The sequence below is a fragment of the Nomascus leucogenys genome, chromosome 19 (genome assembly GCF_006542625.1).
Source record: "Nomascus leucogenys isolate Asia chromosome 19, Asia_NLE_v1, whole genome shotgun sequence".
NCBI lineage: Eukaryota > Metazoa > Chordata > Mammalia > Primates > Hylobatidae > Nomascus > Nomascus leucogenys.
Genome location: NC_044399.1, coordinates 77,291,714 through 77,362,143, shown reverse-complemented (window position 1 = coordinate 77,362,143; position 70,430 = coordinate 77,291,714). Strand labels below are relative to the sequence as shown.

The window sequence follows — 70,430 nt, the reverse complement described above, 5'->3', positions numbered from 1 at the left end:
GCAGTGGGAAGCTGCCATTTACTGCTGCACCGTTCTGACCATGTGCCCCACCTTATTTCAAGTAGCCCTCGCTACTGCTGTGTCCAGGAGGCTCAGAGAGGTCAAGTTACTTACCTAAGGTCACACAGCTGGTACGTGCCAGAGCTGGGAAGAGAACGTGCATTTGTATGACTCTGGGATGTTGGCTTTCTGCCTTGACTCCCCAGCCTCTTCAGCTGGCTGGTGGCAGGTCCTGGGCCTCTAGGGAGGACGTGCCTGCTTGTGGCCGGCTGTGGGCCCAGCCTGGGATTGACCTCACACCTGGGGCTACACTGACAGCGGCGGGCACAGTGCCTTCCTTTCTCTTTCCCTACACATCGGCTCCAATTTCCACCATGATCACAGTGTTCTCGGAGTCAGGCAGCATGCGAGGAAAATTGCCCTTTCCCTGGAATAATTTATCATCTTGTTATTTCCGTTACCTGACACTGTTGGAGCCTATTCCATGCTGAGCTGTTTGAATTTCCAGCTTGGAAGTCCCCAGGCTGGGCGGGAATGCTGTTTCCTGTGGGAGGAGCAGACGAGGGAGGTGCTGCCTGCAGGCTTGGCGGAGGGTCAGGGGGTGTTTGGGACCACAGTGGGGAGGGGGCTGAGGACAGAAACCAGGCAGCATTTGTGATTCTTCTGAATCCAGAGGGGGTTGTGTGATGAAATTCCACAGAGCTCTGCCGGGCTGATACGTGCTACTGCGACCTACAGCCAGGGGGTGGTCCCAGGAAGGCAAAGGCACTGGTAGGAATGCAGAGACGGCTGCAGAAAGCGAGGGGACTCCCGGGCCAGGCCCTGGACCAGGGCACAGAGCAGGGCTGTTGAGGGTGTTGATTTCGGTTTTTGACAAGTCGAGGAGCCTCAGGATACCACGTGGCAACACACGGCTCAACAGCACGTGCCTCGGGCTCAACTCCTCGCTCTGCCACTCGCTGGCGGTGTGTCGTGTGCAAGTTGACGGACTTCTCAGCCTCAGTTTCCTCCTCTGTGAAGTGAAGGGAATGGCGTCCACCCCCATTATTCCTTTAATGTGAGAGCTAACTCAGGGGAAGTCTGTAAAGACCCAGTCTGGCCTCCAGCTGGGGTCCATCTGACCCAGGTGGTGGCTGTTTACAGTGATCAACTCTCCCCAGTTTGCTGGAAACTTTCCTGGTTTTAGCCCTGAAAGTCCCACATCTTGTGAAACCCGTTGGTCCTGGAAAACCTGGATCGTTGCTCACTCTGCCTGTGGTCTCCTGCTCCTCATTGCACTAAAAGTGCCAGGTCACGCCTGTGTCCTGGGGAAGGCCGAAGCCCTTGCTAAGGTTTCTGTAATATCACCTGTGGCTCTGAGGCCTGCTTTGGCTGAGTTAATTCAGTGGTGAGGTGGATACATGTGCTTGTACACGTTTTTGAACCACAAGAGACTCAGATGTGACATTCAGCCCCCATTCCCCCCAGATCCATAGGCACGAGGCATCTGGGTGTGGCAGACCCCACAGACGTTCGGGGTGGGATGGGGGCGCTGAGATCACTGTAGTGCAAACAGCATCAAATGGAGCATGACACACAAGTCCTTTGGCCGCCCCCTGAAAGTGTGGGGGATGCAGGGGTGGAAGGGAGCTTCACTCAGGGACCGCCTGCCTCAACTCCTGGCTCTGACCTCTGCTCTTTCCTCTAAATTTTGTTTGTTTCTAACGTCTCTTTTGTGGCCTTGGCCCCTGGTTGAAGTGTGCCCTTTCAAAGCATTTTTCCTAAACGACGACAATTCCTCTCCAAGAGGAGCGTTCCCTCCCCAGCTGTTCAGAAAATGGCAGGTGTGTTCCACCTGCAACAATGCTGCTCTATCAGTTTAGACTCGGAAGGCCCTAAGGGCTGGGCAAGGCCACATTTGGGGTCTGTTCCAGGCCTTGCGGGTCACCATCCCTGGCTGTATTAGTCCATTCTTGCACTGCTATAACGAAGTACCCAAGGCTGGGCAATTTATAAAGAAAAGCAACGTAATAGGCTCACGGTTCCTGAGGCTGTACAGGAAGCTTGATGTTGGCATGTGCTCAGCTTCTGAGGAGGCCCCAAGAAACTTTCAATCATGGCAGAAGGCGAAGGGGGAGCAGACATGCCACATGGTCAGAGCAGCAGCAAGAGAGTGAGGTGGGAGGTGCTGCCCACTTGTAAATGGCGGAGCCCATGAGAACTCACCAAGGCGGATGGTGCTAAATCAGTCATGGGAAAACCACCCCCGTGATCTAGTCACTTCCCACCAGGCGCCACCTCCAACGCTGAGGGTCACAACTGGACATGACATGTGGGTGGGGATACAGATCCAAACCACATCATCAGCTCTTTCAGAGGGAGATGGCTCTGGCCCCAGTTTAGAGTCCGGCTGATGTGCTCTCCCAGGAGTGCCTGGCACAGCTCTCAGGTCCTGCAGGAACCGCTGGGCTTGGATGAAGGGCCCTCCCCCAGTGTCAGGAGCCTGGCCACCTGGCCTGGTTTCACCCCATAGCCTAGGGCAGAGATGCCACAAAGTCACAGACTTTCAGGGTCAAGAGAACCCTGGAGAGCATCTGACTCAACCTCATATTTAACAGGGAATCTGAGGCCCACACTGGCCAAGTGACCTGTCTGTACTTACACACTCTGGAGCCGGCAGAGTGGAGGAGACTGGTGCTATGGCCTATCTGCGTGATTTATTTTAAAATATAGTCATGCGTTGTATAACGAAGTTTGTCAATGACAGGCTGTATATCCAGCGGTGGTCCCATAAGATTACAAAGCAGCTGAAAATTCCCATTGCCTAGTGAAGTTGCAGCTGTGTAATGTCACAGTGCAACACGTTATCACTTGTTTGTGGTGACGCTGGTGTAAACACACCTACTACACTGCCAGTCACATAAGAGTGGACAGTAGTGTCCCTCACACTCACCACACACTGACTGTCCCACAGCGACTCCAGTCCTGCAAGCTCCATTCACGGTAAGTGCTCTATACACCTGTGCCATTTTAAAAAATCTTTTATACCGTATTTTTACTGTACCTTTTCTATGATTAGCTACACACGTAATTCCACTGTGTTGCAGTTGCTATTCAGTACAGTCACATGCTGTACAGGTTTGTAGCCCAGGAGCCACAGGCTCTCCCGCATAGCCTAGCTGTGCTGTAGGCTCTGCCATTTAGATTTACGTCCGTGCTCTCTATGATGTCTGCACAATGATGAAGTCACCTGACGACACATTTCTTGGAAGTATCCCTGTCGTATCCTGGTTGTTAGGTGACACACGCCTGTACTTCTGTGTAAATGAGTGTGAGTAAGATCTAATCTGCACACACATTAAGGGCTGGCTAATTAACATGTCAAGTAAATCAGTTAATCCTCATCTATAAAAACACTTTAGGGTTCCTCATTAGCATGAGGAATGTGGCAGTGGGTTTTCTTTCATTTATTTACTTTTTTTGAAGAGGATCTTGTTTTGTTACCCAGGCTGAGTGTAGAGGCGAGATCATGGCTCACTACAGCCTCCAACTTCTGTGCTCAAGCAATCCTCCTGCCTCAGCCTCCCAAGTAGCTGGGACTACAGCTGTAGTGATTTTGACAGGGGGGGAATTTGTTGGGGGTCACTGAGGTGGGCTGGGGCACACAGACCTAGGCTTTGCACAAGGGCCCTGGGACCCTTCACAGCCCCACTCTCCTTCACCAGTGGCCTGGCCTGGAGAGTGAGTGGGCAGCTAGAGGCTGGCAAGGCCAGAGCTGCTACTCCCTCCCTGGGTGGAGGCTGCTCTGGGGCCTGGAGGCCTGGCCTGGTCCGCAGGCAGGGCACTAACTGAGGCCCAGAAGACCGAGTCCCCAGCAGCTGGCCGGGCTTCAAGAGCTACTCTGCCCAGGATTCCTGTGGCTGCTTTGAACTGAGTGCCCCTGGCCACAGACCCACAGCTTGTGGGAAGTGTAGGTTGGGGCTCCTGATCTGCTGGCCCCTCCCTAGGGATGCAGAGCACACGGGCCCTGGGCCTGGAGTGTTTCCATCCATCCACGCATCCTTCTTCCCATCAGGACAGCGGTCCATCCTCTGTTCATCTATCCATCCTCTCGGATGTCCTTCAGCACATTGGTCCATGCAGAATATCTATGCACCTGTCTCTCCATCCATCTGTCCTATGCTCCATCAGTCTGTCCATCACCCATCCTCCCATCTGTCCTCCACCCACCCCCACCATCCCCCACCCAATCATCATCCATCCAACCACCCCCTATGCCCCCACTCACCCTTCCCCCACCCAGCCATCCGTTAACCCATCCCCCACCCATCCTTCCCCCACCCATTCCCCACTCAACTATCGCCCTACCCATCCCCCACTCCTCCACCCACTCACCCATCCATCTCCTCACCCATCCCTCACTCATCCATCCCTCCATCCATCCCCTCACTCACCTGCCATCCACCCATCCCCCAACCTTCCTCACCCCTCCACCACCCACTGACCCATCCTCTACCCCTCCATCTACCCATGCCCATGCATCCATTGATCCAGCAGTATTTCTTGACAGCTAACTAGGGACCCAAAGGTGAAAAAGCCTTGACTTCTGCCTTCAGGAGCCGGGCTCTAGGGAACCCAGCCTTGCCACGCCACGGCTGGAAGCAGGGCCTGGGAAGAAGGTGCAGCAACTGATCTGGGCAGGCCCCTGCTGTGGGGGCAGGGATGACACGGCCCAGCTTTTGGTTCCCTTTTCCCCATGAGAGAGCCTGGGCAAAGGTGGAGGCAATAGCAGTCAGGAAGGAGGGAGCGGGGAGGGAGAAGCTTCACTTGTCAGCTGCTCAGCAGGTACAGTCAGACTTACAATGTCTCCAAAGAGCAGCCTCTGAGAGGCAGGGGATGAGCACGCTGAATTATTTTCTGGTAATTGGCACTGAAGAAGCTGCAGACATCCTGGGGTCTGCATCAAAGGCTCAGAGCTTTGGCCCGTCTTGGTGGAGACTGGGGGAACCTTGTCGGGGGCTCCTAAGGCTCTCTGAGCTCCTGCCTCCTCCTCCTGCCTGCTCTCCTCGGTACTGTGGGGTGAGGAGAGGCACACTCTGCTTTGCTTTCTGCACAAGACAGCCCGGGGTGGGGCTGGGCGCTGCGGGTCAGAGCCCTGACCGTTTGCAGAGGAAAGGAAAGGGGCAGGAAACTGGAGCCTCAAGGCCCTGCTCTGCAGGGGTCTTCACACATGGCCTGGCGAGGTCCTTCTCCTCACGCACTCCGGGCAATGCCAGTGCCAGGTTTTCCTTTGGTCTCATCCCTCCCCTGTGCAGAAGAGCATTTGCTGGCACTTGGATGAGCAATTTAAACTCACGGGTCCTCCACATATATTTGAAACAGGGTCTTGCTCTGTCAATCAGGCTGGAGTGCAGTGGCACAATCACAGCTCATTGCAGCCTCAAACTCTTGGGCTCAAGTGATCCTCCCTTCTCAGCCTCCTCTGTAGCTGGTACTACAGGCATGCACCACCACGTCTGGCTTTTTTTTTTTTTTTTTTTTTTTTGTGGAGAGGGCATCTCTCCATATTGCCCAGGCTGGTCTCGAACTCCTGGGCTCAGGTGATATTCCTGCCTTGGCCTCCCAAAGTCCTGGGACTACAGGCATGAGCCATTGCACCTGGCCTCCTACGTATTCTGTAAACAGGTGAACCTTTCTGTGTTTGTACATACTAGTGTATGCACACGTGTGTGTGCGTCTGTGTGCCGTCCATCTCCCCTGGCGAGGGCCCCTTCTGCCTACTACCTCCAACAGCTGGACCCTCCAGCTGGTCACCTTATGTAGGAGGCTTCTCTCCCCCATGGGCGGAGTGCAGGGCAGGGCAGCCTGGGGTGGAGGCTGCAGGCAGGCCAGTTCCCCACCCAGCCTCAGCCTCCTTCCTGCGGGGGAACCAGTCATAGGGAGGAAACTGAGCTTTTTCCTTGTAGCCACCTCAGGCTCATTGGCTGGGCCCCCTGTAAAAAAAAAAAAAAAAAAAGGCAGATGAACCACACAAAAGTCTGAGTATGTATTTAGCATGTGTTACGTCACACAGAAGCGCCATGAAGAAGTGAACACCTGAAGGAACCAGGGAGCCCGAGTGTTTCTTACGGCAGCTCGATGGGGAAACATGATTGGGCGAGTGTTTCTTACGGCAGCTCGATGGGGAAACGTGATTGGGCGAGTGTTTCTTACGGCACCTCGATGGGGAAACGTGATTGGGCGAGTGTTTCTTACGGCAGCTCGATGGGGACACGTGATTGGACGAGTGTTTCTTACGGCACCTCGATGGGGAAACGTGATTGGACGAGTGTTTCTTACGGCAGCTGGAGGAAGGTAGAAGGTGGCGGGGGAAACGTGATTGGGTGAAGAGAACGAGGTCAGTGGAGTGAGCGGGGACCTGTGCCAAGCATGTCTTTGCGCCCCCACTCCATGGTCTCGCGATAAGATGCTGCTTTCCTCCAGGTACCAGCAGGGCGCTTCTCGCACGAGGGGCTTCCGACCTGCTTCAGGGGAAGGTCAAAAAGCCCTTCCTGCGCGTGCTCCGTCTCAGGTTTCTTCCGCTGAAGACATTCAGTTGCCAAGGTGCTGTACTTTGGGGTAGTGTGTCCTGAACCATCACAATACAGAGAACAGGTCAGCGGCAGCCACTCTGTTGGCGGCATCCCAAACTGCCCCCCGGAACTTCCTGTCTCCCCCCCAGGGAGCTCTGGGGAACACAGCGAGGGACCCTCTCATCTCACAGACGGGGAGTGACAAACACGGAGGGCTCGAGGCAGGGCCAGGATGTGAACCTGTGTCCCAGACGCCCGGTCAGGCACTCCTGCCACCTCCCCAGGCTGCCCCTCCACAGAGAGTCAGAGGACTCATCCCGGTCGGCCTGGACTGTTGATCTGGCTGCACTTACAGACTCTGCGCCCAGAAGGACAGCCAGGCCAGGCAGGACCCGCTCTAGGATCACAGGGCCTGGTGCAAAATGAAAACGGGGGGACCGTTATTCAACATAACGAAGCATTTCCAGATGGCGACGGCAGATCACTGAACCGAGCCCAGGGCCCTGTGTGCTTGCCCAGGGTGCATGCCCATGCGGCCGGGAGGACTCCAGATATCACGGGAACAGCTGAAGCTCCTGGGGCAGGGGATGGTGCTGGGGGCCAGTGAGGGGCTCAGGAGGATGTGGCATCCTGCGTTCAAAGGAAAGGCAAACCCTTGTGTATCGCTGGTGGGAGTGTAAAGTGGTGCGCCTCGGTGGACTATGGTCCTAAAAACAATTCAACTTAGAATTACCATATGATCCAACAATTCCTCTTGGGTATTTTTTTTAAGACAAGTTCTGGCTCTGTCACTCAGGCTGGAGTGCAGTGGCATAATCATGGCTCACTGCAGCCTCGACCTCCCGGGCTCAAGCGATCCTCCCACCTCAGCTTCCCTAGTAGCTTGCACTACAGGTGTGGGCCACCATGCCTGGCTAATTTTTTGGTATATTTTGTAGAGATGGGATCTTGCCACATTGCCCAGGCTGGTCTCGAACTCCTGGGCTCAAGCCATCTGCCTGCATCAGTCTCCCAAAGTGCTGGGATTACAGGCGTGAGCCACTGCACCCGGCCCACTGTTGGGTATTTACCCAAAAGAATTGGAAGGGACTCAAACAGATACCTGTACACCTGTGTTCATTACAGCCTTCGTCACAGCAGCCAAAAGGTGGAACCAACCCAAGTGTCCATCGGCAGATGATGGATATACACAAATATTCAGCCGTAAAATGGAATAAAAATCCGACGGGTGCTCCAACAGGAACGGGCCTTGAAAACACGATGTTACGTGGAAGACGCCAGACACAAAAGAACAAATATATGATTCCACTTACATGAGAAACCCAGGGTAGTCAGCAATAAAGACAGAAAGTGGAAAGGTGGTTACTGGGGCTGGGGGAGGGGAAACGGGTAGTTGTTTATAGGATCACGGAAAGTTCTGGAAATGGATGACGGTAATGGTTACTGTCGTGAATGTACTTCATGCCACTGAACTATACACTTAAATTCTATGTAATTTTGCTGCAATTTTTAAAAAGGGGAGGCAGGTGCTTGTGGGAAAATGAGACAACTGTGGGAGCCTGTGAGCGGCGCTGGGATCCAAGAGATCAGCCCCCCTTCTCGGAGTTCAGGTGCCACGTTCCATGGCCCTCCTTGAGGTTGAAGGTCAGCCTAGAGACAGGCTCTGGGCTGTAAAGGCCCTGAGAGCCCACTTGATCCATGGAAGCTACTGGAAACTCTCCCAGCCAAAGCCACCCCTGCACCTGCAAGGGCGGCTGCTTCAATGAACCCACCCCCAAGTGCCGACGAAGGAAGGCTGAGCTCAGAACCTGGGGCTCGCAGCCAGGTGGGGCCACGGACATGAGACCGTTTTCAGAGTGGGGGCAAAACCTCTGCACTGACTGAGACTTACTCTCATTTGTTACATTAGCGTTGGGAAAATACCCCCGTGGGACAAGGGGCTGACTTTCCCCCATTCATCTGGAAGTTTCCATCTGTGCTGCCGACACAGCTGGCTGTCCTCTGCCCTTGGAACCCCAACTTTTTCATATCAAACCCCGGCCTTGCAGTCCCCTTGACCGCTCTGGGCCTCAGTTTCCTCCTCTGTAAAGTGGGAACAATAAATGTCCCTGACTCATAGGCGGGCGGCGATTCCCCAAAGCTCATGCAGGTGCCTGACTCCACAAACGGTGGCCGTGATGGTGATGGTCATCCCCGCACAGCAAGATGCTTCCTCTCTCCCTGGCGGTGGCTCCGTGGAACTGAGGCTCTGTTTGTTGTCGGCAAACAAAGCCCAGTTGGCGAGAGGAGGTGGCGGCCGCGGCGAGGGAAGCGGGGGAGCCAGGAGGGCGTGGCCTGGAGTCCTGATGGGCCTCCCTCCCCGAGCCAGGCAGCTTCCCTCTCCGCAGCCTGCTGCGCCCTGCCCGGCAGAACAGACAGGCTGGAACGGGCAGGACAGATACTGCCGGCTTTTGAGGACTCTGAGAGGCAAGGGCAGAAAGCGGGCGTTTTCTCGTGTGGGGAAGATGCCAGCCCCCGCTGTTTGGGGTGGAAATCCTCTAACCCGCTGGGCCTGTGCGCCAGGGCTGAGCAACAGCGCGGAGCCGCGCATCTGTCGCGGTGGGACGCGGCAGCAGGGCTGTGAGGGCTGCGTTTTCTCTGCCAGCCGGATCCTCATCCCCTGCCCCTCGGTCGTCTGCCAATGTCCGTGTATCTTTTGCCCCAGCTGGTGCGGGTTTAGGGCTCTCAGCCCCAGGAGTCACGGGTGAGCTGGTTCCAGTGGGAACCTCAGCATCACCTGGGAACTGAAATATGCATTGTCAGCCCCACGGCAGACCTCTGAATCAGGAACTCCGAGGTAGGGTTAGCGTTCTGTGTTCCAACGAGTCCCTTGGGTGGTTCAGATGCAGCGGAGGGCGGGGCCATGTCCACTACCAAACCCCGGGCCTAGAACTCTGCACCTGCACCAGCAGCTGCCCGATTAATGCTCCACAGAGGAATGAGTGTGGATAAGCAGCATCATTCCAAAGCCCCAAAGGGCAGAGTGTGAAGGTTTACTGCGCCCCGGGTACCAGGCAGCCACCCTGCCCACATTCTTATGGCATCTTGACCACTCCTGAGGCACGTGCCTCACCGAATTCTACTGGAGAAACAGCTGGTAGCTGTTGACGTGCTTGTCACGGTGGTGGGAGCTGTGCTGGGGCTCTAATGTTTTAAATTTCCAGTCATCCTAGGAAGGAGGTGTTATCCCCATTTCACAGATGAGAAAACGGAGGCACAGAGAAGTACCCATACTTTCAGGCACTAAGTAGCAGATCTGGGATTTGAAACCAGGGTCCAAAGTTCATGAGCTCTCCACTTGCTGCCTCTTTTAGGAACCACTTGGGTTATCTGGTATTTGGGACAAATCCAGTCCCTTCTGTACGCCCTGATTTTTACGGATGTCACAGAACACCTTCCACCTTCTATCAGGAAAGGCTCCGTTCTGAAAGCTAATTTGTAAGTTGCTTGCTTGGGACTAAGAAAGCAGTTTCATAAAGAAAAGATTTCTTGGCTCCCAGACCAGCCCACAAAGAACCCTTGACTCCAAGGCAGCCACAGGCTCCCATGAGGATCTGCATCCCACCTCAGCTCTGAAGCTGACCCTTCCACGAGGACGTCGTCTTAATGAATGCCTTCTAGGAAATGCATTTGGAATCCACCCAGGGCTGCAGGCACTGGGTCTGGCCCAGTCATGGGGTTCTGGTGGGGGCTGAGTGTGGGGGCTTATCTGCATCAGGTCTGACAGGGCTTTGGTCCCACAGAGGCGTGGGTAGCACACCTGCAGTTTAGAACTGCGGGCAGAGGCCCGAGCCACTCCCAGGCTGGTGTTCCCAGGTCGGGCGTGGACCTAGAGACTGCAGGGCAGCCACAGGCTGTCTTTTCTCTGCCAGGCAGGTGTTTAGTCACCCATCTGCTATGGCCTCGGGCTCACTGCCGCCCCCTCACCCCCACCCTGTGGGTTTGTCAGCAGTTTGACGTGAATTTTTCCATAAAAATTCGTTGTTATACATGAAATATAGTATATTATTTTAAAAGGGTAACTGTCCTACAAAGTTTATAACATAAAGCAGGAATCCCCTGCTCACCTCGAGACACCTTAGAACTCTTTTAGTTCCTTGGTATCTAAAACCTCATGCGGATTCTATGTCTTGATTTTGTAATTTTACAGAGCATTATGTATTATAAAATATCATGATGTAGCTCTCACATACGATCTCCCTGACACACATATGCTTCTTGTATATCCTTGTGCACCTCCTCTGTCCTCACCTGGGCTGGCTGGACCAGCCACCCGGCTCCACCATCACCCTGAGGATTCTCTCCTGTGTCAGGGCTCCAGTTTCTTGTGCCGATTTTCTCTTGGTTTTCTCCCTTGTTTGGTTGGAGCACATCCTACAGTAGCTGCCTGAGAAAGAGGGCAAGGGAGGTGATATTTTTCAAGAACTCACATGTCTGAACATATCTTCATTCTACCTTCACACTTCACTAAGTTCTAGCTGGATAGAAAAGTCAACTTAGAAATTGTCTCCCCTCAGAATTCAGAAGATCTTGCCTCTCTGTGCTCGGACTTCAAAATTTGCTTTGAGAATTTCAGCACCATTTGAATTCCTGATCCTTTGTATGTAACTTTTTTTTTTCTGTCTTTGGAAGGCTTTGGGATATTTTCTGATTATCCTGGTGTCCTGAAATTTCATAAGAAGGTTTGGTGTAGTTCCTTAATTTACTTTAAAATATTTCTGACATACAAAAAACACAAATCTAGGCCAGGTGCAGTGGCTCACGCCTGTAATCCCAGCACTTTGGGGGGCTGAGACAGGTGGATCACAAGGTCAGGAGTTAGAGACCATCCTGGCCAACATGGTGAAACCCCATCTCTACTAAAATACAAAAAATTAGCCGGGCGTGGTGGCACATGCTCGGGAGGCTGAGACAGGAGAATTGCTTGAACCCAGGAGGCAGAGGTTGCAGTGAGCCGAGATCACGCCACTGCACTCTAGCCTGGGCGACAGGGTGAGACTCCATCTCAAAAAAACAAAAACAACAACAACAACAAAAACCAAATCTATAATAAACATACAAATATACAATACGAAGTAAAATATAAATATTACAAACCCATCTACCTATCACTGAGCTTAGTAAAACATTAAGATTCCCTTTAATTGTATTTCTCCTCTTCCCAAGACGTGTCCTGAGTCTGTTGTTTTGTTATCCTTCCTGTTTCTGAATTCTCTTGCTGCATAAAATATATTTTTATAACATTCTTGCATGTTTGTGAAATCTCTATATAGATGGTGTCATGTATTTTTCTGCCACCTGTCTCTTTGTCAGCATTATTGGTGAGATACACACACTGTGAGTGTGGTGACTCAATTTCACCACTGCATAATATTCTATTGTTTGTATATGTCACAATTTATGTACCTATTCTTCTGCTGAAGCCTTTTTGGTTGTTTCTAAATTTGAGCTGTAAATATTCTGTGCATGTCTCCTGGAGCCCACGAGATGAGTTTCTGGAGGGAAATGGTCCAGGGGCCTCCCAGCACATTGGAGTCATCTGGAGAGCTTTACAAATCCCGATGCCAGCCAAGGATACATGCAAAATCGATTAAACCAAAATCTCTAGTGGTGGGTCTGCCATGAGTACTTTTAAAGCTCCCCAGGTGATTCCAGTGAGCAGCCAAAGGGAACAACCACTGCCCTAGACCAATGCTACTCAAGGTGCCCTTCAACCATGTGTCACCTGCCAGCGTGTTAGATGTGCACGCTGGGGTCCCACCCCAGAGCTGGCGAGTGAGCATCTGTGTTTCAGGAGGACCTCAGGGATGGCTGCAGGCTGCGCCCACCTTCGCCTACTGGGCGTCACCAAACTGCTGCTCAGGGTGGTGGCAGGGGCCACACGGGTGTGGAGGCTTCACGTCCCTGTGCCGGGAACTTACAGGCTTTCTCTATGGAAGCCCATTCCCTTCAGTCCTGGGGAATATTCTTGTGTCATTTCTTCAACAATCTCCTCTCCTCTGTTTTCTGTTTCACGGGTTGAAATTCCTATTTCACGGAGGCTGGATCTTCTGTGTTGAGCTGATCTTGTTGTCCAATGTTCTTGACTTCTTCCTCTTTTTGCTTTTATGCATTTTACTTAATGGGAGATTTTCTCTCCTCTTCCATCCCTTCTCATGCATTTTAAATTCCTGCTATTTTTAATGTTCAAGAACTTTAACACTGCCTTTAAAAAAAATAACATTCTTTTCTCATTTCATAGGTGTAATACTTCAGGGGATTTTCCTCTCCTTTTTTCTGTGTACTGGAGTCTCTATTTTCATTTATTGGATTTCATCAAACGTTGGGTGCCCTTGGCTGTCCCCGCTATGAGTGAAACACAGCAAAGCTAATAGGCAGCACTGAGCATGTGGGTGAGGCTTGTGGACTGGAAGTCTCACAGTGGACTGGGCAGAGACCCACTGTTTGGGGAACCCCCAGTGTCAGGATCTGTCCACCTATTCTCTTTGATCAGTTTCCCAGAGAGAAATTCAATAACGTTCTGCCAGCCAGGTGCAGAGGCTCATGCCTGTAATCCCAGCACTTTGGGAGGCTGAGGCGGGTGGATCACAAGGTCAGGAGTTTGAGACTGGCCTGATCAACATGGAGAAACCCCATCTCTACGAAAAATACAGAATTAGCTGGGCGTGGTGGCGCGTGCCTGTAATCCCAGCTACTCAGGAGGCTGAGGCAGGAGAATCATTTGAACTTGGGAGGCGGAGGTTGCAGTGAGCCGAGATCATGCCATTGCACTCCAGCCTGGGTGACAAGAGCAAAACTCCATCTCAAAATAATAATAATAATAATAAATGTCCTGCCTTGGGGGTGGATGGATGGGGACGAGGCCTGGCTTTTATCAGCCTCCATCAGGGATTTTAAAGGGGAATGAGGGCTTCCCCATTTACATCCTGATTTCAGTAAGGCACCTTGCCCCAGCCTTTGGCTACCCATGGGGCCCCCAATCCAGAATCTTTTCAGATCACCGCTGGCCGGCAGTAAACCTGTCTCCTGCCATGGTCAGAGAAAGGCAGTCACCAGGCTGGGAGAGGGGACCTGAGGGTGTAAACACTTCTTTCAACCAAGACAATTCTCAGACCCACCCTGAACTTCCACCTTCGGGACACCTGGCCCCTCCAAGTTCTGTGCATTTGGGGGATTCTGCAGAGCAAATGGGCTTGTTCATGCTTGGCTTCCTTCTTTGTAGACATTTTGGGGCTGACACTAAGCAAATCATACTGTTCCAGCTTCCAAACAGGTATTTGTCATTCACTGCCATCTTCTCTCCTGTTCTTTTTGTCTTTGTGGTTTATGCCATTTTCATTCCTTTATGTCATTCTAGTGGGGTTTTCAGGGACAGAGGAAAATATGAATATATTCAATGCACCATATGTAACCAGAAGTCCTTGTGAATTTAAAAGACATTTTTGCAGACGTACGTACGAGTTTGCAGAACTCATTCCAATTATTCCTTTTGCATGTAGATGGCCTTGCTTATCCGTTCAGCATCAGGTGTGTGAGCTGCATGAACACACACAGCTCTAGCCCCTCCTTTCACTGCGGCTTAGGATGTGTTCCAGCAAGTCAACGCACCACAGTGTTTTCCATCCATTTTTCCACTGCTGCATCTCAGAAACACAGGCAATTGTGGTCTTTTGATCAACACACTGGCTCAGTGCAAATTTTAATCTTCATTGTTTTAATTCTGAAGCATAACGTGCCACAGGGAAAGTGAGTTTCTTTACTGTTTGCCAGCAGCAAGGACAAAAAGTGAATGGTGGGGGCCCAGGAGCTCCTAGCTTGGAGAGGAGGCCCTTCCAGACCCAGGGACCTGGGGGTTGGGGCAGGAGGCAGGAAGGATGGGAGGGTGTGAACACCGACACACACACACACACACACACACACACACACACACACACACACATTCTCTCTCTTCAGGGAAGGGTTTTCCAGAAGCATTTGCCCATATTCTGACTGAAGTATTTTCATTCCAAGCCAAACCTCCTGAAGAGAAGTGAATTCATGGCTGAGGGAGCCACGTCCCCTGGCCGGGGATGCACCTGAAGGCTGCTCTTCAGCAAGTGAATTCATAGCATCCACCAGAGCTTCCCAGCTCCTCAAGCTGAAGACAGGCTGAGCCGTGAGGGGATTAAAAGAAACCTAATAGGGCTGGGTGTGGTGGCTCACACCTGTAATGCCAGCACTTTGGGAGGCCGAGGCGGGCGGATCACTTGAGACCAGGAGTTCAAGACCAGCCTGGCCAACATGGAGAAACCCCATCTCTTCTAAAAATACAAAAATTAACAGGGTATGGTGGCAGGCATCTGTAATCCCACCTACTCAGGAGGCTGAGGTGAGAAAATCGCTTGAGCCCGGGAGATGGAGGTTGCAGTGAGCCACGATCGTGCCACTGCACCCCAGCCTGGGCAACAAAACGAGACTGTCTCAAAAACAAACAAACATACAAAAACCAAAGAAATCAAACAGAGCGAGGTTTCACCCGCGGTCCTGGGACAGCCCATGGGAGGGGGGCACTGCTCCTGCCTCCCAGAGCTGAAGGGAGAGGGAGAGGGTGGGTGAATCTCACCCTCACTGCTCTGGCTCCGATGCTCACCTCTAAGGGGCCACATGCAGCTTCAGAGGCCATGCCCTAGGTTTCATTTAGTCTTGCCATTAATACAGCCACGGAGAAAGCGCCGCCGGGCGGCCCCTCTGACACTGCATGTGGGAACCCCCGCCAGCCCAACCCAAGACACACACAAACTTAAAATCATCACAAGGTAGATTGGGGGTGTGGGAGGGGAGGGCAATAAATAAGGTCAGGGGCTGAGGGCGGTGGTTGGAGGGGGTGGTGGATGCAGAGAGCTCCCCAGGAGAGAAGGGGCGCAGAAAGGCACTGGGTGGGGGAGGCAGACAACTCCCAACACTGGTTTGTTGAGTCATGGCCAACGGGGTGTCTGGCGAGGGCACAAGGACCGGTCAGGGAGGAGCCGGGCAGGGTCTGGCAGGAATCCTCCACAGGGAAGTCTGTTCCAGGCACCAGACCCCTCAGCCCAGGCAGCTGGAGGAGCCAGCTGGAGCTGCGCCAGCAGCGGGGGCTCGTCCAGGTGTGTCTTTTACCTTTAGAGGAGAGAAAAGGCCACCACATGGTGAGCAGGGGTGTGTCCCTCCCTCCCCGGTGACAGCTCAGCCTTTGGGAATGAGATGGAGGAGCTGGTGTGTCCCTCCCTCCCCGGTGACAGCTCAGCCTTTGGGAATGAGATGGAGGAGCTGGTGGGGAAGGCAGGCTTTTGCTGACAGCACCCGTTGCCTCAGCCCGAGCTCGAGACCAGCGCCGCTCTGCTCTGCTGTGTGATGGCAGGAAAGTCGCCTGCCCCTCTGGGCTTCAGGCCCCCCTCCTAACCCAGGTGATCAACGTGGCGACCTCAGGATGCCGGAAGGAGCAAATGGGCACGGAAATAGAACATCCTCCTCTAAGCCAATCCTTCCCAAGTTGTTTCTTAAGCCCAGGAACCCTCTCTCTGCACTGGGCCACACGGCTTTCCCCTTTATTCCGGACATTTACTGGGGACCGCCTAGGAGAAGGCAGTCCATGTGACACTGGATTTTGTCTCCCCGGAACCCTGTGAAGGACACTGTACTGATAACAGAACTGGGCGCAGAAGAGATCAAATATAAGGGTGAACCATATTGAACTGCTGATATTTCACTGTTTTTGAGCCACAAAAATGCAATTTCAATTGGGCGTGGTGGCTCCTGCCTGTAATCCCAACACTTTGGGAGGCCAAGGCGGGAGGACTGTTTCAGCCCAGGAGTTCGAGACCAGCCTGGGCAACATAGGGAGACCCCGTCCCTTTGAAAAATAAAAAAAAAAATTAGCCAGACATGGTGGCACTGGCCTACAGTCCTAGCTACTTGGCAGGCTGAGGCAGGAGGACCACTGGAGCCCAGGAGATGGAGGCTGCAGTGAATGGTGATCACACCAGTGCACTCCAGCCTGGGCAACAGCATGAGATCCTGTCTCAAAAAAAAAAAAAAAAAAGCAATTTCATATGGTTCAACCTGGGGGTCTGCTCAAGGTCTCATGGCCGTGGGTGGCAGGGCTGGGACAAGAACTCAGGGCTGCCAGATTCCACGCTGTCCTCTGTGGAGGACCTCCAGGGGGCTAGAGGGAGGGGCAGGGGTCCGCTCCACGGCCAAAGATGCCTCCCAGATGCTCTGCAGCTCCTGGGGAACCATTGAGTGGGGAAGGAGAGAGGTGGGGCAGGCGTTCCTGTGGGTGGCTGCCGGGTGCCCTCCACACCCCGGGAAGGAGATCAGCTGCCGCCCTGGTGCATGCGTGTACCCATGAACCCTCTGGCCAGGGAGGGGCCCAACCTGCCCAGGGCTTCTTTCTTGAAGGAGACAGGCTAGTCCTGCACCTGTGCAGTTTTCTCTGGTTTCAGTTTAAGGAGAACCCCCACCCCCGCCACAGGATGATCCTGGGCCAGCCAGGGCTGGGCCCAGCAGGTGCAGGGCAGGGTGGGAGCCCAGGATTCTGCCCTCACTCTCTCTCTGTGCCTTGGTTTCTACACCCATCAAATGGACAATAAGCCTCCCAGCCACTCTGCCAACAGAATGAAAGTTTGCCCCAGGGGAGCCTGGCATGTTTTATGCAGGAGAGGAGGGTAAGCACTGCTGTGATTACCCAGAGTGGCTAGGGATGGTTACCATGATCATTCTGGGTCCCTCTCTCTGTTCCTTGCAGGCAGGGATGGGGTCTGGCTCACCTTGTTCCCCTGCACAGTGCTTGGTAAACATGCAGAATTGAAAATGTCACCGACCAGTCTCCCGTTTGGGAGGAGTGAGTGAGGGAGGACACGGCCACGGGGGCAGGAGAGGGGAGAAGGCAGCAGTTGGGTACTCACCGGGGCCCTTCGGGTCGGCCCGGGGCGGGGTCCCCCCTGCGGGTCGGCAGAGCCTGTCCCCGTCTCACTGGCCAGGCTGCTCTGGCTCCCAGAGAGGTGGCCCGGCGGGCGGGTGAACCCCATCCTGGGGGCCTCCACGCTGCCACCTGTGGGAAATCACGTGTGGGCCCTGTGGATCTCAAACCGAGATGGGGTGATCTCAGCCCAGTTCCTCATTTGGAACTGTGTAGGTCTCTATGGGATGTCTGCCCCCAACCCCACCCACATGGCTGCCAGGCTCTGGCCCGACCCCACCCTCTGGCCGTTGCTGTTGGGTCCAAGAACGGGCCTGCAGGTCTTTTCACTAAGTCACACGTCACCAACAGGAAAGTCACAATTACCACAGAATGGGGTTGGGGGTGGGGGATATATATTTCGGTTAACGGTTAACCTAGTGAGAGAGAGATGTTGACTGCTGCGTTAACTCACTAAAGGGTCTTCGCTCAAACATGGTTTCTGGTCCTTGCCTGGCCAAGAGAGCAGACGCGGAGCCTGCTACTTCGCTGACCTTCTCCTGTCTCCCAGTCCCGCTTGGTCAGAGCTGAGGGTGGGTGTGGAGCCAGGGGACAAGAGCCCGCGGTGGGAGAAGGAGGGGAGTATAAAGCCTGCCCTGGAAACCGAGGCTGGCAGGTGTCTCCTTTATACTCTTCTAAATTTTCTCTAGAATCTTCAGCCTGAAGGAGCCTAAGAAGTCACTGGTCCGGGGACAGTTTTCATCTCTTGTGCCATCTCTACCTACTGATATTGGCCACTTAGAAAACTGCACTGAGGAGGACTCTGAGGGCACATCAGGGCTCTGTGGAAAGAGTATCATGATCACCTAGTAATGTCTGCCATGGTCACAGGAGTGGGGGGTGGTGGTACGTGTGCCAGGCCTTTGCCGGCTCTGATTTAGCTCAAACTTCCATTCCCAACCCAGTCTTGGTCCCAAGACAGGACCCCCAAGGCATTTCATTCCCGTTTGGGGCAGTTATTACTGAGCCTTCCTTCTTCTGTACTAAAATTGGCCTCCCTGAAATTTCTTTCAACGGTCCCAGTTCCGACCTGTGGAGTGACCGAATGAAGCTGGCCCTTTTTCCAGAAGTCCCTTGTGTGTTTGAAGGGCAGGAAAATGTCTTTCCTTTCCTCTCCCAGGCCTTCTCTGTACCAGTCTCAATGCCCCTGTTAACCCTCTTTCATACAGCAGGTCCCAGAGAGTGAGCGCAGGGATGTCCTAGTCAGAAGGCGCTTTGGAGGCCACGTGTTCTGTCTCACTTGCTAATGAGAAGGAAATGCAGGCCCAGAGGTCACAGCAGGTCCTGGGACCCCATGGTGGTTTCATGGCAGGACTGACCTAGTGCAGGGAGGTCTGCCCCTGATTTTCTCAGCTCTCATGATCCAAGAGGCAAACTCTCAGTTGGGGAACGCTCACAGGTGGGCATGGGAGGAGTCCCAGGTGTGTGGGCCATGGGCATGGGTGGCCTGGCTGGCCCTGGCTCCTGTCCTTTGCCTGCCCTCCTTCCCCCGCTGTGTGTACAGAGGAGCCTCAAGGAGCCTGTCGTCCCATCCCTAGGCCTGCTTCTCCTTCCAGATGTAGAACTCCTTGGACACCCGCTGGGAAGCAGCAATCCGAGGAAGCAGCAAAGCCACTCTGTCCCTGTCTCCGGGGCTTCGGAAATAAACAGCACCTTTTTTTTTTTTTTGAGATGGAGTCTTGCTCTGTCACCAGGCTGGAGCGCAGTGATGCGATCTCGGCTCACTGCAACCTCCGCCTCCTGGATTCAGGCACTTCTCCTGTCTCAGCCTCCTAAGTAGCTGGGATCACAGGCACCCGCCACCACACCCAGCTAATTTTTGTATTTTTAGTAGAGGTGGGGTTTCACCATGTTGGGCAAGATGGTCTCAATCTCCTGACCTCATGATCCGCCCACCCCGGCCTCCTAAAGTGCTGGGATGACAGACATAAGCCACTGTGCATGGTCTAATGTTTCATTTCATTTCATTTCTCTTTTTTTTTTTTGAGATGGATTTTCACTCCTGTTGCCCAGGCTGGAGTGCACCACGCCCAGCCAATAAGCAGCATTTTACTCCCCACTTTACCTGACTCCTTCCAGGGTTTGTCACCTTTCCAGTCTCTGACCCCAGTGGGTGGGAGTCTGTCCTCTAGGCTGGAGGAGCTGAGATCCGAGTCACTGTCACTGTCGCTGGAAACCACTGGAAGAGACAGACCACAGCACAGGGGGTCACCCAACAAGCCCCTGCCTGCAGGCATGGACGGAGGGGCCAGGGCAGAGGCCTCCTCAGCTCATGACCACGTGGCGTAGCAGCTCGGCTGGCCCTTTCACTTTGGGCAGAAGAAATAATGGCCTGGGGATGGGAGGACACGCATTTCTGCTGGCCAAAGAGGGGAGTCCTGGTGTGAGGAGGCTGGGACTTGGGCTCAGCGTGAGCAGCAGAGAAGAGTTCACCTGTTGGCCAGCCATCTCCACATGCCACCCCCTGTTCCAGTTCCTCTGGTGGAACCAGAACCCACTTGCCGTGGCGGAGGCCAATTATCACCGTGGTGCAGGTGTAACAGCTCTGAGGCCTCCACTCGGTGAGACAATAGGCCCAAGAACAACAGCTCTGAGGCCTCCACTCAGGGAGACAATAGGCCCAAGGCAATGCTCTGCAGGGATGCGGGGACAGTCAGAGCTGACCCTTAGGGAGAATTCCAGGCACTTTCCATAGACACATTCACTGAAGTTTCAGAACAACTCTGTGAGGTAGGAAACAGCATTACCCCCATTTCACTGGCAAGAAAACGGGGGCATGTGCCCAAGTTGTAAGTGGAAGAGCCGGATTCTCAACCCGGCAGGCTGGCTCCGCGGCCCCCGCTCACAACCCTCTGATTTCACTGCAAGAATTGAACTGGGAGCCAGCAGGCCCGGGCTCTCATCCCAGTTCATCCAGTAACGCACAGTGGGGTCTCGCAAATGCGGAAGGGAACCAGACGGATGGGGCTGGAATCCCAGCAAGGGGAGGTGAGGATGTTGTCACAGTGAACACCCACCGTGGGAGAAACTGTCTTTTCTCGACTAAATGGAAACCGTATTTGGCTGGGTAATCAACAGTGAGAGTCATAATACAGGATATAGCTACCCTTTAAACATTCTATTTTAATTTTAAACACAGAAATGTACATCCATTCGCCAATCTTTCGATGCCAGGCTTGGGTGCTTCTGCGAGATTGGCTCACACAGTCTGTCAGATATAAACTGCACCCGTAGTGCATTGCCTGCGACCCCAGGTGCAGTTTCTCTGAATTGCAGCGGGACCCACAGACCCTGGCCAAGCGGGACAACTGCAGAATCCTTTTTCCATTTCTTCCTCTTGGTTTTCACAGTTGTCCTGTCCACCCCTAATTCCATAGATTTTTATAAAGCAAGTTGCTTCCATCAAGACTTTCCAGGGCTGGGTGTGGTGGCTCATGCCTGTAATCTCAGCACTTTGGGAGGGCAAGGCGGGTGGATCACTTGAGGTCAGGAGCTCAAGACCAGGCTGGCCAACATAATGAAACCCCATCTCTATTAAAAATACAAAAATAAGCTTGGCGTTGTGACGGGCACCTGTACTCCCAGCTACTCGGGAGGCTGAGGCAGGAGAATCAGTTGAACCTGTGAGGCGGAGGTTGCAGTGAGCTGAGATCGTGCCACTGCACTCCAGCCTGGGCAACAGAGCGAGACTCTGTCTCAAAAAAGAAAAAAAAAATAAAGACTTTCCAAAGTCTCAGTTTTCATGAAACAATTCTGTCTCTTTTCTGCCTCTTTCCATCAATTCGTGTAACATTTAATTAAGTGATATCATTGCAATACTGAGTACAACAGCACAGAAAGGCCTGGATCAAGGGTAACCAGCTCTCACAGGCGAGAAACTCAGCAGATGGGGCAGGAGTCAGGGGTGCCTGTCAGGGTTTTCCTTGGGGAATGCAAAACGCTGGTGGTTACGGAGAAAGGTTAGGGCGGGTTGAGCTCTTATGCCAGGCACTGTGCTGGGCCCTTAGTGGGCATCATCTTCCAAACAACCGTGAGGCATGGTACCCGCTGGTGGGAGGTAAGACTGGAAACAAAATCCATCTATACTGAGGTGCCTAGCACACTTCATTTGATCCACTGAGCCCTTTCTGGAGCAGCGTGTAGGGAAGAATTCAGAGACCGCACTGAAGCTTAGTGGGAGGAAGTGCCTGGTCAGTTATGAAAATCCACTGTGGGCGCTGGGGTGGGGAAACAGTAGCTGCCATGTAGATCCAGAGGCTTCTGGAAAAGCCTTCATGGCTTCAGCCTATGTCACCTTTCAGCTAAGGGAGTCACAGGTCTTGGAACAAGCAACCAGAGGCTGGAGCTGGCTGCCATGAACACCCGGGAGACTCTCAACCCTGTGCACCCCCAGCAGAGCGGCCAGCACACAGTGGGTGCGCCTCCAGCAGACTGGCCAGCACACAGTGGGTTCACCCCCAGCAGAGAGGCCAGCAAACAGTAGGTTCACCCCCAGCAGAGCGGCCAGCACACAGTAGGTTCACCCCCAGCAGAGAGGTCAGCACACAGTGGGCGCGCCCCCAGCAAAGCAGCCAGCACACAGGGGTGCACCCCCAGCGGAGCGGCCAGCACACAGTAGGTGCTTCATGAAGGTCAGGGGACTCGTGGTCTTGCCTCTTTTCTCCTCATGTCTTGCCAGTTTCACTCAAATGGTTCTTAAATCGGTCACTTCCTCACCAGTGTCACTGCCTTGTTTAACGCGAGGTGTCAGCTCCTCCAACCTGAACTCCTGTGACAGTGGCCCCACCAGGGCCCCACCTGCAGGCACTCCACTCCGTGTTCTCTGCACAGCCAGGGGATGCTCCAGCAAAAGCACAGATCCCAGCTTCACCCTCTTTAAAGGCTCCCCACGCCCCCAGGACCACACTGGGCTCCTGCCCTTTGTCTACTTTTCCACCTGCATCCCATGCCACCCACTGTCTCAACCCGGGTGCCTCCAGCCTCCTGCGGCTTGTGGCTCCTGCCACCACCTCCCACTGGGACTGACTTGCCTCTGCCCAGAATGCCCTGCCCACCCGTCTTCTCTTGGCTCAGAAAACTGCCTCCTCCAGGAAGCCCTCTGTCTCACCTGTGCCCTGGCTGGCTGAACGCCCTGTGCTCTCTACTACAACTGCACCAACCACTTTCTGCTCTGTTTGCGTGTCTGCTTCCCCTAGCAGGTTGTGAGGCTCCTTGAGGGCAGGGACCAAATTGCACATGCAAATGAGGCTGGTGTGGCTCTCCTCTCCGTAGACCCGACCTGTGCACTGGAGCAAGAGTGATGAGCATGGTCTATTCACAATAGCAAAGACTTGGAACCAACCTAAATGTCCATCAATGATAGGCTGGATTAAGAAAATGTGGCACATACACGCCATGGAATACTATGCAGCCATAAAAAATGATGAGTTCATGTCCTTTGTAGGGACATGGATGAAGCTGGAAACCATCATTCTCAGCAAACTATCACAAGGACAGAAAACCAAACACCACATGTTCTCATAGGTGGGAACTGAACAATGAGAACTCATGGACACAGGAAGGGGAACATCACACTCCAGGGCCTGTTGTGGGGTGGGGGGAAGGGGGAGGGACAGCATTAGGAGATATACCTAATGTAAATGACGAGTTAATGGGTGCAGCACACCAACATGGCACATGCATACAGATGTAACAAACCTGCACGTTGTGCACATGTACCCTAGAACTTAAAGCATAATGAAAAAAAAAAAAGAGTGATGAGCATGGGATCGGGCCTGGCCTCCCCTTCCTCCACCTGCTCAGACTCAGAGTCCTCCCCTCCCTCCATCTGCTCAGAGTCCTCCCCTTCCTCCACCTGCTCAGAGGCCTCCCGTTCCTCCATCTGCTCAGAGGCCTCCCGTTCCTCCATCTGCTCAGAATCAGAGGCCTCCCCTTCCTCCACCTGCTCAGACTCAGAGGCCTCCCCTTCCTCCACCTGCTCAGAGGCCTCCCCTTCCTCCACCTGCTCAGAATCAGAATCCTCCCCTTCCTCCACCTGCTCAGAGGCCTCCCCTTCCTCCACCTGCTCAGACTCAAAGGCCTCTCCTTCCTCCACCTGCTCAGAGTCCTCCCCTTCCTCCACCTGCTCAGACTCAGAGGCCTCCCCTTCCTCCATCTGCTCAGACTCAGAGGCCTCCCCTTCCTCCATCTGCTCAGAGGCCTCCCCTTCCTCCATCTGCTCAGACTCAGAGGCCTCCCCTTCCTCCATCTGCTCAGACTCAGAGGCCTCCCCTTCCTCCATCTGCTCAGAGTCCTCCCCTTCCTCCATCTGCTCAGACTCAGAGGCCTCCCCTTCCTCCACCTGCTCAGAGGCCTCCCCTTCCTCCATCTGCTCAGACTCAGAGGCCTTCCCTTCCTCCACCTGCTCAGAGTCCTCCCTTCCTCCATCTGCTCAGACTCAAGGCCTCCCCTTCCTCCACCTGCTCAGAGGCCTCCCCTTCCTCCATCTGCTCAGACTCAGAGGCCTCCCCTTCCTCCATCTGCTCAGACTCAGAGGCCTCCCCTTCCTCCATCTGCTCAGAGGCCTCCCCTTCCTCCATCTGCTCAGAGCCTCCCCTTCCTCCATCTGCTCAGACTCAGAGGCCTCCCCTTCCTCCACCTGCTCAGAGGCCTCCCCTTCCTCCATCTGCTCAGACTCAGAGGCCTCCCCTTCCTCCACCTGCTCAGAGACCTCCCCTTCCTCCATCTGCTCAGACCAGAGGCCTCCCCTTCCTCCACCTGCTCAGACTCAGAGGCCTCCCCTTCCTCCACCTGCTCAGAGACCTCCCCTCCTCCATCTGCTCAGACTCAGAGGCCTCCCCTTCCTCCACCTGCTCAGACTCAGAGGCCTCCCCTTCCTCCCCTGCTCAGAGACCTCCCCTTCCTCCATCTGCTCAGACTCAGAGGCCTCCCCTTCCTCCATCTGCTCAGACTCAGAGGCCTCCCCTTCCTCCACTGCTCAGAGCCTCCCCTTCCTCCATCTCTCAGACTCAGAGTCCTCCCCTTCCTCCACCTGCTCAGACTCAGAGGCCTCCCCTTCCTCCATCTGCTCAGACTCAGAGGCCTCCCCTTCCTCCATCTGCTCAGAGTCCTCCCCTTCCTCCATCTGCTCAGACTCAGAGGCCTCCCCTTCCTCCACCTGCTCAGAGGCCTCCCCTTCCTCCATCTGCTCAGACTCAGAGGCCTTCCCTTCCTCCACCTGCTCAGAGTCCTCCCCTTCCTCCATCTGCTCAGACTCAGAGGCCTCCCCTTCCTCCACCTGCTCAGAGCCTCCCTTCCTCCATCTGCTCAGACTCAGAGGCCTCCCCTTCCTCCATCTGCTCAGACTCAGAGGCTCCCCTTCCTCCATCTGCTCAGAGGCCTCCCCTTCCTCCATCTGCTCAGAGTCCTCCCCTTCTCCATCTGCTCAGAGACCTCCCCTTCCTCCACCTGCTCAGAGCCTCCCCTTCCTCCATCTGCTCAGACTCAGAGGCCTCCCCTTCCTCCACCTGCTCAGAGCCTCCCCTTCCTCCATCTGCTCAGACTCAGAGGCCTTCCCTTCCTCCACCTGCTCAGATCCTCCCCTTCCCCATCTGCAGACTCAGGGCTCCCCTTCCTCCACCTGCAGACCCCCTCCTCCATCGCTCAGACCAGAGGCCTCCCCTTCCTCCATCTGCTCAGACTCAGAGGCCTCCCCTCCTCCTCTGCTCAGAGGCCTCCCCTCCTCCATCTCTCAGAGTCCTCCCCTTCCTCCATCTGCTCAGACTCAGAGCCTCCCCTTCCCCACCTGCTCAGACCTCCCCTTCCTCCATCTGCTCAGACTCAGAGGCCTCCCTTCCTCACCTGCTCAGGACCTCCCCTTCCTCCATCTGCTCAGACTCAGAGGCCCCCTTCCTCCACCTGCTCAGACTCAGAGCCTCCCCTTCCTCACCTGCTCAGAGCCTCCCCTTCCTCCATCTGCTCAGACTCAGAGGCCTCCCCTTCCTCCACCTGCTCAGACTCAGAGGCCTCCCCCTTCCTCCACCTGCTCAGAGACCTCCCCTTCCTCCATCTGCTCAGACTCAGAGGCCTCCCCTTCCTCCATCTGCTCAGACTCAGAGGCCTCCCCTTCCTCCACCTGCTCAGAGCCTCCCTTCCCATCTGCTCAGACTCAGAGTCCTCCCCTTCCTCCACTGCTCAGACTCAGAGGCTCCCCTTCCTCCATCTGCTCAGACTCAGAGGCCTCCCCTTCCTCCATCTGCTCAGAGCCCCCCTTCCTCCATCTGCTCAGACTCAGAGGCCTCCCCTTCCTCCACCTGCTCAGAGGCCTCCCCTTCCTCCATCTGCTCAGACTCAGAGGCCTTCCCCTTCCTCCACCTGCTCAGAGTCCTCCCCTTCTTCTGCTCGACTCAGGCCTCACCTTCCTTCCACTGCTCAGACTCAGAGGCCTCCCCTTCCTCCATCTGCTCAGACTCAGAGGCCTCCCCTTCCTCCATCTGCTCAGAGGCCTCCCCTTCCTCCATCTGCTCAGAGTCCTCCCCTTCCTCCATCTGCTCAGACTCAGAGGCCTCCCTTCCTCCACCTGCTCAGAGGCCTCCCCTTCCTCCATCTGCTCAGACTCAGAGGCCTCCCCTTCCTCCACCTGCTCAGAGACCTCCCCTTCCTCCATCTGCTCAGACTCAGAGGCCTCCCCTTCCCTCCACCTGCTCAGACTCAGAGGCCTCCCCTTCCTCCACCTGCTCAGAGACCTCCCCTTCCTCCATCTGCTCAGACTCAGAGGCCTCCCCTTCCTCCACCTGCTCAGACTCAGAGGCCTCCCTTCCTCCACCTGCTCAGAGACCTCCCCTTCCTCCATCTGCTCAGACTCAGAGGCCTCCCCTTCCTCCATCTGCTCAGACTCAGAGGCCTCCCCTTCCTCCACCTGCTCAGACTCAGAGGCCTCCCCTTCCTCCATCTGCTCAGACTCAGAGTCCTCCCCTTCCTCCACCTGCTCAGACTCAGAGGCCTCCCCTTCCTCCATCTGCTCAGACTCAGAGGCCTCCCCTTCCTCCATCTGCTCAGAGTCCTCCCCTTCCTCCATCTGCTCAGACTCAGAGGCCTCCCCTTCCTCCACCTGCTCAGAGGCCTCCCCTTCCTCCATCTGCTCAGACTCAGAGCCTTCCCTTCCTCCACCTGCTCAGAGACCTCCTCTTCCTCCATCTGCTCAGACTCAGAGGCCTCCCCTTCCTCCACCTGCTCAGACTCAGAGGCCTCCCCTTCCTCCACCTGTTCAGAGTCCTCCCCTTCCTCCATCTGCTCAGACTCAGAGGCCTCCCCTTCCTCCACCTGCTCAGACTCAGAGGCCTCCCCTTCCTCCATCTGCTCAGACTCAGAGTCCTCCCCTTCCTCCACCTGCTCAGACTCAGAGGCCTCCCCTTCCTCCATCTGCTCAGAGACCTCCCCTTCCTCCACCTGCTCAGAGGCCTCCCCTTCCTCCATCTGCTCAGACTCAGAGGCCTCCCCTTCCTCCATCTGCTCAGAGGCTCTGCCTTTTTCTGTCCTGCTCTCCAGGAAGAGTTCTGCTCTGGCTCCTTGGACTTTTGTGATGGAGCAGCAAGAGGAGATGGGGATGGGGCATGGTTGGGGTCCGTGTGCCCTCTTCATGGTATTTGAGAAATACGAGGAAAACCTTCCTTATTTTGCAATTGTTTTTCGGGTCCTGGACTGAGCTGCTTTGATCATGAATCCACCAAGACTGGACCTCATGGGCGTCAGTTTTATAAGCATTTATGTAGTTTTGACTCACTGATTAGATGCCAACCTCATAGGTCCCATGAAAAAGGGATAGGAGGAAGCGGGAAGGAGCCAGGGATTCCTGCTGGGCTCCTGGAGCAAGTCATTCGCATGTTGCCCTTGGGGCAGCTACAGTGAACTTAGAGGCCTGTGGCTCCTACTTCCCGGGAGCAGGAGGTGTCCAGCAGGAGGACAGTCCTGCGGCGGGCGGGGTGGCTTGCCTCCACACCGGTTTCCGCCTCTCTCTGGCAGAGATGCTTATGGGAGATCTAGTCATGCTTCCTGACTTGGAATGTCCCATCTCCCCCACGGCTAATATGCAAAATCTACACAGTCTGGGGCTGGGGGTGGGCATGGGGCTCCGTGGTGTCACACACGCCAGCCTCCTTTGGTGCGAAGGGGCAGATGTCAAAGGACTCGGAAGGAGACGACGGGATAGGATTCTATCACACATGGTCACAGAGCTGGGCTGGGAGCAGGCGAAAACCGCAAGACAACCGTGAACCGTGCCGCGCCATGTCGTGAGGACGGCGTTTGTTATGAGTTGTGCATTTTATCCAAAACAGCAACCCTGGAGGTGGGGTTAGGGTCAGGGTGCCACCTGGCCTAGTCCCCATTTGGTGCCCATGTGCACAAGGATTAACAAAAAAAAGGTAGAAAATCCTCCCTGAATTACAGTCACTTGTTCTTCTTCTCCATTTATGACCCCAAAGGGCCACAGCCATGAAGCGGGGAAGAGCCTCAGGTGCCAACTGAGCTCACACAGGTGACACAGAGCAGGCGCCAGGACGCCGATGAGACAGACTCGTCTCGTTAGACACATTCTCCCTGGCTTGTTCTTCATCTCCGTTTATAGACCCCAAAGGGCCACAGCCGTGAAGAAGGGGAACAGCCTCTCCGTGGCTGCAGCCTCTCTGCTCACTGCGTCTGGGATTTCAAGCTGGGGCTTAGAGGTCTTTGTGGTACAGACCCAAATCTCATTTCTAATCCACTTTAATGAACACCACTCACAAGAAATAAACCAAAGGAAGCCAGCAGTGCCCGCACCGGCCTTGGCATTTACTGGCGGGGCGGAAGGGCACCGAGCAAACCCTGCTGAGGAGCCCCAGGCCCAGCACAAACGCGGCGTCCCCAGATGTTCCTGGCTTCCTCGGGCTGCGAAGGAAGCAGCCTTTTCTTCTTCCTCCCTCCACTGAAATGTCACCGAAAACCCAAACCTCGGCTAATCTGCCATTCGACTGCTGTTGACACCTTTCTCCCTGCATAGCAGCTGTGACTGTCAGTCTTCCAGGCTGTTAACAAAGCTTTCAGGCTCACCCGTCTTCTGGCCCTTGCTCTTCCATCCTCAACATAACACTCTGTGTGTCTGAAGGCTCATATCTTTTTTTCTCTTTAATTCCCCAAAGGCTGAGTCTGGGATGGCTCACCGATGGGCCCTGTATTCTGCCCACGCCTGATTTTTCAGATGGAAGATGCGAGTACACCAGGGAGATGGCCGTCCCAACAGCCTTTCGGAGGAAGGAGTATCATGGAGTCACCGGGCGCCGCCGAGAGGCAGGGGTGGGGGAGAAGCTCTCCCCCTGGGCCCCTCCACGGGGGCCTCAGCCACTTGCTGGGGACCTGGCATCCCTGAGGTTTCCCCACCGCAGCCCAGAAGGGCTGCCTGCTTGCCTGGTGCTCATCCTCAGCAGTGGCCAGCCCCAGCGCCAGCCGTGCCCACTTCTCTGGGGAGAGGCCAGCGTTTCTTTCCCCCTGCTCACTCTTGGCTGGATTTGCAATTTGACTGTCACCATGGAAACTCAGGGTTTTGGTACATGGAGCGGGGGGAAGAGCGTTTCCTTCTGGAAACTCTTGACTGCCTCAAAGGACATGGGTGGCAGCTGTCCTGTGGAGGGGCCTGGCCTGGGATGGTCCAGGGGAGAGGCGTCATGCTGGCCGTGTGGCCTCACAGCACTGCACTGGGGTGCGGGGGCCCTGCTTCCAGGCTCTGCTCAGCCACCACCTGGCTTCATGGCCCCAGCTCTCTCCAGGCTTCTCTATAAAAACATAGGGGCTGACCCGGGCACCCACTCTGGGTCTGAATCCTGGGATTCAACCTTGGGTCAGCCCAAGGTGCCCCTGGTGAGACAGCCCTGGTGCCCCTCCCTGGTCAGGGGTGGGGAGATGCTCCCGCTGGACCACACAGCATTGCCGCCCGGCACGAGGACAGCCAGCAGCCTGAGTTTGGGAGGCACTTGTGAGCTACGGCCACTCTGCTTGGAGGCTCCCAAAGCCCCCAGAAATTATGGGAATTATAGAGGAAGAGAGATATTTTCAGCAAACATTCTGCCAAGGCAAAGCAGATGGTGGAAAATTTTGCATACTAAAAACAAAAAACATTCTCTAATGTAAAGGAATGATGATAAGGCCCCCGGGAGTGCAGACACTCCCAGTTAGCCGTCTCCAGCCCACGAGGCAGGCGCAGCTGCAGAGACGCAGGGCTGTCCGTCCCTGCTGGGACAGGGGACGGCTGCTCCACCGGCACACAGGGCAGGGTCCGTGGCCTGAAGTCCACTGAGATGGCTCCCAAGGCTGGGGCTCCATCTTGGTGGCAGCAGGAGGGGAGCCTGGGGTGGGGGAGTCACCGGCTCTGAGACTTGGGTTGGTGTCCTGCCTCTGCCACTTCCCAGCAGTATGACTTTAGGCCAGTTTCCTACTTTTTATTTTTATTTTTTGTAAAGACATCATCTCTCTATTTGCCAGGGCTGGTCTCTAACTCCTGGGGTCAAACAATCCTCCCGCTCGGTCTCCCAAAGTGCTGAGATTACAGGTGTGAGTGCCCGGCCCTGGAGCCGTCCTTTTCCTCTCTGTGTGCTCAGGGGCTCACCTGTGGAAAGGGGGATGGGGACTGTCACCCCGGGTTGTCGTGAGGGTCAAAAGAAGTAATGCGGTCGGCATCTGGCCTGTGGTAGGTGCTTGACAGGCAAGAGATGTTACATGCAGAGGCATCTGGAACTCACGGGCCCACATCATGCAGCACAGGGCTGGCCCTGGGGTGCCCAGGCCAACCTCGCAGGTGGACTCACCCCTTTCGAGGGAGCGTGGATTCCCAAGCTGGGCTTTCTAGGACACCCAGGACCCAGGATACCTTCAGAAGCCATTCAGAGGCAGAGCTGGGATTTGAACCCAGGCCTTTCTATTGCCTGAAACATCGCTTTTCCACCTCACCGAGCACGCAGGATGCCCCAGGGTCCTGCCTGACCCTAACGGCTCTATCCCCTCAGAAATCCTCCCTCCAGGCGGCCAGTCCCCTCCCGGTCTCCCCACCGTGCTCTTCTGTGCCCTCTCTGGACCCTTTTCCTGTCACAGCAGAGGCTGCAGTGTGGGGGAGATCTCTAGTTCACCCTCAGCAGCTAGCGTTGAGCTCTGGTCCTGCCTTGGATGCTCCTGGGCAAACACCTTAATCTCTTTCAACCTCAGTCTTCCCATCTGTAAAATGGAGACAAAAATAACTACCAAGTAGGACAAACGGCTTTGCAAATTTAAAAGGCTACACAAGCCTATAAATATTTTTAAAAATTAGAATCTAATCCACCCCCTCCAGGAACCCATTCAAATCATTTCTCCACTGAAGTCTCAATCCTCATGGGCGAAATGCCAATGGGAAGCAGCAGGGAAGATGCAGCCTCCCTCCTCTCCCCACCCAGAGGCTGTCTGGCTTGCATTTCAGCTCTGACCAAGGCCTGCCTCGACTTCCTCAACAGATTCAGGCACCACTCGAGGGCAAGGCCATACCTAAAGGCACGTGTCTCTTCCCTCAGCCCCACTGCTGGGTTTTGGGCAAAGCGGTTACTCAGGAAATACTTGCTGACTGTTTTCCTGAAAATCCTCCCCAGGACAGGAAACTGCTCTGTACAAAGACAGCAGGCCGGCTGGGGTCAGCAAGGGGTGGGCCACAGAGGGAAAGGAGACCCCAGAGCCCCATCTGTCACCTCCATCTCCCCCGAAGAGCTGAGGTTTCCCCCAGGACAAGCGCTGGGCAAGCAGCCCTTCTGAGCCACGACGGAGGAATCTCAGGGATGCCAGGCACCTCTCCCAGCCTCCTCCAAAGGGACACTCAGGGGGATGCTTGGTGGCCTCAGCCTGGGCAAAAAACAGCTGAATAGGGAGGGGCTGTAGGAGGCTGCTTCCATGGCCATGGATGAGTGGGTCCTGGGGGAGAGTGCCCGGTTCACACAGCCTGCTCTTCTTCCAAACCCACCTCTGGCCGGAGTGCAGGGTTGGGGGAAACAAGCTCTTTCTTTGGTTTGGAAGCTCCCTGCAGGGTGAGGGTCTGGAAAGGGAGAACAGGGGCTTCGAGGCCTAGAGAGCCTGTCCTCTTAGGGAGGGGTCCACTGGCAGCCATAAGAGGCTCAGAGCCTGCCCCTCCCTCCCTCCCTCCCTCAGGGACCCCGGAGCCAGGAGATATGGGTGTGCTTCTGGCCCTTTGCTGGCTACCACCTGACCACCCCTGACAGCCACAGGACTACCTCAGAGGGCTGGAGAGGACGTGGTAGCTGGGGAGCCCTCCTTCCTTGGTCCCCCTTCCAGGCTGCCACGGAAAGGCCCCCGAGGACAGCCCCAGGCAGGGGAGCTGATGGGGCACAGACAGGGCTGGGAATCCAGGTCTGGGGAGTGGAGGAGGGTGTCCTGCGCTTGTTTATTCATTTACCATCGATTTTCATTCACTCCCTCCTTCAGGCCCAGAGACAGACAGGAGGCACCGGATAATGAAGACAAATCCTCAAATCAACAGAGATGTGGTCACCAGCATTGAAATCTCGTGGTCCCTGCACTCGCTTGAGGAGCTCCAGATAGAATGAAAGGTGGATGGGCGGAAGATGAGATCAGCTCCCTCCAGAGAGAACGCGAAGGACGGGGGACCGCTCAGGGAGAGGGGTAGTCAGAAAGGCTTCCTGGAAGAGCTGGAATTTAGGGATGGGCATAATTCAGATACAAAAGCTGAGGCTGGGGTGTGCCAGGCATCCTGGTCAGAGAACAGGAAAAGCAAAGGCCAGGCAGTGGACTCCTCTGGGGCCAGGACCGTCCTGCTGGCTCAGGAGAAAGGCTCCAGGCTCAGGCATGCAGGGACGTGGCCTGGTCTGGGTTGGGTGTGGTCTGTACTGTCAGGGACAGATGATGGCTTTTGCTTTATGAAAGAATGAAACACAGCAAGCCCATGGCCCCTGCCCACGACTTCGCTGGGGTGCGGGATGTGCTTTTGGGAGCATCCTGACTCCACCCTCTCTCTCCGGGTGTCTCTGGGCCTTCATTGCTCTTTCACCTCATCTCTTTGTGCCTCCCTTTTTTTTTCCTTTTTTTTATAGAGACAGGGTCTCGCTATGTTGTCCAGGCTGGTCTCGAACTCCTGGGCTCGAGTGATCCACCTGCCTCGGCCTCCGAAAGTGCTGGGATCACAGGCGTGAGCCACGGCACCCGGCCTCTTGCAGCTGTTTCTAAAATCTCCCTCTGCCTCTGAATTTCTTATCTTCATTTCCCTCCGTGTCTGTGTCTTTGTGTGTTCAGAGCCTTCTTGTTTCTTGGTTCGTCCTTCTGTCTATGCCAGCTCCTCTCACTCTCCAGGATCTGCCTCTCTGCATCTCTGGGCCTCCATCTCTGTCTCTCCCTCCCCAGGTCTCTCTGTCACATATCCTCAGGGCCCTGCTTTCTTGGCCTCTGGGTTTGTGCCTCAGTTTTCCCCACCTGGGCTGGAATCTCACTCCCTCAGGTCCATGGGGTCTGTGATCAGAGCTTGGGTACGGGGTGGGCTGCCTGCTTTGCCTGGATCTCCTGTCTATCCCAGGGGCAACCAAGGTAGGGAGGCCTGTCCGCCCCTTCCTGTGTGCAGGGCGGCCCTGCTGCCCGCTTCTGGACCACCAGCAGGAAATCAGCTCAGCCCCATGTGCAAGGCCAGGCTTCACCTGTGATGGACAGGTGGCCCTGGGAGAGAGCTGAGAGCTGAGGGGAGCCACGGCAGTTATATCCCAGGCCTTCACTGGCATCAGATGGGGCAGAGAGGCCCAGATTTATTCACTTCACTTAGTCTCTGAGACAGGTGAGTGGCTGGAGACGTATGTGCTTCACTGCACGAGGCAGAGCCTAGCATGGGCCAGGCACACACGGGAACTCTGCCCACCAAAAGGAAGCCAGAGGCTGGCCCTTGGGGGCTGGGCCCCACTGTCCCAGTTCAGCTAAGACAGGGGCAAGGGGCCCGCAGATGTCACCTTGCAGCTGGAATCAACCAATCAGCCAAGGTTGTCACTGGGTCTCGGGCAAATTAGAGGAGACAGCCATGCTCCTGACCTCCGTGACGTGGCTAATGAGGTCCTTCTGCTCTTGGAAATCCATCTCTAAGCCAGCGAGGAGGCCCACGACAGGCAGGTGGGCCGCTGGGGGAGGGGGTCGGGTGCAGCAGGTGAGGAAAGCAACAGCAGCTCATTCGTGCTCAGGACATCTGTTCTGGGAGAGGCCCCTCCATTCACGCCCATCATCACTGAGCTTGTGTCTGGCTTAACCAATGGCTCCAAAGGTCACAACAAATTCATGTGTGTGGGCTTCCGTTTCAAAACACTGCCATGTAAGACGCGGCCGGGCCTCTACTCCCCTGAGACTTAGGGAAAGGGCCGTTTCCTGACTGCTGCAGGTAGTTCTCTGCCTTTCCATGCTGAGACTACGGTGCAAACTATCTGACCTCTCCGTGACTTAGTTTCCTCTTCTGTAAAATGGGACAACAGTAGTGGCCCCATCACAGGTTGTTGGGGGATGACACGAAATAACAGAGATGCACAGCGCCCAGCACAGCCTGCAGTGAGCAACCATGTCATCTATGGCAGCTACGGCTGTTGCTGTCTTTATCGGACTCCTCGGCACTGAGGGCCAAAGCCCGTCCCTTTTACTGCACAGACAGATAGGCAGTGGTACCCAGGCCTCAGCTGACCCTGGCAGAATGGCAGCTGCCTGAGAAGACCAAGGCCGACTGTCAGCGCCTCTCCCAGCGGAACCCACGGCGGCCTCGGGCAGTTCAGCGTCACCCCCTCCCCTCGCCCTGCCTCAGCTGGGAGGGATGACATTCATTCCCCAAATGTCTGGCTGGACCAGAGCCACAGACACAACTGTCTATGACATTGTTTGATTGTTTATTTTCTTGACCCAAACAGCAGACCTGCACCAGCGAGATCTGAGTCAGCGGCTTCCAAGGTGCCACACGGGGCCTGCGGTGCTGTTCTTAGGTGGTTCAAAGACAACTCCCCCCTTCCTTGTCTCTAAACAGTCCTTTCCGGGGTGTGTGTGTGTGTGTGTGTGTTTGTGTGTGTGTGTGTGTGTGTGTGTGTGTTGGCTTCTATTAGCTTTTTATATTTCAAACATCCCAGGTACTTCCAGCTCCCTGGGACTACAGAATCCATGCAGGGAGGAAAATGAACGGAGACGGGGAAGGTGATAATTAAGCATAAGAGACCTTCCTGGGGCTAGGACTTGGGAAGGGAGCTTCAGTCAGTTCACGGCACTTAGTGAGCGCTTATCACAGCACAGTGGGGATGCTGGGTGGGTCTGACGGGATTTCATTTGGCAGCACGTGCCTGTGTGGCGCGTGTGCGTGTGTGCAGAGGGTGGGGACGACGCGGAAATGGGGCTGGGCTTTCCAGTAGAGGCTGATCTGAGAGCTGCCTTACCAGCCACTGCCTACCCCCTGCCTGGAATTCCTCCGTAAGTTTCATTCCTTTGGATTTAGACCTGTAAGACATGACCGCTGGGAGAGAACAGACTCTGTCCCAGCCCCTCATCCATTCTACTCACGGGGAAACCAACACCTAGAGAGGAAAAAGGGCTTCCAACGCCAAGACTGTCCAGCCCAGGAGCCCCCCAGAAAAACACCAGCCCTGTAGGGGCTGGGCCTGTAAAGCCCTGCTGATGAGGTCACGTTGGGCCACCTCCATGCTCACAGCAGCCACTAGGGGCAGGGTCAAGGGGTCAGGGTTAGTACAGACACACAGACATGACCTGGTCAGGCCCCTGCCTTCCACTGGCCAGGTGCAAAGGTCAGGGAGTGAAGTGAGCTGGACATGAGGGCCCTTCCCTTCTGAGATAAGCATACCCATTTTTCTTGCAACAGGCGTCCCTGTTGGTCTGTCTTCTATTCTCTCTTTTCACAGGGACGTGAAACAAGAACAGTTTCCCTTTCTTCTTAAAAACACTGCAATAGTGATGCTGAAAGGGTATCAGAGACAATAGGGCTGGGTGGGGACTGCAGCGAACCACAGAATGCAAGCGGGGAGCGGCTACTTACCCTGATCAACTTCCCCTGAGCGGGGAGCGGCTACTTACCCTGATCAACTTCCCCTGAGCGGGGAGCGGCTACTTACCCTGATCAACTTCCTCTAGCGGGAGCGGCTACTTACCCTGACCAACTTCCTCTAGCGGGGAGCGGCTACTTACCCTGATCAACTTCCTCTAGCGGGAGCGGCTACTTACCCTGACCAACTTCCTCTAGCGGGGAGCGGCTACTTACCCTGATCAACTTCCTCTAGCGGGGAGCGGCTACTTACCCTGACAACTTCCCCTGAGCGGGGAGCGGCTACTTACCCTGATCAACTTCCTCTAGCGGGGAGCGGCTACTTACCCTGATCAACTTCCTCTAGCGGGAGCGGCTACTTACCCTGACCAACTTCCTCTAGCGGGGAGCGGCTACTTACCCTGATCAACTTCCTCTAGCGGGGAGCGGCTACTTACCCTGATCAACTTCCCCTGAGCGGGAGCGGCTACTTACCCTGATCAACTTCCTCTAGCGGGGAGCGGCTACTTACCCTGATCAACTTCCTCCAGCGGGGAGCGGCTACTTACCCTGATCAACTTCCCCTGAGCGGGGAGCGGCTACTTACCCTGACAACTTCCCCTGAGCGGGGAGCGGCTACTTACCCTGACCAACTTCCTCTAGCGGGGAGCGGCTACTTACCCTGATCAACTTCCTCCAGCGGGGAGCGGCTACTTCCCTGACAACTTCCCCGAGCAGGGAGGTATCCTTCCACAAAGGAAGCCAGAGCTCCAATTTTTAAAAAATGAGAGTTCTCCACATTTAAACAAGTTGACAATGAATTTTAAGCAGTAGGCCAGATTGAATCACTGCTCCACCAGTCTGTGACCCAAAACACAGGCCAATGTGTGGTCCCCGAGGACAGACGGCACCCACCTCCCGACACGGAGCCTTCCTACTCCATTCCGCCTCCTGCAAGCTCCAGCCCCCTGGCCCTGGTGCGTACAACACGCACTCCCAGCTGCTCGGAAGGCTGTGGAGAATTCACGTACCGCGACTGGTCTCTGTGACAGAAATGGCAAATCCAGAGTCTGCTAGCAAAATACGGGGGTGGGGAGTGGGCTGGGGGTGAGGAGAAGGAGGCTGAGCTTCCAAAATGCAAATCTCTCAGCGACAGAGAGAGAAGGAAGGCAGCATAGCAGCAGCTGGCTCTGGGCAGTCAGCAATGCTCTCTGAAAATAAAACATTTTACAATCCACAACTGCACCTCATTAAGAATGAATGGATCGGCTGGTATAAATAGCACGCCGCGTGAAGAAGTCAGGAAACAGCATATGCGTTTGATGGAAAAACGGCAGCCACAAGGCTGCTTATTAGCTTGGTCGGCGGAGGCTCCGCACTCACTAATGAGACGGGTCCCGGGTTCGAAGCTTGGGTTGGCCACATGGCTTCCCTGATCCTGGAGCACAGAAGGCCTCGCCCTGTGCCAGCCCTGCTCCCAACCTGGGCTTAACTCTGGACACACAGTGCCAGCCCACAGTGAGCTTCTCACAGCTTCTGACCCGCAGGACCCCCACTCTAATGTGCTACCTCTGGGCTTGAATGCTGCCATTGACAGGGAGCTCACTCCTCCGTCAGATGCAAAACACTCAGTTCTGTGGCTGGATGGCTATTGATCAAGGAAACCTAAATGTCCCCTGCCCTGCCTCAGCTCTGCTCCAGGTCTGGGAGAAGTGGCCTTAGCTGGCCACGCCATCCGTTACGTTTGAGGGTTGGACACCGGCCACGCCATCCGTTACATTTGACTATCGGACACCGGCCACACCATCCGTTATATTTGACTGTTGGACACTGGCCAAGCCATCCGTTATGTCTGACTATCGGACACTGGCCACGCCATCCGTTACGTCTGACTATCGGACACAGAACAGAAATAATTGGGCCAATCACTTTTTCTCCCAAGTATGGACGTGGGGTCCTGAGAGCGGGGTGGGGGTGGGGCAGATGGTTGACTTGGAGGGCAGGCAAGCTGCAGAGCGGGCATCAGGAGCACAGAGCTGGTACAAGTGGAAGCAGCTCAGCCGCCCTGTCTCCTCGCGGCCTCGCCAGCCTTTGTCTCCCGCCCTGATTCTGGCAGAACCTTCCTCAGTGGCTTGGCAGCAACCCCCACCTTGTGCCAGCCTTGGTGGTCCCTGATCCTCACAACCAAAAATCCCCAACAGTCAGAAAAGAAAAAGCCAGTGAGCGTCGAGAACTGAGCGAGAGCCTGACTCAGCATGGCTTCTGCCAAGGGCGGGGCGTGCACTGGGTTTTAGAAGCCGGGATCCTGGGTCCTCTTGGGCACAGCCTGGCCGCCTACAGGACCCTGGCCAGCCTTCCCCTCCTCATCCATAGTGAACAGTCGATTCCACCGTCTGTAGCTGCCCTGGAGGCTGCTCTGAGCATCAGCTGGGTTAGCGGCCATGAGTCACAGAGCGTTGGGGCTAGGACAGCTCGGAGGGACTCAGCTCTTCCAGGAAGACAGGTAGAGGGCATAGGGTGGGGGCGGCAGGTTAGCTGGGGGTCACTGAGGAAGGGCGGCCCTGGCAAACATTTGTGGCCTGAGCTGAACCAGAGTGTGCAACCCACACAGAACCCTCAGGCTTGCTTTCACCCCACCACAAAAAGGACCACAGTTTGGAATTTTTAAAACCTGTCTAACATCAAGTGAGCCACTGAAGTGATCCTGAAACTCCCATTTTTCTTAAAACTCCCCACCTGGAACAAATCCAAAACCTGGAAGGGAACCGGTGTGTCACCCTGTTCAAAGCAACCCAGGAGGCCTGCGCTCCCCTCTGGGGAAGGATGGACGGTGGGAGGTGGCAGGATTCCTGCAGAGAGGCCTGAAGAGGGACAATGACCCAGCCCTCAGTGGAGAAGGGAAAAGGAATTTGCCTCATAGCCGGAGCTGCCTGTGTCCCAGCCTGGGAGCTTTTCGGTTCCTCTCTAAGGGCATGGATGTGAGGAGGAAACACGTATTTACACCCTGTGAGCGGGGCTTTTGATGGTGCTGGGCAAAGTGGAAAGGCCTCCCCAAATCTGCCCGGGCACAGTCCAGTGACAAGGCTTTGGATGATACCCCAGGATCCCAGGCCGAGGTCCACATGGTAAAACCTCATGAATCCAGAGGCCCTGGCTCCCACCCGAGGAAAGGACACATGTCCCAGAAAAGCCCTCTGAACACTGGCTTCAGGCCCCTGGTGTCAGGCGCTCAGTCACCATTGAGAAAGGCAGGCAGAAAGGACACAGCAGGCCAGGTGCGGTGGCTCACGCCTGTAGTACCAGGACTTCGGGAGGCTGAGCCGGGCGGATCACTTCAGCCCAAGAGTTCGAGACCAGCCTGGGCAACGTGGAAGCACCCCGTCTCTACAGACACAAAAAAATTAGCAGGTGCGGTAGTACATGGCCAGCTACCTGGGAGGTGGGAGGATTGCGGCCGCCCCGGAAGTGGAGTGTGCAGTTAGCTGAGACTGAGCCACTGTATTCCACTCCAGCCTGGGTGACAGAGTGAAACCCTGTCAAAGAGAAAGAAAGAAAGAAAAGAAAAAGAAAGAAAGAGAGAGAGAGAGACAGAAAGAAAGAAAAAGAAAGAAAGGAAAGAGAGAGAGAGAGAAAAGAAAAAGAAAGAAAGAAAGGAAAAAGAAGAAAGGAAGGAAAAGAAAGAAAGGGAAAAGGAAAGGAAAGGAGAGAGAGAGACAGAGAGAGAAAGAAAAGAAAAGAAACGAAAAGAAAAGCAACGAAACGAAACTCCAGGGCAGACCCAGGCAGCGGTACCTCCGGGTCACAGCTCTGGAGGTTGAAGAGAATAAGAAGCCGCATCCTGTTAACTGTCCTCGGCACTGGAGTCAGAGAACAACATTCCATCTGAGAATCACCTCCACATGTAATGACTCCAGGCAGCCTTGCTCCTCCAGCCGCACCTTTATCGTTCTTCCTTTCTTTACAGTGACAGCTGGAACTGCAGTGCCCACCTTGTGACCATGAGGGAAAGAGAAGAATTGCAAAGACATCTGTCCTGACATCACTGAAGCTGCTGAACCGAAGCCGTCACTCCTTCCTCTGAGCTTCGTATTTTATGAGAAAAAGATGTACTCTTTCGCTACTCAAATATGCCATGTTGATGTGGCTACTCTCAACTCCCACCCCCAGCAACTCTCTTTCTGTGCACAGGGTGGAAATCCAGCTTGAAGGAAAGAAGCCTGCCGAGGGGTGAGCCCAGCTCTAAAGGTGTTACAACCCCAGGGCCCGCAGCACCGGTGCCGCCATTGACACCTCCTATACCACAGGGGACCAAAGAGACCAGGACGTGTGCAAAAGCTGACTTTACTGCTGTCATATATGAGCAATGATGTACCAGGAAGAGCAGGGCAGAGCACACACTGTCTGCAGGGAGCAGGTGGAGGGGGAGAGACATTGCTCAGAGACAGACCCTGCGGCTAGTTACCAAGAGGTACTCAGGCCATGCCATTCCCCGCCCCCTCCTGGGGAAAGAAGGAATACCCTGCTGGGACCCACCAAGGGGTCTGCAGGCAAATCCTTGCCAAAATCAATACCCAGCGTCCAGGGGAGGGAGACAGCAGCAAACTCAGGTAGTCAGCGCACCTGTCCCGCAGGTGCAGTGCAGTTCTTGGCTCTCCCTGAGATAACACAGACGACAGGAACACGTCTACTATTTCCCTAATACTTTCATTGTGTTATTTTTAACGTTTCGATCTCATCTATCTGCAGTGTGTTTCTGGATACACCCAGAAGGAGGAAGAAATCTAACTGCACCAGCTCCAGTTATGAGATAGGTCTGTTAGCTTCTCATTGAGTTGAAAAGCGACTTACGGTTGGCGTCCGTACATTCTCAGGCTACCCTTTCTTTATTATTGTCTATTCCACTTGTCTGTTGATTCATTCTACAAATAAATATTCTGTTTATCCTGACACCAATACTCTATTGTTCTTACTTATTTCAGTAACTTTATAGTCAAGCTTTAAAATTTGGCTGGACACTTCTTTCCACTACCCTCCCGATTCTGCTTTGTTTTTTTTGTTCTTTTTTTTTTTGTTTTGTTTTTGTTTTTGTTTTTGTTTTTGAGAGATAGGGGTCTCACTCTTTCACCCAGGCTGGAGGGCAGTGCTGTGGTCTCAGCTCACTGCCGCTTCAAGCTCCTGGGCTCAAGTGATCCTCCCACCTTAGCCTCCTGAGTAGCCGGGACTACAGGTATGTGCCACCACACCCGGCTAAGTCTTAAAAATTTATTTGTAGAGACAGTGTCTCGTTATGTTGCCCAGGCTAGTCTTGAACTCTTGACTCAAGCGATCCTCCTGACTTGGCCCCCAAAGTGCTGGGATTACAGGCATGAGCCAGTGTACACAGCCTGCCCTTGCTATTCTTAAAAAGAGATTTTGGCCGGGCGCGGTGGCTCATGCCTCTAATCTCAGCACTTTGGGAGGCCAAGGTGGGTGGATCACCTGATGTCAGGAGTTCAAGACCATCCTGACCAACATGGAGAAACCCCACCTCTACTAAAAATACAAAATTAGCTGGGCATGGTGGTGCAAGCCTGTAATCCCAGCTACTCAGGAGGCTGAGGCAGGAGAATCACTTGAACCCGGGAGGTAGAAGTTGCAGTGAGCTGAGATCGTGCCATTGCACTCCAGCCTGGGCAACAAGAGTGAAACTCCATCTCAAAAAAAAAAAAATTGTTTTTTGTTGTTAAGCTATTCTCCACCTTATGAATTTTAAAAATTGAAATATAATTTATATACCACAAAAGGTACCCTCAGAAAGTATACAACTCAGTGGTTTTTAGTATAGCCATACATTTGTGTAGCGACCACGGTCTAGTTTCAAGCATTTTCATCAGCTCTGTGTACCCATTAGCAGTCAGCCCCCATTCCCCTCCCCATCCTCCCCAGGCGCTGGCAACCACCCGTCTACTTTCTGCCTCTGTGCACTGGCTTGCTCCTGCCGGCTCATACAGATGAGATCATACAACATGCGGCCTTTCGTCTCCGGCTTCTTCCACTTCGCATGGCGTTTTCAAGGTTCGTCCAGGCTACAGTGTGGATCAGCACTTCCTTCCTTTCTATGACTGAATAATGTTCCACCATGTGATCACACCATATTGTTTCCATTCATCAGTTGATGGACGTATGACTTGTTGCCACTTTTTGGTTATAATGGTCCTGTGAACAATTGTGTCCTTATGAATATTTAAAAATCATCTTAGGCCAGGTGCGGTGGCTCACGCCTGTAATCCCAGCACTTAGGGAGGCCGAGGCGGGTGGACAACTTGAGCTCAGGACTTTGAGACCAGCCTGACGACATAGTGAGACACCCATCTCTACAAAATACACGAATTTAAACGTGTGCTAGGTGCATTAGTGTGCACCTGCAGTCCTAGCTACCGGGGAGGCTGAGGTGGGAGGATCCTGTGAACCCAGGAGGTCCAGGCTGCAGTGAGCCGTGATTGCACCACGGCGCCCCAGCCTGGGCGACAGAGCAAGACCCTGTCTCTAAAATTTAAAAAAAAGTAAAAAAACTAGAAATTGATCTGAATGTCCATCAATAGGTGATTAATTGTAATACACTATATTGTGAGATTTTACTCAGCCATGAAAATGAATAATGTAGAATCTGTATCTGTTGGCCTGGAAGGTTGCTCATATTCTTTTAAGTGAAAAAAGCACCATGCAGAGTGGCGGGTAAGAGCCTATTTTTATTGCTAAAACAAAAGCCAAAAAAACCCACCCCTTTATCCAGTATATGTTTGTAGGAACACAGAGAAAGGGTTTGGAGATGAGGGGAAGTAGAAGAGATTTTTCTTTTTCATACACCTTTGAATTAACTTGCTAAAATATATCTTGTATTCTTATGTAATTAAAAATTAACAAAGAAAGGCCTGGCACGGTGGCTCATGCTGGTAATCCCAGCACATTGGGAGGCCGAGGCAGGTGAATTGTTTGAGGCCAAGGAGTTTGAGACCAGCCTGGCCAACATGGTGAAACCCCGTCTCTACTAAAAATACAAAAATTAGCCAGGTTTGGTGGTGCACGCCTGTAATCCCAGCTACTCAGGAGGCTAAGACTTGAGAATTGCTTGAACCCAAGAGGCGGAGGTTGCAGTGAGCCAAGATCACACCACCACACTCCAGCCTGGGTGGCAGAGCAAGGCTGTCTCAAAAAAAAAAAAAAAAAAGAAAAGAAAAAAATTAACAAAAAAAATTTAAAGGAGGAAGAAAAAGGAACTCACCTCAGAAACATCAACCCTTTCACCTGATTGCTCTGTGGGTTGAAAAGTTCATGACTTGTAGTATCTATTGATGATTACCCTTCCTCTATTGATTACCCTTCTTCTTCCAACAGGGCATGAGAAAGAAAATGGGGTGGGCTGGGCTGCAGGGAGAAGAAGTTGGGAGCTACAGGTGCATAAGCCCAAGGGATATGGGATGTAAGAGGAGAGAGGGAGAGAAGGGAAGGGGAGGGAGGAGAGAGGGGGGGAGAGAGAGAGAGACAGAGAGAGAGAGAGAGAGAGAGAAATGGAGGTGGCAAAGAGGCTTGGAGAGAGGCTGAGGGAGCGAGTGAGCTGGTGCTGTGATCGGCTCCAAGCCAGTGAGAGGGACTGTGGGGCAGGAGGAGGATGCTGGCCCCGGGGCCCTCGGAGGCAGGGTGCCAGGAGGAGCAGCATCTGGCGAGAGCAGGGTGGTTTTCACAGCCTCCGAGTATCTCCTGGGACTTTCCAGCAGACCCCAATCCAGAGGATCCACAGTCTACTGCAAGAGCGTGGGGCCACTGCCCTCCTCGCCCATAAAATTAAAAGGCCATCTTTAATTAAGTAAAAGGTCAAGTCTGCGTGCCTGAGGAGGTGAGGGGGGCTCTGCTCCTCCCCAGGGTGTGCGCATGTGCATGGGAGTGTGTGTGCATGTGGGCAACTGTGTGTGTGCACATGAGTGTGAGTGTGTGTGTGAATGAGCCTGTGAGCTACTGTATGCATGAGTGTGTGTGTAAAGCTACTGTGTGTACATGCACGTGTGACTGTGTGTGCATGTGTGAGCTTGTGTGCATGTGAGTGTGTATGTGTGTGCAAGTGTGTGTGCACGTGAGCAGGTGTGTGTGTGCATGTGTGTGCAAGTGTATTACGTGTGTGTCCATGTGGATGTGTGTGTGCACGTGGATGTGTGTGTGAATGTCAGTGTGTGTGCATGTTGATGTGTGTGTAGGTGTGAGCGTGTGTCAATGCGGATGTGTTTGTGAGTGGATGTGTCTCATTGTGGATGTGTTTGTGTGTGGATGTGTGTGTCATTGCGGGTGTGTTTGTGTGTGGATGTGTGTGTCAATGTGGGTGTGTTTGTGTGTGGATGTGTGTGTCTCATTGCGGGTGTGTTTGTGTATGGATGTGTGTGTCAATGTGGGTGTGTTTGTGTGTGGATGTGTGTGTCAATGCGGGTGTGTTTGTGTGTGGATGTGTGTGTCAATGTGGGTGTGTTTGTGTGTGGATGTGTGTGTCTCATTGCGGGTGTGTTTGTGTGTGGATGTGTGTGTCTCATTGCGGATGTGTTTGTGTGTGGATGTGTCAATGCGGGTGTGTTTGTGTGTGGATGTGTCTCATTGTGGATGTGTTTGTGTGTGGATGTGTGTGTCAATGCGGGTGTGTTTGTGTATGGATGTGTGTGTCAATGTGGGTGTGTTTGTGTGTGGATGTGTGTGTCAATGCGGGTGTGTTTGTGTGTGGATGTGTGTGTCAATGTGGGTGTGTTTGTGTGTGGATGTGTGTGTCTCATTGCGGGTGTGTTTGTGTGTGGATGTGTGTGTCAATGTGGGTGTGTTTGTGTGTGGATGTGTGTCTCATTGCGGATGTTTGTGTGTGGATGTGTGTGTCAATGCGGGTGTGTTTGTGTGTGGATGTGTGTCTCATTGCGGATGTTTGTGTGGATGTGTGTGTCAATGCGGGTGTGTTTGTGTGTGAATGTGTGTGTCTCATTGCGGATGTGTTTGTGTGTGTTTGTGTGTGTCAATGCGGGTGTGTTTGTGTGTGGATGTGTGTGTCAATGCGGGTGTGTTTGTGTGTGGATGTGTGTGTCAATGCGGGTGTGTTTGTGTGTGGATGTGTGTGTCATTGCGGGTGTGTTTGTGTGTGGATGTGTCTCATTGTGGATGTGTTTGTGTGTGGATGTGTGTGTCAATGCGGGTGTGTTTGTGTGTGGATGTGTGTCTCATTGCGGATGTGTTTGTGTGTGGATGTGTGTGTCTCATTGCGGATGTGTTTGTGTGTGGATGTGTCAATGCGGGTGTGTTTGTGTGTGGATGTGTCTCATTGTGGATGTGTTTGTGTGTGGATGTGTGTGTCAATGCGGGTGTGTTTGTGTGTGGATGTGTGTGTCAATGCGGGTGTGTTTGTGTGTGGATGTGTGTGTCAATGCGGGTGTGTTTGTGTGTGGATGTGTGTCTCATTGCGGATGTGTTTGTGTGTGGATGTGTGTGTCTCATTGCGGATGTGTTTGTGTGTGGATGTGTGTCAATGCGGATGTGTTTGTGTGTGGATGTGTGTGTCATTGCGGGTGTGTTTGTGTGTGGATGTGTGTCAATGCGGATGTGTTTGTGTGTGGATGTGTGTGTCATTGCGGATGTGTTTGTGTGTGGATGTGTGTCAATGCGGGTGTGTTTGTGTGTGGATGTGTGTGTCAATGCGGGTGTGTTTGTGTGTGGATGTGTGTGTCAATGCGGGTGTGTTTGTGTGTGGATGTGTGTGTCAATGCGGGTGTGTTTGTGTGTGGATGTGTGTGTCAATGCGGGTGTGTTTGTGTGTGGATGTGTGTGTCATTGCGGGTGTGTTTGTGTGTGGATGTGTGTGTCAATGCGGGTGTGTTTGTGTGTGGATGTGTCAATGTGGATGTGTTTGTGTGTGGATGTGTGTGTCATTGCGGGTGTGTTTGTGTGTGGATGTGTGTGTCAATGCGGGTGTGTTTGTGTGTGGATGTGTGTGTCAATGCGGGTGTGTTTGTGTGTGGATGTGTGTGTCAATGCGGGTGTGTTTGTGTGTGGATGTAAGCATGTGTGTGTGCCCTGACTTGGAGCAGACAGGGCAGTGATAGCTCTTGAAGTGGGGCGTAGGCCACAGCTGCCCCCACAGGCCTTCGGCCTCTCTGGCTCAACTGGCTCCAAGCAGCATTTTAAATCCACAAGTGTCCACCAGCTTCTGCTCCCACTGTCTGAGGGACATGGACAGATCTCGACAGGGCTCAGCAGGAGAAGGCCTGAGGTCCGAGGGTGGCAGAGGGACCAGGCGGAGGACCGCCACTTCTCCAGCCAATCTCTGGCCACTCACTTCCAGGCTGGGCGGCCGCAGTGCCCCTCAGGCCAGTGTCCCAGCCAGGCCTGCACCGCCTCCTCCTGAGGGACTCCCCGCCTGCCTGGTCTCCACTGCACTGCATCCCACGGTCTGTCCGTGGCAGCGATGTCGGGGGGTGAACTCACAGGCAGCAGAGGTGTACGCAGCACCCGGTGGGACCAGCGAGGAGAGGCCACCATGAGGGAGTCGGGGTGCTGAGGACAAAGTGCCTGCAGGCTGCGCACCAAGGCACGGGTGTCGATCTGCCCGGCAGGTCCACGTACGGGGGATTTATACCTTCTACATGCGTCACTGGACAACTTTCACATGTTCGTAATAAACATGCATTACTTTTATAACAAGAAAAATAATCCCGAATCACATAAAGATGGTCAGATGTCAGGTCACAACCAAAGACCAAGATGTCCCACAGCCCCTGAGAGGCGGCAGCCAGGTGTATTGTCATGGGTCCACTTCCTCCAAGACGAGCCATGACCCGAATGAGCCTCCCTCACCGCTCTGCCTGCTGTCTCATCTAAGACCCTCAGACCCCGAGTATTTGGCAGAAACGTGAACACTTCAGAGCAAAAGGACCACCAGAGAGGGTAGGAGCCTGCCCTTGGATCTCAGCTCAGCCACACACCTGCCGAGGAAGTCCCTCCTCTTCTCTGAGCCGCAGGTACACCCATCTATAAAATGCAGTCATTAAATAACTGCCCTGACCACCTTCCGAGCCTGTTGTGAGACCAGGAACTTTGAAAATAAAACCACAAGCATCAAAGCATCACGAAAGCTGCGGAGAGCAGTCCACAACCAGGTCCACTGCCAAGTGGGGCGGCCACCTGGGACACACACACCTTAATGTAGCCACCAGAACGCCCAGGGACACTGGGGCACAAAGTCACCATACTAATTAGGACCAGGGAAGCCAGGAGTCCTCCCTTACTGAGACACAAGACAAGAGCCAGGAAGAGGTGGTGAGGGCCTGCCTGGGAAGGATGCAGGTTTTATACTTGGCAAAATACCTTAATTGACATCCCATTTCTGTGAAGTGCTGCTCATGGCATGCTTACCCCCAAATCAGTACTTGTATGTGATACTGCTCCCCGTGGCCCTCCCGCCGCACTCCTGCACAGAGCAAACAAGCACCTGCTGGAGGTCCCCGCTGCTCATCGGGAGAAGGTGTGGAGACGAGGTCCCCGCTGCTCATCGGGAGAAGGTGTGGAGATGAGGGCGCAGGGAGGGACACGTCGGCAGAATGAGCCACGTGGATGGAGGGTGCGGGGGACTGACCTTCTGCCTGCAAACTGCTGGGCTGGCTGACGACCCAAACTTCACAGGTTATCCAGGGAGACAGGCAGAGCGGACTTACCTCTTCCTCGGGCCCACGTGTAGGTGCGGCTGGTCTCGGAGCTTCTGGGCTCTCGCTCTGCCGGTTCCGTGGACAAAGGTCGGAAGTGGGGGTCATCTGCTCGGCCAAGGGTCTTCAGGGGCAGGATATACTTGGGGAGCCCTTTGTAGAACCAGGCCCCCGACCTCTTCCAGACCTGAGTGGAGGAGAGAACTGCTTGGGGCACAGGACGCAGAGGAACCTCCCCTCCTGCTCCTTGCCCAGATGACGGGAGGCAGGACGCGGAGAGCTAGGAGCAGAGTGGCAGTGGGAACTCTGGCTCTGCCCTCCCTGGCTGGTGGGCTGGGCTGTCACTTACCTCCCCGGGACTCAGGACAATTAGAAGCTAAGTCCCATGAACTCTCCAAACCTTCTTTCCCTTATTTTAGAGTTGAGGACTTGCTCTGCTGCCCAGGCTGGAGTGCAGTGGTGCGGTCATCACCCGCTGCAGCCTCCACCTCCTGGGCTCACGCGGTCCTCCTGCCTCAGCCTCCTCAGCAGCTGGGACCACTGCACCTGAGTCTACACCCGCTTTAAAGACAAGCCCATGTCCTCCTGTTTCTCTCTTGCAGAGTGGGGATCTCAATACGGGCCTGGCATGTGAGAAAGGTTTATGAAAACTGTCTTCTGTTACGGTCTGTATCCTCCACCACTCGGGATCCTAGAGATTTGCCTAGTCAGACCCCTGCCCATCCCCAGTCCCTTCCCCTTCCAGCCCCTGCTGGAAAACTCCTAGTGACAGGAAGCCCACAAGCCACCAGGCACTGCTGAGTTTCCACTAGATCTGCCAGTGACTGGCACTTCCTTCCCACCAGCTGACCTCCCGGGCACCTTCTCTCACTGGCCCAAGGCAGAGGGCTGCACAGGACGGACTCTCCCAGCTGCGAGTACCTGCAGACACCTCCCCGGCCCCCAGCTCTCCTTGGTGCCATGCACAGACCCCCAGCTTCTCAAGGACAACACCCTGGTTCCCCAGCTGTCCCAGGTCCCCTCTCATCGAGCCACCCCCTCTCGTCATGTTTGTCACTGCCCCTCAGGAGAGGGACTCAGAAGTGGCCACAAAGCTCCACACTTGTTCTGGCTGCCCCCAGGGCACAGCCACTGACCTTCCACCCTCTTTCCTGCCTTAGTTCTGTCATCCATGGGTCCTGAGCCTCCCAGGAGCCCCTCTTGACCCCATGTAGTCCCCCAGGGACTCTCAGAGCCAGATGGGTCAGAGGGTGCCAGCCAGGGCCCAAGCAGGTACAAAGCGTCCCTTCATCATTGCCCTGGGAAAGTGGTGAGTCACCCTAAAGCTGGCCAGACACCCCCGAAGGCTGGCAGAGCCCCAGGAATCTGGGGATGCCCACCCTGAACTCACAGGGTGGGAGGTGCTCTGGGTCAGGGACGCACAGCCCCTTGGACTCTGAGGGGTCCCTCTGTTCCTCTAATACCCTCAGCTTGGACACCCAGGCTCCCCACTCCTGCTGTCCCTGGAAGCAAAGGTTGAATCAACGGCAGCTTCCACATGCTCGCTGTGTGGCTTTGAGTGAGTTACTTAACCTCTCTGAGCTGAGTTTCTTTATTGATTAAACTGATGAAATGTGATAGCTGCTGAGAAAGCTGGAAGTGCTCAACAGAGCAAAGGGCACCCAGAAGGTGTTCACAAGATGCCACCTGCCTGCCTCCTTGCTGTCCCTTCCGCTCGAGGCTCCAGGGCAGAGCAGCAGAGGCTGAGGGAGCGCCGGGCCGGACCATATCACAGCCTTGGAAGCTCTTCTCTGAGGACTTCTCAGATGGGACGGCCTTTCCAACAGGAACAGAAAGGACCGCCTCTTGGAGACGGCCACCGATTAGAATTCAGAGCAGCTGCTGAGTCAGGGTCCCTAAATCTTTAATACCTCCTTCAGAAAACACCACATACTGTATAGTCTCTTTTCCGATGAAGGAAATAAATTCAGGGTATTTAGTCAGGAGGGGTGGGAGCCTGTAAACGAACACTTTGCAAAAACCTCAACTGACATGACCCTTCTCAGAGAAGGGCAGGCCAAGGTTCCGAGCCAACGTCCTGAACCTGAATCCTGGGTCTGGCACCCAGCACCTGTGTGATTTGGACACACTGACCTCCCTGTTTCCTCATCACTAGGCAAACACAGGAGCAGGGCTTATCTCACTGGGAGGACTTGAGGGTCAGGCCCAAGAATGAACATGAAGCCAAAAGGGCCAGTGCCAGGCACAGAGCAGCCTCCCCACAGAGGGGAGGCCCACGGGCACCACCGCCTCCCCCTCCTGCCACCTGGCAAACACAAACAGCTTTATCACCAGTGCGCCAATTCCCTACTGGAAAAATTCAAAACCAGAACCAGAATCCACTTGATTCTGAGACATTGCTTCCCACCCCCCAAACTTCCTCTGCATCACATTAATACTGTGGGATATTAACAAGAGCCAAGCCAAAAAATAATAATAATAAAGTTTTCTAATCACATATACTTGAAAAGCACTAGGTTAAACCAAGCTGCATCGCTGCGGGACCTCTGAGAGCCTTTACTAAGCTCCATCACTGCAGACCTCTCAGAGCCTTTACTAAGCTCCATCACTGCGGGACCTCTGAGAGCCTTTACTAAGCTCCATCACTGCAGACCTCTCAGAGCCTTTACTAAGCTCCATCACTGCAGACCTCTCAGAGCCTTTACTAAGCTCCATCACTGCGGGACCTCTGAGAGCCTTTACTAAGCTCCATCACTGCAGACCTCTCAGAGCCTTTACTAAGCTCCATCACTGCGGGACCTCTCAGAGCCTTTACTAAGCTCCATCACTGCGGGACCTCTCAGAGCCTTTACTAAGCTCCATCACTGCAGACCTCTCAGAGCCTTTACTAAGCTCCATCACTGCAGGACCTCTGAGAGCCTTTACTAAGCTCCATCACTGCAGACCTCTCAGAGCCTTTACTAAGCTCCATCACTGCGGGACTTCTCAGAGCCTTTACTAAGCTCCATCACTGCAGGACCTCTGAGAGCCTTTACTAAGCTCCATCACTGCAGACCTCTCAGAGCCTTTACTAAGCTCCATCACTGCGGGACCTCTCAGAGCCTTTACTAAGCTCCATCACTGCAGACCTCTCAGAGCCTTTACTAAGCTCCATCGCTGCAGACCTCTCAGAGCCTTTACTAAGCTCCATCACTGCGGGACCTCTCAGAGCCTTTACTAAGCTCCATCATTGCAGACCTCTCAGAGCCTTTACTAAGCTCCATCATTGCAGACTTCTCAGAGCCTTTACTAAGCTCCCTCACTGCGGGACTTCTCAGAGCCTTTACTAAGCTCCATCATTGCAGACCTCTCAGAGCCTTTACTAAGCTCCATCATTGCAGACCTCTCAGAGCCTTTACTAAGCTCCATCATTGCAGACCTCTCAGAGCCTTTACTAAGCTCCATCACTGCAGACCTCTCAGAGCCTTTACTAAGCTCCATCATTGCAGACTTCGCAGAGCCTTTACTAAGCTCAGGTGCACAGGGTTATCCCAGAGGGCAAAAGAACACACCATGCTCTCTACCTGCAATCTGCCCCGATGGTTTTCCTAGAGAAACTCAACCTTAGTAATGGGTCTGCATGGACTCGGCACTTAACTGGGCAGCACTGACCGTCCACTTGCAGAGCGATCGCCAAGTAGACTGTGAGCACCTCCTTATGCTCAGAGTGCCAGGCACGGACTGCCACGTCCAGACCAGGTCCGCGGCATGAATCCCTCACTGCCCCTTCCAGCCACCCTGTGTGAAGGGCCTGCTTTTGTGTGGTTCTCGAACAGCCTGGAACCTGTCTGGTGGGATGGGTGCTTCGTGGCACCCGCTTTGGAAAACCCTTTTTGATCCTCTCGGAGCCTTCCTACAACACATATTTATTTGAATGGGTAATGCAGGCACATGGTCTAAAAATCCACAAAGTGCAAAAGTAGCCAGTCTCCTCCCCCATTCCCAGAAGCATCGAGGAAGCTTGGTTATTATCTCCACTTTTCAGGTGGGGAAACTGAGGCTCCAACAAGTTCAGCAATTTCCCCAAAGCCAGCACACCACTCTGTTGGCCCCTACTCCACACGAAGGCCCCAGAGTCTCATCCAACAGTTTACAGATGCAAAGCAGATGCTCACTAAACTGCAGTTGAGTGGTGAATAAATCCTCAGTGGGTCAGACGTCAGTGTGGACTCTTAGTGTCCTACAGGCAGGACACCAGAGCAGAGGGGACTGCCGCACAGGAGGAAGCAGCAAACACACAGCAGCCACCAAGGCCACCCCATCTCGGGAGCGCTGCTGCGAGGCTCATTACAGCAGGTGCCCAGGTCCAAGAGGCCATGGGGGCCATGGGGTGCCAGCAAAGGGCTCGCTACGCCTCCCACTGATGAGCAAAGGCTCTGCTCATCCTGCCCTGAGCCACCTCCCTGCCCTCCACTGTGGGCTGAGCCTGGGGGACCCCAAATGAAGCAGGTCCTTAAGAGCCATCTGTGAACGGCGGGGCCTGTGCAGGCTTTGAACCGCACACACACTGTCTCCCCCACCTGCCTCGGGAGTTTTCTCTTTTTTTTCGCTTTTTTTTTTTTGAGACAGGGTCTTGCTCTGTCACCCAGGATGGAGTGCAGTGGAGCAATCGGCTCACTGCAGCCTTCGCCTGCCCAGGCTCTGGTGATCCTCCCACCTCACCCTCCCGAGTGGCTGGGACTGTAGGTGGTGTGCGCCGCTACACCCGGCTAATTTTTGTATTTTTTGTAGAGATGGGGTTTCACCATGTTGCTCAGGCTGGTCTCTAACTCCTGGGCTCAAGCAATCTGCCCACCTCAGCCTCCCAAAGTGCTGGGATTAGAAACATGAGCCACCACGCCTAGCCTCTCCCTTTTTTTATTTTCCTGAAAAATACATACCTAGCATACAAAATAAGCACAATAACAAAAAGGTAAAATGAAACTAGGCCACCTATAACATCACTGCACAGAGGCAGCCCTGCTGAGCATGGCGGTGTGGATTTTCTTACGCCCTCGCCTGGGCCAACACACTGGTTTCTGTTTTTTTGAAAACTAGGCTAATGTAGATGCAACCTGTTCCCACCCTCCCCCAACACCTAACTGCCCATCGTAGCAGTCGCTGCGTATTCACAACTTCTCCATCGTCATTTTTAATTGCTCCACAGTTTGGATTTATTAAACGTAATTAATCCAGCGCCCCACCGAGATCTCTCGTCCTCACAGCAGCACCGCAGCCATCACCCTGCACCCACCGCATCAGCCCAGTTGCCGGTTATTTTGCCTTAGGAAAGACGGGTCGATTTTGCCCTTTTCCAAAATGCTTGGGACAGAAGTGCTTCAGATTTTGAATTTTTTTGAATTTTAGAATATTTGCATTATACTTAACCAGTTCAGCATCCCAAATCTGAAAATCCAAAATCTGAAATGCTCCAGTGAGTTTCGGATTTTGGAGCATTTCAGCTTTGGGTTTTCTGATTAATGACACTCAGCCTATATTCCACAGAGCGGGATTGCAGGGTCGAGAACTGTGTGTTTGGATGATGACATAGAGTCAGGCCACCCTCCAGGAGGAAAAGCCACATTCCCAGGAGGCTACAGTAAGTGTTTTCGGGGTGGGGACCTCGGCTTACGCTTCCTGGTGGAATCCCTGGGAATGTGACTACCCTATGTACGTCCTATAAGTGGAGCCGCACAGCGTCTGCCCTTTTTCGGCTGCTTATTTCACTCAGCATCACTTCTTCAGGGCTCACGCACGCAGCAGCCCGTGTCAGAACGTCCTTCCTTTCTGAGGCTGAGCAATGTTCCCCTGTATGGATGGATCACAGTTTGTCATCTGTTGATAGGTACGTGGGGTGCTTCCACCTTTTGGCTGGTCCTTCTGTTTTCCTCTGTCTCCCCCACCAGGCTCCACCGAACAGGAGGAAGCATCACAGCCGTCTCGCTCACCACTGTTTTCTTCAAGCTCCTAGCACACGCCTGACACGTCGTAGGTGTTCAGTAAATGCTGGTTGAATGACTGTGCTGGCAGCTGTGGGTCGTTCGCTGCAACGCGTCTCAACCTACAGTCTGCCACCTTCCTGGGGAAGAAGCCTGGGTGTCTCACTCAAGTTCCTGTAATTAATCAAATGGACCTTCCTATTTCAGCTTAAAAGAGGGATAAAGAGGAGGGCGTGACGGGGTGTGCTGGTGGGGAGGGAAGCGCAGTGAGCCGCCCTGACTGCCCAGGGTGCTGCCAGCCTCTCCTCCCCAGCTGCCCTGCCTCCCCTGGCATATCCCAGCCCCCGGCCCATGCCTCAGCCTTGCCTCCTGCTGCAGCAATCTGTCTCCCATCCCCACTCCACTCAACTCCCCGCTCAGTGAGATTCTTCTGGAAGACAGATAAAGAGCATGGGATCCAAAGCATCAGGTTGAATTGCCATTGGTACTCAGCCATTTTGGGATAGTCAACCTTTTTTCTTTTTTTTTGACACAGGGTCTCACTCTGTTGCCCAGGCTGGAGTGCAGTGGCGCGATCACGGCTCACTGCAGCCTTGACACCCTGGGCTCAAGCAATCCTCCCACCTCAACCTCCCGAGTAGCCAGGACCACAGGAGCACGTCACCATGCCCAGCTAAGTCAATCGTTTTTGAACTATCAAAAAGCCCGTCAACTTCATACGATTCACTCCGATATTTATGCCCAGCAGGGGCAACGACCCACAGGCCAGGCAGATCCTCCCTGGGGATCTGTGGGCAGGTCCGCAAGCACCCAATGGATCAGTCATTCCTGTGAGTCCCTTGTAACGGGGCCTCTGCTCCGATTCTCTCCTGCTGTCACTGTAGTCCAGCTGGAAGGCCTAAGAGCTCACCCTGACCATCCAGCGCGGCTGGTGATCTGGACCAGCGTGAGGACCAGCAGTTCCTAAGTCCTGGCATCAGGGGCCCGGAGCACACAGGTGTGTCACCCAGTACAGGAGGTGCACCCATGCAGACGTGCATAAAACACACTCAGTATTTTGGAAAATGCCTTCCACATGGGAGAGCAGGTCTGGTGAGGTGAGGAGCAAAGGACCCAGCTGGGCTGAGCTCCGGGCTGCAACCCTCACCCCCACGCCAATTTCTGCACACCCACAGGCCTTCTCTCTCCTCGCTGCCCGCCCCACTCTGCAAAGCACACCATGGTAGTCTTAATCACGTGACTTCTGCTCTGTGCATCTGGGCCCATCACCCGCTGCCTGGCCTCCACATCTGCCCCTCCCCCCCAGGAACAGTGGCAGGAAAAGCCCTCGTGGGAATTAACCCCACCCCAGGCCACCCCACCACAGGCCACCCCGCAGACAGAAAATCAGTTACTTTCTGGAGAAGCTGAGCAATTCTACAAAACCCTACTCGGCTCCCCACGTGTGGTTTGCCTGATAAGGCTGGCAAAGCAGCCAGCCTTGAAAATGCCATTTAATGAGAAAAGACCCACAGCCGCCATGGCGGTGGCCGGGGCGTCCGGCAGCAGTAAACGCTCCTGGTACCGCTGCTCTCCCGGCTCTGTGCTCTGCTTCCAGGTCCGCATTCCGGTTTCAGCTCACGGCCAGGCTGACTGCAGACACTGATGGATATGCGCCAAGCCGTTCCCAGGGAATTTTAATTACCACGATAACAATTGCTAATCACTGGCATTTCCTAAATGGTTGTGGCTGGAGAAGGTGGTAATCCTCAGGCTGGTGCTGGAAGGAGGGGGAGTCTCACAGACCTGCCACTGGAGAGGGTGGGGCAGGGCGAGCCTGAAGACCCCTCTCTCTGTCCATTACTCCCCCACTTCCGTGTGTTACTCCCTCTTCCGTGCCACCCTGAGAGTGCACCTCGCTTGAGCTCTTCACTGGCCCAGGCGTCCAACCTCTCTGTCCCAGCCCCACGGGACACAGCAGGGGACGGTCTGTGGCCTGTGCACCTGCTGTTCCTTCCCCTTGGAGTGCCTTTCATCGGCATCTCTAACAGGCAGTCACGCTTCCCCTGGAGGCCTTCAGTGGGTGCCCCTTCGTGCAGAATCAGGGCCCCTCTGCCGTGCTCCCGGAGCCATGTGGTCCCACTGGTACAGCACGCCACGTCTGGGCTGGAGCTCAGACTCACCTACCTTCCTGAGGAGGAGGCTGTGAGCTCTTCAAGGGCAGGGCTGTGCCTGAGCCATCTCCGGCTTCCCGGGACCCAGTGAGGAGCCTGCTGTGTTACTGACGGACCACATGAATAAAGAAGAGAAAGCAGAGGCGCTGTCTCCAGGGGACAGACGGGAGACCTCGCCTTCAAGGGAGACTGCGTTCTCTCTGCCTTACAAGCTCCAGACTGAACCAGCCTTGGAGAACCAGGGGAAACGACCTGTGACAGAGAGGCTTCTCAGTTATACTGCGGTTACTTTAAAGGTCTCTTCAAGGGTCAGTACCTCTCCCTCCCTCATTACCTGAACACACACTTACAATGCTGGTCTCCCAGGAGCCCTAACAGGCAAGTTAAACAACTCCACAGCAGGCCAACAACACCCCGGGACCCGGCCTTCCTCTCAGCCTCACCTCTCACCTCCCCCACCCCCATCACCAGGCACAGCCGCGCTCACTCCCTTGACCACACTAAGCTCCCCCTTTGAAGACGTTGTTCCTTCTCCCTTCCCTGGACTAGCTTGTCTCCAGCCTTTGGGAAATCACTTTTATCCAGAAGCTTCCACAGACAGAATCTTGCATGTTTCCACTGCTATGCACACACCCTGGGTTATGATGACCTGTTTCTGTGTCTGTTTCCTGCTGGAAGGACCCATGACAGCAGGAGCCAGGCAGAGTGCCCAGCAGGTGCCAGCGCACAGCAGATACCCAACAAATAGTCAACTGAACACACATCCAAATTGCAAGGCTTAAGTAACTCAGGTTACTTAGGAGAAGCGCAGGCTCCTCGAGGGTGCTGGGGGCTGAACTGTGTCCTCCAAATCCACATGTTGAAGCTCTAACCCTCATGTGCTTGTGAGTGACGATGGGCCTTGGGAAGGGCGTTAGGTTTAGATGAGGCCATGAGGGTGGTTGCTGCCCTTATGAAGAGAGAGACACCAGGAGAATGTGGTTCCTCTCTCTCTCTGCCATGTGACGGCACAGCGGGAACACAGCCAATTGCAAGCCAGAAAGACAGCCTTCACCGGGATCCGAATTCACCAGGGATCTGAATCAGCCAGCCCCTTGATCTTGGACTCCCCGTCCCCAGAGCTCTGAGAAACAAATTCCCACTGTTTACGCCACTCAGTCTATGGTGTGTTGTTATGGTGGCTCAAGTTGACTAACATGGAAAAGGTAGGTCACCTGTAAGGAAACCAGAGTCAGAATCGCATTAGACGTATCGCTGGTAACAGTGGCTGCCAAAAGACTCTGGATCTAGAATTCTATCAGCCAAACTATCAACACAATGGGAGGGCAGAATACAGATGTTTTTAAACTCACAAGGACACTGAGTTTCCCTTACACACACTCGTTTTAAGAAGTACTTAAGGACGGGTTCCAGAAAAACACAAGTGAAAAACAAGAAAGGGAGAACATAGGATCCTGGAAACAGTCTCCAACTCAAAAGGCGAGCTGAGCGGAAATTTCCGGAAGGCAGCGTTCAGGAACTACTCTGGGGTCTGGAGGGATCTCACAGGAAAACAGAAGGCTCCACACGATAGATGGTAAAATAAAAAAGCTGCATAAAAGAGGATGTAAAGTTTCATTATTCTGTTGTCCATAAGAAACACAGTCAATAAAAACTCCAGGAAAAACTAAAAGTTACACCAGAACATCATGGTCCAAATACTGGGTGAATTAAAATGTGACAGGGTTGAAGAAACTCAGAGTTAAAAAGGAATGTTTGCTCAGAATAGTGGGAACATTCTCCTTGGGGTGGTCTAGGGTTCAAGGTCATTATAAAAATGTGATCCCCACATACATTTGAGCCTGAGATGTTTAATGTTTACAATTTTTTTTTTTTTTTTTTGAGATGGTGTCTCGCTCTGTCACCCAGGCTGGAGTGCAGTGGCGCAATCTTGGCTCACTGCAACCCCTGCCTCCGGGTTCAAGCGATTCTCCTGCGTCAGCCTCCTGAGGAGCTGGGGCTACAGGTGCCAGCCACCATGCCCGGCTAATTTTTGTACTTTTAGCAGAGACGGGGTTTCACCACGTTCGCCAGGCTGGTCTTGTACTCCTGACCTCGTGATCCGCCCGCCTCGGCCTCCCAAAGTGCTGGGATTACAGTTGTGAGCCACTGTGCCTGGCCTACAAAATAATTTTTACAATGTAAATCCCAGCCGGGTGCAGCGGCTCACGCTCATAATCCCAACCCTTTGGGAGGCCGAGGTGGGAGGATCACTTGAGGCCAGGAATTCAAGGCCAGCCTGGCCAAGCTGTTTACATCTCCCCTGTGACCCAGCTTGTGTGGGTGTGCAAAAGTCAAGCGACAAACCATCAAACGAATCCTAAGTCCATGCCCTGAGCCATCTCCTTTATCTAACGCCCACACACCAAGCCAATATTCCCCGCCCTAAATCAATGCAGAGCCAGGGACCACACAACTAGGGACAGCCCCTATGCCACAAAGCCTGCGAGGTGATTCAGCCCGGCCCCACCCTGCTTTCCCCGCAGAAGCCCCAGTAAAGGCTGTGGATGTGCTTGCCCCTCTCCTCTGCCCACGACTGGCTCTGGTGTTTCCCCACGTGGCCCTGCCCAATGTGGTGGTCCCCTCCTCTCAGGAACTGTGAGCAAGAAATTCTTCCAATGACTTTAGCCTCTTTGTGTCATCACTCTGTCACGTGCAAGAAGACCTGGGCACAAATCATAAAGCACGGAAGAATTAATTATAGCTAAAGAACAGAATCTAAATGTAAATTCTGGCAATCTACAAAATACCATCTAGACAAGGAGGGAGGTGGGCGTGGGGGAGGGAGAGGCGGCCTCCATATCCACAGCTCACACACGGGAGTCGAGGGTACCAAAGCTGACGGAAGAAGACAGAGGAGAATATTATACAAAGTCACCAACTTGATCAAAGAGCCGAAAGTAATAACACAATGATCAACATCGGGGAGAGAGGGGAAGCAGAGGAGTCCAAGCTAGCCAGCTCCTCATCGTACATGGCCAGGAGTCAATAGAGTCTGCCAGGTTGGTAAAAAAGGCACAGCAGGAACCAGCACGTGGATGAACAGGCAGCAGTGGGTGATGCGCTGGCGAGGAGCCGCCGGGCGACTGCCGTTCCCCAACGTTAGCTCTTCCGAACAATTTGATTTTTTAAAACCATATGATGTGTTACTTTGATTAAAATTAAAATATAACAGATTGGTAACTGGATGTTGATATTATTAAATCCTCGGTCTGCACGGTAGTTCGACTCGTGGGGAGCTGGCACAGTCTATGGCTGGTAGACTGAATCTGGATGCGGCTTAAGGGAGAAAAGCTGGTAGGTCAGGAAAGGAAAGGAAGGCTGTAAGTAAAAGTTTCGCCATGGAGGAGACTTTGTGAAGTTACGGTTAGTTTGAGAACGTCAGTATGAGTTGGGAACACTCCGACACTTCTGTCCCTGAAGAAGGCCAAGTTCCTCCCGGCACATCACTGCGCCCACCTAACCACCCGGAGTCAGATTTTTGGCCGTGGGCACCTCGACAGGTTTTCAGGGGGGAACCAAAGTTTCACTGCAGATGGGCAGGCAGAGCTGGGTCCAGCAGGAAACAAGGGCCTGAGGGTGTCGAGCTGTTAGCAGATGCAATGCTGCTTTCCAAGACGGCTGGGCGGTGATCCCCGATCAGGTTTCAAAGGCACGATTTTGGCCACGTGCGACAAGCTGGACTTTCCAAGAGCCTCGGACCCACACCGATACTGAACAAGCCCAGTGGACACGAGGTGTGCTGAGGTAACACCCACACTTGTTTCTAGCACTGTTTTCTGCCGGAAATGCCATCCGTCACTCAAACCCGAACAGAACCACCCCACCTCGAAGTTCTGGCTGACAGCGGGATCAGCCTTCAGAGCCGTGCACGCTGGGTGGGGACTCCGAATCGGCAGCGTGCGTGTGACCACTGCATGGGGGTTTTCCACTGATCGGTGTGAGCAGTGCATGAAGCACGTCAAAAGGCCTGTTGGACACATTTGTGACCACACAGGACCAACGCAGGAAGAGGTCAGCATTTGCTCTTCTAAGGGTGGAGGATGACCCTTCCACCTGTGACTGGTATCAGCAGAAATGGAACACAGAGATGCAGCCATTCTTCCCCCAAACACCTGTTGACAGGGATATCATAGCTCAGGTGACCCACGGATGAAGTAAAATAAAAATCTCAAGAATGGGGAACTCGTGGTACCTGAAAATTCAGTGGTCAATGAAAGACAAAATTCAGTCAAAATTACTAATGTACACATAACTACAAAACAGGAAAATGTATAAGAAATTATGCTTTGAACGTAGATATAAAAGAATCTGTTAACAAAATAAATCTGACCCAAAATTCCAGATTGTCTCAATAAAACCCAAAACGCAGCTGGAAATAAACACACCGGGTCCCTCATACTTTATAAGAAGAGGGAATTAAGAGATTTTTTTTTCTTTGAGACAGGGCCTTGCTCTATTACCCAGGCTGGAATATAGTGGTACAGCTTCGGCTCACTGCAACCCCCACCCCCGAAGCTCAGTCGATCCACCTACCAGGCCTCCCGAGTAGCTGGGACTGCAGGCGCCATGCCCAGCTAAATTTTTTTTGTAATTTTTGAGAGAGGTGAGATTTCGCCATTTTGCCCAGGTTGGTCTTGGACTCCTGTACTCAAGCGATCTTCCCACCGTGGCCTCTCAAAGTGCTGGGATTACAGGTGCCTGGCCAAGAGATATTTTGTGTATTGTAATATAAGTAAGTAGATAAGTATAGCTTTGAATATTCAAAAGTTATATATATGCATACCCGTATCCACCTAAGACAACCAGCAGAATTAAAACTAGGAAAAAGGTTCATCATCCTGAAATACTTGATCTGCTGACGACTTTTTCTTTTATTCCCTCCTTCCCTCTTCCCTCTCTTGTGCTCTGTTTATAATTTCTCCTTGTTGTTGTCCTTTTCCTTTCAGTAGGAATTCAGTTTAGGGTAACTCTTTCCTCATTATTTCCTTCCCGGACCTCTGGAAAATGACACAAACAACATCTGAAGAGGGGGTCAGTGGATATTAATTCATCCAAATCACATTTATTAAGCATCTCGTGTACAGTTCTAAGACTGAGCCAAGGAAACAAAATCCGATGTTCTTGCAGATGGGAGGCCGGTGGCACAGATCCACAGTGGGCTGTCTTCTCTGCTGCGTGAGTGTTCACGCCTTGCCTTTGGGCCCTTCTGTTCTGAGAGGGTTCCGCTGACTTCCACCCCACATGGTGAGTCTCTGCTCGCGGTGGATGTTCAGCGTGAGGGGGCAAAGCACAAGCAAGCGATCCAAGCCCCCAAGAGGGTCTGAGCCGCACCAGGGCAGCTGGGCAGAGCTGTGGGCAGCCTCCTCCTCCTGCCCCTCTCCCCACCCAGGCATCCATCTGGTCCAATCCCTTCTAAAGTGCTAACTCATTCCTAATTGAGGTGTAAGCTCAAAGCGAAGTGAGACCCCTTCCAGGAGGATTCATGTATTTGTGTTTTAAAAGATGACACTTTAAGGCCCCAGTGGTGTGTGTGTGTGTGTGTGTGCACCTGCGTGCATGCTGGTGAGCCAGGGAGAAAGCCTCCGTCATCATTGTGCTCCCCAGTGGGGTGTGTGTGTGTGTGTGTGTGTGTGTGTGCATGCTGGTGAGCCAGGGAGAAAGCCCCCATGATCCCTGTGCTCCCCACAACCCCAGTGGGAGTGCACAGATTCATCAAATTCATCCTGCCTGGAAAGTCCATGCCTCCCCATGCTGCAGGTGGCCGGCTGGCTCCCCTGTACCCAGTTGGAGGGCCCTGCCCTCATCAGGAGATGGGCTGGAAATCACACCCCAGGAAAGACAGAGCACACACCTGCACCTGTCCTTTCTTCCAAACCCCCCACCGCCCGGGGCAGCAAAGCTCCCTGCTCAGCCCAGGAGAGCACAGCTTTCTCCAGAGCCTGAGGGAGTTTCCTCTTCATTTCAAGTGTGTTTTTGAGCAGCCAGATCAGTCTGGGAGGCAGGCAACTGCCAGCACAGTAGAAAGGAAAAACGGCAGTGAGAAACAGAATTCTGAGGGCGCTGTTTTCTTGACAGATGATTTAAACACCTCGGCTAGATTATTTCAGAACTACAGGAAATGCTTTGGCTTCCATTAACCCCTGGCGAGGGGCTGGCTCCCGTGAGGCTTCTACACAATTACCGGTAAGGAGCACCTGCCAGCCACAGAGGGCGGTGTCGCCCAACGCTGGCTCCCGACGCCTGCAGGGCTGTACGCAGGGATCAGGGAGAACCCCCGGACAGGCCGCCAAGCTTCACCTCTGGCCTCGCCCTGCCTTGTAGCCCAGCCTCGGGGTCTGCGCCCCATGGGTGCCCCGTGGGCTTTGCATCGTCTCTCACGTCACCTGTGATGAGGAAAGGTCCCTACAAGCTGCTGAGAACAGGGGCCCCTGTCTTCTCTCTGGTCCTGCACACCATCCTCTCCCTTTGTCCAGATGCTCTTGTTAAGCTCAGCAAATCCATGGAGGCTAATGACACTTTCCTCTGCTGCTCTTAATGACTTGTGTTGTCAACATTTGACACAGACTCCCCTCACTTTCAGCTGGCACGCAGCAGGAAATCCTTTCGAGCCCCGGTACCGAGGCTGCTGTGACACCGGTCTGCGAGAGGGCAGGCCTGTTACAATGGTGTTTGGCTGCGAAGCCGCCTCTGTTCCCAGATGGAGTGGGCTGCACGCAGGAAACGAATAGGGGCTGGAGAAGAAAATTGGACAGGCCAATTAGACCGAGCCAGGTCTTTTCAGAGGAGCTTCATGATTTTGATTCAATTCCCAGGACAACAAATGTGCCTGTGTTTAAGCACAGTCTCAGAAATAAGCCCCCAAGCCAAAGTGAAGCCCTGTCTGGGCTGACCGGTAACCAGCAGGGCTCGAGGGTGGTGCAGCGTGGGGGGCCTGCATCTGGGGATACTTCTTTTGATTACGTATTTGATTAGTGCCTCATTTCCGACGGGTCTTGCTCCCTGCTGGGGAAAGCCTCTAGTTCTGAAGTTCCATTGCTTTCTCTGTCTCCCACAGTCATCACTGTCTCCCTCAGTCATCACTGTCTCCCTGACCATGTTTAGCTCTTCGGTTTTTCCCCTGCATTCTGGGAGATCCTACAGGTCTCTCTCCATATCACTGATTCAAGCTTCTTATTTTTTGCCTGATTTTAGCGACCTCCTCTCATCTTTTGGGTGTATGCTCATGAAAGCTAGCAAACCTACAAAAGTATATTTCATACAGACATTTCAAAGAATCATATTCAAGTAAATACCTGTGAGCTCATCAAGAAATAAAATGGTGCTGGATCCGAGACGCTCCCATGAACCCACCCTCCCTCTCAGAGGTAACCACCATCTGGAATTTTGTATTAAGCAATCTCTTGCTTTTCTAGTTTAAAAAAACCTCGTATGTATGTATGCATTTCTAAATAAATACAGTTGACCCATGAACCACATGGGCTGGAACTGCACAGGCCCACTCCTAGCTGGATTTTCCTCTCCCTCCATCACCCCTGTGACAACGAAAGCAACCCCTCCCCCTCCTCCTCAGCCTACCCAACACGAAGACGACGAGGATGAAAACCTTCACAATGACCCACTTCCCCTTAATGAAGAGTAAATATATTCCCTCCTCCTTATGATTTTCTTAACAACATTTTCTTTCCTCTAGCTTATTTTATTGTAAGGATATAGTATCTAATGCATATAATGTACAAAATATGTGTTAACGGAATGTTTTTTATTGGTAAGTCTTCCAGTCAACAGTAAGCTTAGTTAAGTTTTGGAGAGTTAATAGTTATATTAAGATTTTAAGTATGTTTTTGGGTTTTTTTTTTTTTTTTTTTGAGGCAGGGTCTCACGCTGTTGCCCAGGCTGAAGTACAATGGCACCATCTTGGCTCACTGCAACCTCCGCCTCCCAGGTTCAAGCAATCCTCCTACCTCAGCCTCCCAAGTAGCTGGGACCACTAGGCACGCCCCACTGTACCAGGCTAATTTTTCAAAATTTTTTGTAGTGACAGGTTTCGCCATGTTACCAGACTGGTCTCAAACTCCTGGGCTCAAGCAATCGTCCTGCCTCAGACTCCTGAGTAGCTGGGACTACAGGTTCATGCTGCCAGGCCCGGATGATTTTTTATTTATTATTGTTATTATTTTTTTGAGACGGAGTCTCGCTCTGTTGCCCAGGCTGGAGTGCAGTGGCGCGATCTCGGCTCACTGCAGGCTCCGCCTCCCGGGGGTTCACGCCATTCTCCTGCCTCAGCCTCCCGAGTAGCTGGAACCACAGGCACCCACCACACGCCTGGCTAATTTTTTGTATTTTTAGTAGAGACGGGGTTTCACCATGTTAGCCAGGATGGTCTCGATCTCCTGACCTTGTGATCCACCCGCCTCGGCCTCCCAAAGTGCTGGGATTACAGGTGTGAGCCACCACGCCCGGCCGATTTTTTATTTTTTAGAGATGAGGTATTGCCATGTTGCCCAGGCTGGTCTTGAACTTCTGGCCTCAAGCAGTCCTCTTGCCTCAGCCCCCCAGAGTGCTGGGTGTGAGCCACTGTGCCTGACCTACTTATTCTTCTTCCTATTCAGCATCTAATGTATGATATGATTTGCGTATTTATGTTTCATTGTCTGTTCCCCACCCCCCAGCCCTGGCCCCTGCTAGAACGCAAGCTTGAGGCAGAGCTACTTCACCATTGCTGTTTTCCAAGGGCCTCCAAAGAATCAGTTAACAAAACAAATCTGACCCAAAATTCCAGATTGTCTCAATAAAACCCAAAAAGCAGCTGGAAATAAACACACCGGGTCCCTCATACTTTATAAGAAGAGGGAATTAAGAGATATTCTTTTTTTCTTTGAGACAGGGCCTTGCTCTGTTAGCCAGGCTGGAATGTAGTGGTGCAGCCTCGACATTGCTGTTTTCCAAGGGCCTCGAACAGTGCCTGGCCCATAGCAAATCCTCAGTGAACATTAGAGGAATAAGTGATTCAACGAATAGAGTTGTTAGAAGGTGTTTTGGAGGAAGACGCATCTGGCTTCATCCCTGGGTCCATCAATTACTACCCGACGTCTTTGGGCAAGTGACCTCCTCTCTCTAAGCTTCAGTTTCTCCAACTGTCGCAGAGGACAGTGGGCTCCCGTGGGGATGAACGAGACGATCATGGCCTGGCCCTTAGTGGGCACTCAGCTCACGTCTGCTATGAACGACGGGAGCCCTTCGGTGAGCCTGGATGTGAACGATGAACTCACGGACTGGATCACTGCGCTGAAAAAGTCAGCAGCCTCCTGGATCTCAGTGCCTCAGAGGCAAACTTCTCCGGTGCACAGACATGGGCTCAGGTAGATGCCCCAGGCAAGGGGCAGGGGAGGACGGGATGGCTCAGTCCATCTGCAGGGGTGCAGTGCAGGAGTCCCCACGAGGCAGACTGCCCTAGGGGCTGGGGGGCACCAGGAGCCCCCTCCTCCTGCCACCACCCATGTGTGGGAGACCAGGAGGCTGCACTGATAGCGGGTCTCTCTGGCAGAGCCACAGAGGCGTGGGAGGCGACCAACACACTGAGGAAGTATGACCGTCCGGGTCCCCCAGGGATGCCATGACAGCAGCCCAGAGTGAGCCAGGCACAGATGGTGGGGTGCTCAGGCAGCCGCCCGCCCCAGCACCAGCCACCCACTCCTGAATGCACTCACAGACCTCCGGAGGGGGCCCTCTGGCAAAGCTGTTTGCAGCAAAAATCCAAACTGCAAGTAACAGCAGAACCAGGAGAGAAACGGCACGGAGAAACAGATGGCAGCTTGCGGTGAGCACAGGCCGCCTGCCCAGGAAGCAGGTGCCGCAAGGATGCTGGGCTCGGGCTTGGCTAGCACGGCCAGTTCCCACCAGCGGCTGGGCTGGCTGTGGAGTTTGGGAGTCCCCGATGATACTGAGCTTCCATAAGCCTGTGAGGCCCAGACTGAGGAAGAGTCTCCTATAGTCGGAAGACCCCAGTGGGCTGCTGGTCACCTCCAGGATAAGTGCGTTGGAGATTATTAAAAACCAACCCTGCTGGGCATGGCGGCTCGTGCCTGTAATCCCAGCACTTAGGGCAGCAGAGGCGGGAGGACTGGTTGGGCTCAGGAGTTGAGACCAGCCTTGGCAACATCGCGAGATGCCAACTCCACAAAAAAAAAAAAAAAAAAAAAAAAAAAAAATCCCATTCTGTAGGTTGCCTGTTCACTCTGATGGTAGTTTCTTTTGCTGTGCAGAAGCTCTTTAGTTTAATTAGATCCCATTTGTCAATTTTGGCTTTTGTTGCCATTGCTTTCGGTGTTTTAGACATGAAGTCTTCGCCCATGCCTATGTCCTGAATGGTATTGCCTAGGTTTTCTTCTAGGGTTTTTATGGTTTTAGGTCTAACATTTAAGTCTTTAATCCATCTTGAATTAATTTTGTATAAGGTGTTAAGGAAGGGATCCAGTTTCAGCTTTCTACGTATGGCTAGCCAGTTTTCCCAGCACCATTTATTAAATAGGGAATCCTTTCCCCATTTCTTGTTTTTGTCATGTTTGTCAAAGATCAGATGGTTGTAGATGTGTGGTATTATTTCCGGGGGCTCTGTTCTGTTCCATTGGTCTATATCTCTGTTTTGGTACCAATACCATGCTGTTTTGGTTACTGTAGCCTTGTAGCATAGTTTGAAGTCAGGTAGCATGATGCCTCCAGTTTGTTCTTTTGGCTTAGGATTGACTTGGCGATGCGGGCTCTTTTTTGGTTCCATATGAACTTTAAAGTAGTTTTTCCAATTCTGTGAAGAAAGTCATTGGTAGCTTGATGGGGATGGCATTGAATCTACAAATTACCTTGGGCAGTATGGCCATTTTCACAATACTGATTCTTCCTATCCATGAGCATGGAATGTTCTTCCATTTGTTTGTGTCCTCTTTTATTTTGTTGAGCAGTGGTTTGTAGTTCTCCTTGAAGAGGTCCTTCACGTCCCTTGTAAGTCAGATTCCTGGGTATTTTATTCTCTTTGATGCAGTTGTGAATGGGAGTTCACTCATGATTTCGCTCTGTGTCTGTCTGTTATTGGTGTATAGGAATTCTTGTGATTTTTGCACATTGATTTTGTATCCTGAGACTTTGCTGAAGTTGCTTATCAGCTTAAGGAGATTTTGGGCTGAGACAATGGGGTTTTCTAAATATACAATCATGTCATCTGCAAAGAGGGACAATTTGACTTCCTTTTTTCCTAATTGAATACCCTTTATTTCTTTCTCCTGCCTGATTGCCCTGGCCAGAACTTCCAACATTATGTTGAATAGGAGTGGTGAGAGAGGGCATCCTTGTCTTGTGCCAGTTTTCAAAGGGAATGTTTCAAGTATCCAGAATCTACAAAGAACTTAAACTAATTTACAAGAAAAAATCAAACAACCCCATCAAAAAGTGGGCAAAGGATATGAACAGACACTTCTCAAAAGAAGACATTTATGCAGCCAACAGACACATGAAAAAACACTCATCATCACTGGTCACCAGAGAAATGCAAATCAAAACCACAGTGAGATACCATCTCATACCAGTTAGAATGGCGATCGTTAAAAAGTCAGAAAACAACAGGTGCTGGAGAGGATGTGGAGAAATACGAACATTTTACACTGTTGGTGGGACTGTAAACTAGTTCAACCATTGTGGAAGACAGTGTGGTGATTCCTCAGGGATCTAGAACTAGAAATACCATTTGACCCAGCCATCCCATTACTGGGTATATACCCAAAGGATTATAAATCATGCTGCTATAAAGACACATGCACACGTATGTTTATTGCGGCACTATTCACAATAGCAAAGACTTGGAACCAACCCAAATGTCCATCAATGATAGACTGGATTAAGAAAATGTGGCACATATACACCATGGAATACTATGCAGCAATAAAAAAGGATGAGTTCATGTCCTTTGTAGGGACATGGATGAAGCTGGAAACCATTATTCTGAGCAAACTATCACAAGGACAGAAAACCAAACACCACATGTTCTCACTCACAGGTGGGAATTGAACAATGAGAACACTTGGACACAGGAAGGGGAACATCACACACTGGGGACTGTTGTGGGGTGGGGGGAGGGGGGAGGGACAGCATTAGGAGATATACCTAATATAAATGACGAGTTAACGGGTGCAGCACACCAACATGGCACATGTGTACATATGTCACAAACCTGCACGTTGTGCACATGTACCCTAGAACTTAAAGCATTAAAAAAAAAAAACCCCCACACACACACCAAAAAACCAGGTAAGACCAACTCTGTGAAGCCGCTTTTCTTTTTTTAGTCAATCAACAAGCAGGAGAGAGGGGCCAGTAGGAAGAAATAAAGACCCAGCATCAGCGGGCCAGTGGCGAGGTGAGACCCCAGCGAGAGGTGACGTCAGGGAGAGACCCCGGCGAGGGCGACGTCAGGGAGAACCCCGGCGAGGGCGACGTCAGGGAGAGACCCCGGCGAGGGTGACGTCAGGGAGAGACCCCGGCGAGGGTGACGTCAGGGAGAGACCCCGGCGAGGGGTGACGTCAGGGAGAGACCCCAGCGAGGGCGACGTCAGGGAGAGACCCCGGGGAGGGCGATATCAGGGAGATCCAAAGTGCCCCACGGAGAAAAGATTCTTAAGAGATCGGAACACGAAATTTCTTTGCAAATTTCTCTCTCAATCCACAAACGTTTCCTGAACACCTTTGTATACAACACACTGCAGGAGACACAGTGAGTGCTGGCTGCTGCCCACGGCTGCCGGGTTATAATCAGGATGCAGCGGGAAATTGAGGAGGGCAAAGCCATTGCTGAACAGAGAACACGCTAATTGTCTGAACCAGCTTTCAGCTCCTTAAAAATTGGTCTTCTTCACCCCTTTCTAGGCCATCCCCCTCAGATGACCCCCGTGTCCTCCAAGAAGCTTTCTTATGGCCAAGGTATGTTTGAGACGCTGCAGGAATGGTTTGCAGAATCCTGGGGAATCTAGATTCCAGTGAACTTTTCTACTGATTACAGCATCACTTTGAGTGAGTCATTCTTTGTTTTCGTTTAGTGGATAGGGATTCAAGGCTAAACAGTAAATGAAATGAATTTCTGGTTTGCAACATTATGTGCTTAGAAGCCGCCAGTGCCGTTCCTCCCAGCCCCAACTCACGCACCCATGAAAGCACGTGGAAAAGGCACCGCGAAACCCCAGCACGGAGCCTCTGACAGCTCAGCGCCAGGCTCCACATCAGGTGAGGGGATGAGGCGGGAGGCAGGAGGCGTGCTATGGACCACCTGGGCCTCGCCTGCCTGGCTGGGGTAGGGGCAGGAGCTGAAGCCGCCTGGGCAGCCTTCCTAGCACTGCAGGGCTGCCAGTTCCTGGGGCCACAGGGGCTGTCCTCCCTCTGCCATCCCTGGGATATACAGCTTCCAGAATCGAGCCAGGCCGGCAGTGTGAGCTGCACTGGGGAAGGAGTACTTCCTGAAGCAAGGATGCGTCTGGGAGAGCAGGGAGAGCAGGATGTCACGGTTCTGTGTGGTCTCAGAACCTCGTCTCCAGGACAGCTGGTATAGAGGAAATCGGGGGACGAGATAGTTGGGAGTACCAATCAGGAACAAAAATTTAAAATAACCAATGAGAAGCAAATGATAAGGAAAACATCTGTGGCTGTTAATAGGAATGACAAGGTTCACCGTGCTAAGAAATGACTAAAATATAGTTCAACTGAGTTTAAAATTCATTAGTGGGGATCTCTCATTTTTAGGGATGAAACGGTTCCTGGGTTCTTTTTCCAATTTGCTTGCACTTTCTCAAAGGCCTGGTTTGTTCAACCTGTTTCTATTCCTTCTCTTAGATCTTTTTGTTTTATTTTAAGCGAGGGTCTTGCTCTTAAAGACCTCAGTGAGCCTTTGTCACTAAGGCTCGAGTGCAGGGGCACGATCTCAGCCCACTGGCACCTCCACCTCCCGGGGCAAAAGTGATCCCCCACCTCAACCTCCCAAGTAGCTGGGACTACAGGTGGGCACCACGATGCCCAGCTAATTTTTGTATTGTTTTTGCAGAGAAAAAGTCTTACCATGTTTCCCAGGCTGGTCTCAAACTCCTAGGCTCAAGCAATCCTCCTGCCTCAGCTTCCCAAAATGTTGGGATTACAGGTGTGAGCCACTATACCCGGCCTCTCTTATATCTTTTAATTAATTTTTTAAAAACACATTTATCATCTCTTTCACCATTTCACTATTCGCTTCTCATTTTCTGGGCACCAATTCTGCAAGCTGTTATATTTTCCATTTCTCCCTCTTTTCTTAATGTGGCTGGTGGACAACAGGGGTAAAATCCACAGAATTTTGAGCGGGAAAGATCAGGATTAATTGCATTATCTGTAAAGTGGTCTTTTTTTGTATAAAGGCAAAAATTATCAGATAGCCAAGGACTCAGAAAATGTATCATCCATGCACCCTTATTTTTTTAATTAAATAAAATTACAGACCAGCTAATTATTAGAAAAATAAAATAACTCAAGAGGCTACAAGAAAATAATCATTGATTTTCCTCCTAGAAATCCATTCTAAGGATAGAATCTAAAATATAGACAGAGAGTTATGCACACAATAATAAGAGAAATAAATGAAAACAATTTAAATGTCCTCAATTAGGAGAATATCTGTATGACAGAACGTTTACAAAGAGTTCTTGATCACACTGGAAAAGACTTAAGATATTCATTTTAAAACATAGGTTCAATAATATAAAGAAAAAAGGCACAGAAAAATGGTTGGAATACACTAAATATTAACAGTGGTTGTCTCTGATTCTGGATTTTTGGAAGGTGTGTATTTCTTTATGCTTGTCTATAATTGTAAATGTTCCTCAATGATCCATATTAATTTTATAATCAGAAAAGAGTAAAATGTATAGAATATATGTTAAAAAATGAAAAGTTCCAAAGGTAACAACAGATAAGAACTTAA

At 53.1% G+C, this 70,430-nt stretch overlaps 1 protein-coding gene and 1 long non-coding RNA gene across 2 annotated transcripts; both read right to left on the bottom strand.

Moving 5' to 3' along the window:
* Positions 1-15,010: 15,010 nt before the first annotated feature.
* LOC115831512 lies at positions 15,011-17,791 on the bottom strand. Its single transcript, XR_004027002.1, has 2 exons — positions 17,513-17,791; positions 15,011-15,725 (listed from the first exon to the last, which is right to left on the bottom strand). It is a non-coding gene; the product is annotated as an uncharacterized LOC115831512 (long non-coding RNA).
* A 1,308-nt stretch (positions 17,792-19,099) lies between these two features.
* Positions 19,100-54,857, bottom strand: LOC115831501 (rab effector Noc2-like). Its single transcript, XM_030799805.1, has 5 exons — positions 54,765-54,857; positions 48,675-48,797; positions 47,308-47,482; positions 19,626-19,744; positions 19,100-19,144 (listed from the first exon to the last, which is right to left on the bottom strand). Exons 1-5 carry the CDS (start codon positions 54,855-54,857, stop codon positions 19,100-19,102), a joined length of 555 nt encoding a protein of 184 aa, XP_030655665.1.
* Positions 54,858-70,430: the final 15,573 nt, after the last annotated feature.

Coding starts and splice junctions, on each gene's coding strand:
- LOC115831501 (XM_030799805.1), bottom strand. CDS start 54,857: ATGCGGACCTGGAAGCAGAGCACAGAGCCGGGAGAGCAGCGGTACCAG. Junction 48,798..54,764: donor CGGCCACCGCCATGGCGGCT/GTGGGTCTTTTC, acceptor CTTTGCTTCCAG/GGACAGCAGGAGTGGGGAGC. Junction 47,483..48,674: donor TCCCACCCTGTGAGTTCAGG/GTGGGCATCCCC, acceptor TCCTCCACTCAG/GTCTGGAAGAGGTCGGGGGC.